A 72,089-nucleotide genomic window follows, 5' to 3' on the forward strand; every position below is an offset into this window, starting at 1 on the left:
TTTCGCGATCACGAACACTGAAAGAGTGATACTTTTTCCGGATGCAATCATGGGTCACGCTCACAAAAACTTGCCAGCGCCCTCATGTGTTGGTGACAAAATCACTGACTGCGACGCCCATCTAGGAGAGAAACAATGAATGCGACGCAGACTTTGAATGCGGAGACATATGTGAGAGAAAAACAATTGATGCGACGCAGACTTTGAATGCGGAGACATATGTGAGAGAAAAACATTTGATTGCGACGCAGACTTTGAATGCGGAGACATATGTGAGAGAAAAACATTTGATTGCGACGCAGACTTTGAATGCGGAGATATATGTGAGAGAAAAACATTTGATTGCGACGCCAGACTTTGAATGCGGAGACATATGTGAGAGAAAAACATTTGATTGCGACGCAGACTTTGAATGCGGAGACATATGTGAGAGAAAAACAATTGATTGCGACGCAGACTTTGAATGCGGAGACCCATAAGCTTACATACAATGAATAACTTTGTCACTTACCTTCGAAATCAATGAGCTTTTCGCGATCACGAACACTGAAAGAGTGATACTTTTTCCGGATGCAATCATGGGTCATGGAGCGAGGGTCACGCTCACAAAAACTTGCCAGCGCCTCATGTGTTGGTGACAAAATCACTGACTGCGACGCCCATCTAGGAGAGAAACAATTGAATGCGACGCAGACTTTGAATGCGGAGACATATGTGAGAGAAAAACAATTGAATGCGACGCAGACTTTGAATGCGGAGACATATGTGAGAGAAAAACATTTGATTGCGACGCAGACTTTGAATGCGGAGATATATGTGAGAGAAAAACATTTGATTGCGACGCAGACTTTGAATGCGGAGACATATGTGAGAGAAAACATTGATTGCGACGCAGACTTTGAATGCAGAGACATATGTGAGAGAAAAACATTTGATTGCGACGCAGACTTTGAATGCGGAGATATATGTGAGAGAAAAACATTTGATTGCGACGCAGACTTTGAATGCGGAGACATATGTGAGAGAAAAACATTTGATTGCGACGCAGACTTTGAATGCGGAGACATATGTGAGAGAAAAACAATTGATTGCGATGCAGACTTTGAATGCGGAGACATAAGCTTATGTGAGAGAAAAACAATTGATTGCGACGCAGACTTTGAATGCGGAGACATATGTGAGAGAAAAACAATTGATTGCGACGCAGACTTTGAATGCAGAGACATATGTGAGAGGAAAACATTTGATTGCGACGCAGACTTTGAATGCGGAGACATATGTGAGAGAAAAACATTTGATTGCGACGCAGACTTTGAATGCGGAGAACAGGTAGTTTTGGGCCACCGTAGTATTGCTATGGGTGACCATTGTTTGATTAGGTCGTTTCCTAGAGGTTCATCCCAGTCAAGTTTCCTTTTCCAAAGTTCCTGTATGAACAGTTTCGCCTTTACGAGAACCGGCGATAGATATGCATAAGGGTTGAATAAGCCTGCGGTTATTTGAGCAACTTCGCGTTTAGTCACGAGGTCGTTCGAAGGAGGTTGCGTTTTCTTCATATAAGTCAATGTATCCGAGTCAGAGTTTCAGCGCATTCCGAGAACAGCCACGTTGGTGTTCATTTCGAGTGTTTTGTCGCGTTTGGCAAGCAAGCGTACTTCATTACAGTTGCATGACCAAGAGCGTAGTTTAAATCCACCGGCAGTCATGATTTTATTCGCGTCGTTGTAGTATTTCACGGCATCGGTCGCGTTTTGTACTCCAGTAACAACGTAATAATGTAAATATCACAGGCTCTAGAGTCAATGCAGGCGAACCGCTAGCCGCCACTGATACAATAAAAATCAAAAGGTGAGCAACAGCGGCAGCCATGCACGGAGACCGAGTAAATTTCAACAGACGGTTTCGCCCTCTTTTATCTCAAATACAACTTGCTTATTGGGGTCGATCGATACTCCATTTCATCAACTTCATGAAAAATCACACCAATATCCAAAATCTCTCTGTTAAGTCCATGAAAAAGCTGTGTTTTCGGAGCAGTGTCAGCTAGGAAACGCTGTTATCATACATGACCCACATTGACCTATCACGAAATGTTCTGATTGGTTGTTACTTTTAAGGGATACGTCATCCTTTCAGGGGGTGCTACACTCGAGAGATTTAGTTACACGTGATTACGTTCGATCAGTATCCGTAACGTCTTCTGACATGCAGTTTGCGAAAACTCATGCAAAATCTCTACTGGCCAGCGGGCCAGTAACTTTAAAAAATCACTGGCCCTGAAGGAAATCAACTGGTCGATCATCAGGTCAAATCCAAATATAGTGGAGATATATACCTGCGCTCAGTCTAGGGGCCAAGAATATGGGATTGAAAAATAAATAAAGACACCACTTCAAAATCCTAGCATCAAATTGTTTTTTTATGCCTTTTAATTCTTTTATTCTTTTTTAATTCTTCAAATGAAGATGACTATCAAAACCGAAAGTTGGGGCAACTGATCTCAGTGTTGAAAAACATAAATCAGTAAAAGGTTTAGCACTAACACATAAACGTTTCATTTCCTAAAATAGCCTTTCACAACAAATATTTCTAACATTGAGAAAAAGAGCACAAGCGTGGGCTTGAAACACGTCCCAACACAGAAATGCTAAGCATCCAGAACTCCGATCAGGGATTGGTAAGTTTGGTAGCACAAACGCCGGATCGCACACGGAGTCAATACAACACTTGACTCTTCAAATAACGATTCTGACTTCTCCCTTTTGAGGGACTCATCATTAAAGTCAATGAAGGGAATACAAAAAATTAGGGCAACCGATAAAGAGAAATAATACGAAATGTCCAAACCCACGTTAAAAGACAAATCACAAATTTAAAATGTAAGCGTAATCTTTACAGTGACCAACTTGAGGCAAATGGCCATCAAGGTCAATGAAAACGGTACCATGCACAATGTTTAAATATCGGACATTTACTTTTTACTATCGACGTTTGACGTCCGACATGTATCCGTCATCGTAACGATCTATATATCTGGTCTAAAATCGATACTAGACAATACAAGAATGACTTGCCTCTTGTCGCTGCACGACGGGTTTGAGAAATTGCCTATATTTTACCCCAGGCTGATACATATCGGCGATTTTAGGACTCTTTATAGCTAGGCAATTCTGGAATGACTGTGAAATCAAAGATGTTTACTCGATATTTATCGGCGATTGGGACCCCAATATCGTCACCAGAATGACTCATCTCGTGTCTCGGGCACGTGTGGTCTATTTAAAATCACCGATGTTTATCGGCGATTTCGGGACAAACGTCCGATAGGCTATATATGTCGGAGATTTGCATTGCCACCTCACAGCTCTTGCCAAGCCCGACTTCATCATTGCGGCATCAACTTCGATACTATACTTGTCAAATCGGGGGTAAATAATCGATGTATATCTGGGAGATCAAAACCTTACAGATTTGGCCCGCGGTCAAGCCAAGCCCGACTTCGATAGTCCGACTTTAATTATACGATACTAGACTTGTCTAAAAGGTGGGTAAATATCCAATATATATGGAGGTTTCACCATCTTATAAATCTGACCTTAGTTTTAGTCAAGGGTCTATGATCTGACCAAACAATTCTAATTTCGATATTGTGTTGCCCAGTAGCTGCAATATCCGATATCATATAATGTTGAAGTGTCATCAAAATCCAGTTTACCTCGACACATGCAACTCGATCGACACGCTAATATATTCTTTTATGATCACGACGAGATCTCCACCCTAACACATGTAACGTCTTTCGCTTTGATGCAGTACCATATCTTTGAATAATTGTGTCGGGTATTTAGCTTAGCAAGACTGGTAAACTTCTGTACAATAGGAAAAGCTACTGGCCCGTCTTTAGGAACAGCAGGACATATTTCAAGAGTTACTGGTACGTCCGGCATGGAAACTGCTGGTCTCCGACTATCGGGTTAGCGTGAATTCCGCACGCTGTTGTCATGTGATAACCAGACGTTGCGTGCGTGTGGAGCAGTAGTTTGTAACGTCGAATGACACTTTTACACGTAGTCATAATTACTAAAAGTATTTTTTTATAGATTTTCTAATGATTTCCGCGAATTTTGACAAGCAACGTCGTAGAGTATCACTGTAAATTGGCAATTATCTTTGAGGCAAAAAAAAGAAAATAAATTGTGCTGTTCTGTTCAGATAACATGGTTTTCAAAAATAAGGTAGGTAGGTCGGCAGGATTTTTTTTCTTTTTACAAAATATTTTTATTTTTAAATATGCATTTTTCAGGGGTTCAGGGCGCTCAAACACTGGCCATAACATTTCCAGATCAAAATGTACCATATAAAGGAAAAAACATAAGACACCCTCTTTCAAGCAAAAATCAAATGCCAAGTATCGAACGTGTGATTTTACGGATTTTTCTTTGTTTTCTTTTAGTTCCTGTTTACGTATCTCCAAAAAAATTAGGGTCGGCAGATAAAAAATAGAGTAGGTCGGGTTATCGGAACAGCACAATATTTTTTGTTTGACCTAAGAATACTTCGTATTTGCAACAGTACAAGAAGTTCTTGCTATGAGTTCCTGATACGAACGAAATGTAGTATTCCACAATATATCTGACGCCGTCACAAAGATTTCTGTAAACCATGTAAATAATTTTATCTAAGAGAATCGGCAAGTTTAATTCGAGGGTACAACGAGCTAAAGTAGTCCTCGCGTAGAGAAAATAATGTTTCTTAGAGCTTGCACGAATTTCGCTTGTTTCACATTGTACTACACATGATCAAAACGAAAACAAAATACTATAGCAGTAGCCTGTACAATATATGCTTCCACTCCCACTTGCACTAGGTGCAAACCCCCTGTTAGGTATGGCAACAAGTCAGGGTGTTGAAGAAAATTTCATTCAAAGTAAGATAAAAGTGAAAACATTAATGAGGAAAACTGTAAATCTTACTTACCAGTATGAATACGCTGCCATAGCGAAGCTTGTGGTGCGGACAAGTGAAAGTTAACCGATATTTTGAAATTACGTTTGTAAAACCGTCATCCAATCACAAGCTTCCCCTTGTGGGTCATGACCATTGACCCCAGTCAATGTGGGTCATGTATGATAATAGCGTTTCCTAGCGAACGTAATCACGTGTAACTAAATCTCTCGAGTGTAGCACCCCTGAAAGGGATGACGCATCCCTTAAAAGTAACAACCAATCAGAACATTTCGTGATAGGTCAATGTGGGTCATGTATGATAACAGCGTTTCCTAGCTGACACTTCTCCGAAAACACAGCTTTTTCATGGACTTAACAGAGAGATTTTGGATATTGGTGTGATTTTCATGAAGTTGATGAACTGGAGCATCGATCGATCCCAATAAGCAAGTTGTATTTGAGATAAAAGAGGGCGAAACCGTCTGTTGAAATTTACTCGGTCTCCGTGCATGGCTGCCGCTGTTGCTCACCTTTTGATTTTTATTGTATCAGTGGCGGCTAGCGGTTCGCCTGCATTGACTCTAGAGCCTGTGGTAAATATTATCTTTCAAATCAGCGGAAGTCGGAGTTGCGTCGCATTTTCTAAGTGAGTTTTCACGACAGCGTTCAGAATAAATGGAGAGCAGACCGCACCAAAGAAGACCATATTGAATTGATAGACTTTGAAATGCTTTCAGGGTCGCTAGTGTCTGATAGCCACAGGGATTTGGTGAATTTCCGATCAGTTTCGTCGAGGCGGACATTGAGAAACGCTTTTTCAATATTGCTGATAACGGCAGTCTCATTTTATCGAAATCCGAGTTATATAGCTGCCATATCGTTTAGCATTGGAGGATAGGAGTTGTAGTCGAATCTTTCTTAACAGATAGATAATGTCCACGAGTTAAATCATCATTAGAAACTTCTTCAATAAAGTCACGAGATATTTGCTCTTGAATAATGCGATTGTACGTGTTCAATAAATCTGGCTTTAATCTGTGTACCATGGCGCGTGTGCGTTTCTCACTAACTTGATAATGGTCGGTAGTGGCGGGTGATCTGGTTTCCAAGGAAGTTTAGCAACGTATTTACCGTCGTCGATCGTAAGTGGGTATCGCGAAATAATTCAAATTCGTTACCTTATTGTCCGTTGAGTGCTCTTCATTTCTAATTCCGATAGTTTCTAAGTCCCAGAGAGTCTGAAGTTTCGTTTCTTCTTCCATAGAGTGCGTAGCGATATGTAGAATAGTCGCGTTAGCAACGTTTAGATTGTTTCTCGCGTTTGTAGGTCCAGATAGCAGGTATCCGAATTTAGACTTCACGGGCGAAGGTCCGGGTCCTTTGATGACTTCATTTTCGATGAAGTCCCACGAGCGATCAGCGCCGATGAGAACGGAGATTTCGAAGGAGGACGCGTCCGACGGATGAGGGCTAAAAGTAGCCCCCGTAGATGGGGAAAGTCAACAAGCGGTTTCTTGATGAAGTTTTTCATGGCGGAGACATAGGCGCACGGCGAATTTTAAAATCAATTATCTGAATTTTAATGTTGAAATATGCATTTTATTAACAAATGTGCAAACGGAAATTGTGCAGCCAGATTTTGAGGCATACTGTGAACCGTGCCCATCACTACACTACACTACAGTGCAGTGCATGGCTGTGGCCGTTTAGCTCTGCTGTTACTTATACACTCGGCGAATTTTAAAATACTTGTATGTAATTGAATGGTGAAACATGCATTTATTAATAGCTGTGCAAACAGAAATCATGCGAACAGCTTTTGAGACATTCTGTGAGCAGCGCCCAGAATTCGCCATTTGTAAAAAGTTAGTAACGTTAACAGTAGAGCTGAGCGGCCACAGCCGTGCACGGGCCACTGTTCACTGTATGTCTCAATAGCTTGCCCGCACGCTTTCCGTTTGCAAAGATTTTATTAAAATGCATGTTTCAACATTAAAATTACAGACAGGTTATTTTAAAAGACGTCGTGTGCCTGTGGGTTGAGGTGAAGCATCAGCGTTACGTTGAGTAGGGGTAGGATTGCGTGAAGTTTCCGAAGTCGTAGAGGTGGATCCCTGGCCCGATTTACAGAGTGACATGTGATGCTTTCTATCACATTTGCGGCATTTTCCTTTGGACTTACAGTCGCTGACTCAGTGTTTCCGAGGCAATTGAAACACAGCCTGTTTTGTTTGACGATATCGTGTCGTTTCGTAGAATCGGTGACCCCAGTGCAATCGTTCTGATAGTCACAGTGGTCCTCGGCAAAAGGCGCAACTCTTTTCCTTCCGTCGAGTAGAGCGACGCACGGCTGAGTTAGTCACGGTACTTGAGTAAAAGGCGGCGAGTACTAGGCATTGAAGACTGTATTGATTCGTTCAATTCAGTAGCACGATTGTTGGAAGACATTATCCTTATCTCGCGTTTGAGACCCTCGCGAAATTGTTTGAACGCATGAAAAAGTTCATGCTCTAATTGACGTTGAATCATCCTCAGTAGATTGGGCGGAAGTTTTTCCAACACTATGATTAAGACCATCCATTCGAATCTTTCTTGTGGAACTGTTCAAGATGGTGAACGTCCGTTTCTAACTTATTGTGAAATGCGGTCAAACTTTCGACAGTGTAAGTGCGGTTTTCCAAAATTTGTAAAAAGCTTTGACGTAAGCTCTGTGTATTTCTTCCTGTCTGCCATATTTATCACGTAAGAGTTCTATTGCATCACCTTAACTTTTCTTTGTTGATCACAGTCCGTCTATTACCTCAGCAGGAGGACCGACGAGGTTAGCTCTCAAATACTGAAGTCGTTTGGTGTCATATAGCGAGGCGTCTTCATGTATGAGAGACATGAAGTTATCGAAAAGCTTGGCCATATCATTAATTCACTGTCAAATTTTTCAAGAGTTAGTTTCGGCAGATTATTTCCCTTGTGTCTAATAGCGGGCGTGAACTTGGTGCCGGCAACAAAGTCAACGATACATAGCAATGTTTCACTAAAGACGAACGAGAATGAAAAGTTCGTCGTATTTCCATGCATACCATTGGTCAGCTTTCGTCACATGTTGGGTGGTACCCTACTTAATTGGTAATCGTCAGTTCTGTTCGTCGCCTTTCGTCTCATTATAATATTCGGTCCGTTCGTTATAATATTCGGTACTGCTTTGAATCGACACCACAGTGCAGCTGCATTCATGCCATCCAATCAGAAACGGGCTTCATGCAGACAGATGGGTGTCAGGACGGTAATGTCAATCGATAAAATTACATGTCATTCACCTACTTGAAGGAAGGTCCCGACATCATGTGTGCGAAGGTGTTCTAAATGCCCTATTTATTGCCATGGGACCGTATCAAACATTCAGTATCAGGTAAACCGAGGTTCATGGCGGCAACGTACCACTTAAGGATGTACGAGCAGTACACGAGCGAGGAATTTGTCCCTTCCTGAAGGATTACATTGAAAGTTGCTGATAAAGCAACTTCTACTATTGTCATTTTCATGAAATTTGCACAAAGCTCACTCAAATGAAATAAATAATGCTGATCAAATAAAATTTTATGGTCACAGTGCTAAATTTGAGATAAAAAGCATTGAATTATTTCTGCCATAGAAAAATGCATCGATGAAAAAAGCCGACTCAACATTTTCCTCATAAATGTTAACACTGCGGCGACTGCTTCCTTTCTACTAAGGTTTGCACGACCTCGCTCAGCCGTCGGATCGCGCGAACATCTGGTTTTTATCAATAACCAGACGATCGGTTCTCTCGAGAACGATCCATGAAATATTGGGCAAAGTGAGAAAATACCTCAATGTGTAGCAACCTGGGGTGTTCGTTATTTACATATCAAAGAAAAAATGCATTTCATGAATTTATTATCTGAATAGAATCATGAAATACATATGAAAAATGAAGTGCGAGTGAATGTTATTTGTCATCGGCGGTGTTTACTGTTTCTCTGCCTGGGAAACATGCGTCCGTTCGTGTGACCTCAAAGTGTTTATACTGTACGCAAACATTAGAAATTTTAGACGGCACATCTGTTGCCGCTGACGTCAAACATTGGTTCGTAAAGCTCATCTCTTTCTCTCGCTTGTATATTACAGGCAGTGAGAAACCACGATGCAACAAGAAATAGAGCGTAGACAGGAATACTATGAAACGAGTATTGCCGGTGGTACCGTGAACAGACCATACACAGACCTACGAACTGGTAATTTCGATCTTTTACCGGAGTTCATTGGTCCAGAGCTGGGGCTTATCAACCCGCTGCCAGACGATGCTTCAGAAGTCAAATGGTTTTTGCAAATATTCGACGAGGATCTGATAAGATTCATTACCCGATGCACTAATCGTTACGCTAGACAGAGGAGAAGGGCAAATGCGAGGGAACGGCAAAGATCGGCCTGGACACCGACGACAGTTGTCAAAATGAGAGCATTCATTGGAGTGATGGCGCTGTTCAGAATTTGCTGGCAGCCTGAAATCCAGCTGAATTGGTCGGACCATGTTTGCTTCGGTCATAATTTCGTCAAGAGAACTTTTTCCCGTGATCGCTTAAGCTACTGATGCGATATTTATACTACAGCACACAGCCCTACTGTGCTCGTAACACAGCCATGTATACAGCCCAAAAAATAAGTGAGAAACGGGATAGGATGTTGAAAGTACGAAATGTCATTGATCGAGTGAATGCAAACAGCCGAATGCACCGGAGCCCGATGTGCGAACTGGCAATCGACGAAGGAGTCATCCCCTACCGGGGCCGCACAAAGAATGTTCTCTACAATCCAGCAAAACCGCACAAATATGGAATGAGAGTTTACACTCTCAGTGAGCCCGCCACGGGTTACGTTTTCAACGACGAAGTCCATCAACCTGTCGCTGATAACTGTCATCACCCGCTTGATCCCGATGCTGCAGACGACCCCCGAGTTTTCAGGGAAACAGACCTGGGAAAGTTGTTTCCCGGCTGATTCGACCTTACTATGAGTTAGGACATCATGTCATTATGGACTCATATTACACTTCTGCCCCGTTGTTTGACCATCTCTACGTGCATAATATTGCTGCCACGGGAACCTGCAGAATGTACACCTTAGGCTTACCCGATGAAGTAAAGAATGCCGAAAACTATGATCCACAAGTCGTACCGCCTGATGCTGACGACGAAGAGCGATGGCCACATGGTAGTTTCTCGGTATTTCAAGACGGCGCAATGACAGTATGTGCCTGGAAAGACACAAAAATGGTGAAATTTATGAGTACGGCAGTCTCTGCACGGAGACCGAATCGAGCGCTAGTGAGGCGCCGATGTAAAGATAAAAGAACCGGTGCTTTTGAACGACTTGAAGTACTATGCCCGAACGTTGCTGTAATGTACAATCAGTACTTCAGAGGTGTTGACTTGACCGATCAACAGCTGGCTTACTACACGCCAGGTCGATCATCGCCACGGTGGCACAGAGCTGTGTTTTCCACGAGCTGAACAAGGCACTCATGAACGCTTTCCACAACATGGCATCAGTTCATGGATACGGTCAAAGTGGATCGAGATACAGACGTCAGCTCATGTTTCGCGCCCAAGTAGCAAAACAGCTGATCGGTAATTTCTCATCTCGGCAACGTCCCCCAAGAGGAACTAGTCTGACGGCACCACGTCTCATTCCTACCAATGTTGAAAGAGTTGGTCATCGAATGGGTCGCAATCCGGACGGAAGACGTAGTTGCGTGATGTGTCGACGTGCAGGACGGATAGTAGGCCATGGAACTCGTCCCAATCGTGTTCATGAGACAATCAACTGTTGCCTCACCTGCCAGTTACCACTGTGTCACCCACGGTACAGACAAGCGTGCTGGCGAGAGCACAATGTGTGAATGCCGTTTGCAGAGGACCGCAGAACTTGACTATGCACGGACTGAACATTTGTCGGTATTACAACCCTTTATTACACAGTTGACATGGAAATAAAAAAACATTCACTCGCAAACTATCGGTGAGTACGATGTACTTTGTGTATGGTTGTGTGAAGTGAATGATTGAGTCTAACACGTTTGCGTTTGGGGTAAAGATCGAGTTACAACGATGATTGCATCGGACGATCGCAAGACAAGGTCTCAGCCAGAGCAGTTCCTGTTTTGGCAGAGAGCGAGTCGGTGTGCGATGAAAAATGCATCTGAGTAGCTAACAGTCGATTTCCCCGGTCTGTAATCTCTCAAATGCGTAATAAAAATATTTTTTATTATGCAAATAGTATTCGACATTTACATACGGCTCCCTACGCTGTACGAACCTCGAATACATCAACACAGTAAAGATCACATGTCAGCTCAGGGTAGTTCAGACCATAACTGCTCAAACTGACAGCTGCCAACTGACAAACATGGAAACATGAGATCGGCCTTGTGGGAACCCGTCGCCTCAGTGTTAACATTCACTGTCTTGTATCTCACAAACGAGCGCAGTGACCCCGTATTTTTACGCATTTTGATTATACTTACAAAGAAGAATCCCAAAATCGACAATTTAGAGAAATGACATTACTTTCAGTTTTCGGCTCATACATCCCTAACAATCAAATATAAGCGGTAACCGGCATGATACTTTATCAAAATATTTTGCATTTGAATGTAATGCGATCATCAACCTATACCCAGTACAGGTGAAATGTAAATCAGTGGCCGAGTTTGTAAGTTGGACTGACAAGGCAAGTTGCAGCTGTTTGAACCGATTGTGATACCATGGAAAAGACTAGTACAATAATACAGATGAGACATGACGAAAGCAAGTAGTGGCAACATATATAGTCATACTCACTGAGTTGAAATAAAACTGGTAAAGACTGTCGATTGCTTTTTAATCACATAATGTTGATTTATAAAGATGCGTATTTTTTTGTTCTTTCAGATCAAAATCAAAATACAAAAACAAATCATACCTTTCATTTCCATCCCGCCATTTTTTGCTTTCAGTTTTACGCGACCCTACTAACTGAATTACTATAAAACAGACTCAGTTAACGTAAAATGGATTTCTTGATTTTAAAACAACAAAATTACATGCGATTTAAATATTCGTCCAAATTGTTAAGTGTGTGGTCAATCATGTGTAAAGTATGAGGCAATCTGCCCATGATGGCCAAATACCGTTCGTAACATTCCCTTATCAATGTGTGAAGGGACGATGATTTCCGTCAATGCCAATTGTGTTCGGAATTGGAATATGGCCACCAACGGCGCCTCCTTCACCATCATTGTCGTCGTACTGTTGTTGTAGTAGTTGTTGTTGATGCTGCTGCTGCTGCTGCTGCTGCTGTTGTGGCCGCTGTAGTGGTTGCTGCTGTTGTTGTGGATGTTGTTGTTGTTGTTGCTGCTGCTGCTGTGGCCGCTGTTGTTGTTGTTGCTGCTGTTGCTGTGTTGTTGTTGTTGTTGCTGCTGCTGTGGAGGCGTGGGTGGTACAAATTGATGTCTCGCCCATCTTTCCTCTGGTGTACCCCTGTCGGCATTTCGCATCTCACGTTGTCGTGCAGTTCATTCGCTTTTGAAAAACATTGACATAAATCGACTATCAATAAATACATGTCAATCAGTTAACGACAACAAGTGTAGCAATTAATGATATGAAAATTTGGAACTCACTTTTCAACGCGAGTGCGTACAATATCTCGCACTCTCCGACGTAGGCGGGTCTCGGGATACTGCCCTGCTCTGTCATTGAGGCGGTCTGTGTTGCTCCTCAGGAATGCAACAATCCTACAGTAGTTATTGTCATACATTTGGTATCCTTCGAAAATCAAATTTCGCTCATCTTCCAATACCCTGATACTAGAACGTGTTCGCTGTTGTCCAGCCATGATGATGAATGGCTTTGAAGCACTACTTTTTCAATTAGAAGCACCTGAAACACATGTTGCTGATCTACTAGTAAAATGATTGGCGGGAATGTTTCAATACAATGAAACTTTGGAATTGAAATTTTGAGAACCAATCAGTTTGAGAGATATATGAAAACCATTTGTGTGGTCGAGCGTGCGTTAAATTTCGATACTGTTCCACGTGCATTTTATTCGCATAGCATCAGCGAAAACGCCGAACAATGCTAACTTGATCCGGGTATTTCTACGTCTACTGTCCATCAACATGCGTCTGATGCATATTATTACCCTACCCTTACCTCCAAGAACACTTAGGCATGTACATTCCATGATACGCATTATACTGGTGTTGTTGAAGATCGATTCTCTGCAACTGTTAACCATACAGCACTGCCGTTGCCTACACCAAACCCATCGTTCCCGTTTAGTGTGATGGGTGACCATCCTGAAGTCGCGATGTATGGCTTGATTTAGTAAGGTACCCAACCTTGTTCTGGCTACAAACTGGTGAAACCGTGGAGTCGATGAATAAAATTGTCACTGATCTCTATCCTAGGCTGCACTGCTTTGGACGCCGGGCAATGTCACCAAGAAACCGATTCATGCTTGTTTTGATTTGGTTGCACAAGTACCTAGACGAAGATACGTTGGCAGCATGGTTTCAAGTTAGCCAATCAACCGTCTCCAGAAAAATCACCCACATATTCCCTTTACTATGGCACTATTTTAGAGGATGATTAGGTGGCCTTCAAGAGAGAATATTGACAGAGGGAATGTCATATATCTGCAGTCAGGATATTTGGGCCACATGAATGATACTGGACAGTTTCAGCTGCTGCCAGGCATGCATCGGCCCTGGAATGGAATTGGATATTCCGGAAGGTATCTACTTGTTAGCCGATCGTGGATATACCAACAGGTATTCGCCAATGAGAAAATTCCCGGTGAACCAGCTATTAGGGGAGCATCGCATGGATCGCCTTATATTTAATCGTGAATTTAACAGATGTTGAATTAATGTCGAACACACTATTTCGTTCTTCAAGACGTATCGAGCCGTCAAAGAAATATACCGTCACCCTCGTTGGTTCATGCCTGTAGTGGCAGATGTATGTGCTTTCCCAGCTAACCGCCACATCAACCTAGTTGACAGACTACGCTAAAGAATCGATAACACCATAGACAGTAGAAAGAAACTCTTTCTACTGTCTAAGATAACACATACTTTTGTAATCCTGATAGTTAGAATAAGTGAATTAAAATCATTGTTCTAATTACTACAAACCATGCGTGTAATACTGTGTTTAGGGGAACTGTGTTCATCTCCTCACTATAGAAACCATTCTATTCACAATAGGGAATATATCTGCCGTACAGGCACATACTTAGAATTTAAAATTAAGTTGTTTGCAATATTTCTCATGTATTTCTTTTGATTTCATACAAACTCATTTCAAGTTTCAGTGTTAATTTTTTCATGATGATCGACCTGGCGAAATGTCAACTGTGGTGTACCATGGTAAACAAGGTATTTGATGGTTTTTGATGTTTGACCATGAACTACCATGGTCGACTATGATATGAGACCACAGTAGGCATTTCAATACTATGGTCTACCACAGTTAACCACGGTCTATCATGGCTGACCTGTTTATGGATATCAGCTACCATGGTTGACCATGGTATTTGATGACTGATTGTATTTATGACCATGGTTATCGATGGTCAACTATGGTTGACCATGATATTTGATGACTCATGAGTTTAATATTGATGCCCAATTTTCTTGATGATCATATTGATAATAGGCTGTATGTATATACACTCCTATATTTACATAGTTGAGTCTCTTGACATCATTCACAGTTATTAGAGAGAATTAATGTCGTTGCCCGGGAAGCTTAGACCAATTTGCTGTATTCTTGTTCATGTCAGAAGACTGTGGACAAATATCGAGCTGAATTTCTTGGAATTATTGACATGGAGGGCATGAGAGCATTCCTACAATGGCAGGAAGTTAAGACTATCTGAGTCTCACTCAATGTTTGCCTCGAAACATGATATCAACATAGGCAAGGTCATAGGTCCATTGTCATTGGACCTTTGACCCTTTACCATGCTGTCACATGTCATAAAGCAATGCATTTGATTGGCTCATTTGAAGCAGCCATCTTCAAAATTCACTTCAAACAGATTGTCTGTTCAGTGAACAACTGGAAAAGTAGCTGTGCTTTTAACATCGATTTAGGGAGAAATTTTTGGGTTTTTTGCTCATTGAACATTCAGGGAAACACTCAGAAGATGTTGGAGGATGATCTTTGATAGAATCTGAAGGGCTTGGCTGTTATTGCAGTGGACACTATAATGGAGGCTAAGTTTGCTGATCCTTAAGCGAGTCTGTCAAGTTATATTGACACCAATCAGGGTCACTGTTGTTTTGCAGAGTTAAGGTGAGGTTTATACAAAGATTTTTTCCGTTTGACAATTTTCCACCCTGGGTTTTGTTTCAAAAACCATCAAATACCATTGGTCGGTGATCATGGTTGACCAAGGTTAAAACATGGTCAACCACGTTTGATGCCCATGGTCAACCATGGTTAACCATGGTTAACTACCTTGGTTTACCGTGGTTGACCATGGTTGGGACCATGGACAACCATGGTAATTTGTGCCATTTAACAAACATGGTCGACCATGAACTACCAAGGTTGAACATGGTCATATGACCATGAACTAACATGGTAGTCCATGTTAGACCACCGACACTTTCGCCGGGGGTTCAAGGCGTTAACAATTGAGTCGGTGCAGTTGGCTGACTGTAATCCAAACGTTTCTCCTGGATTTGGGGCGAAATTTCCTGTACCGCGTTCACCCCACACAATCAGCTGCAGTTCAAAAATGTAAACGAACCAGAATCTTGTATAAGAACTTGTTTGAATCATGTCTAGTCATAAAGGGTTCCCAGTGACTGCAACCTCAGAAGAAATTGCCTACTCTAAACGTATTTTTGTTGCCCATTTTCAAAGAAATATGCCTACTCGTGAATTCTCTATATCTCTCAAGTTTTCTGTAAATAGCAGCCATAAAACATGACAAGATTGGTCGCATTATACATAAAACAGTTTTCTTTGGCTTCATATAATTTCTTATAGAAAAACCACAATCACTCCCCTTTGCTGAACCACAAAACGCCATTAGTTAGTGGTCGGAGATAAACCTAAGTACGGTCATCAAGTTCTCCCCGTCTAACGGCGCTGCATTGAGTCCCTTTTGTTGCAAGTTTTGTTCATTGTCTTGTCGGCAACACAAAGCATGGCCGACTATTACAATGATACGACCGAATATTATAATGAGACGAAGAATATTATAATGAGACGAAAGGCGACGGACAGAACTGACGATTACTAATTAATTAGGGTACCACCCAATCCTGTTACAGAATTTGCGACGAGACATGTAAATGCGACGAAAGCTGACCAATGGTATGCTTGAAATACGACGAACCGTTCGTTCTTGTTCGTCTTTAGTGAAACACGGCTACTCGAATTAGTCGGCTCATCAGTATGTTTTCCAACAAATTGTCTATAAAAAGTCAACTTACTGGTGATGTGATCTTGGTATTCGTCTGCTGCTTCAAACTCTTCTTGTAGCTTTTCGTTGTTTTTGATGTGTGAAGAAATTTCCATTCTCTTGATGATTTCCAGCTTGTTCGAGATGTTGTTGATGCCTTTGGAAAGTGCTTCAATTTCTTCTTTTGTGCGGTTTTCCTTGGGAGGATTTTGATGTTTTCCTTGATGGATTAGACATATTGTCTTAGGAGATGGAATCTCTGGTTGGTAAAATAAACATTGATGGGAAGCGGTGCCTCAAAGTTTAGTCTTAGAAGGAATGCTATCAGAGTATCTATAGTAAGACACTGTACAAATAATGACATAATACAAGAGTATATTTCCTAACACCAAGACATGTAGATGAAATGCTCAGAAATGTGTGTACTTTGGGTGTGGCAGTCCTGAAAATCACATACTAGAAACATGAATAACGAGAATATCTCTGACCCTCTAACTGTCTCTCTCTTTCTCTCTCTGTGGCTCTCTCACTCTCTATCTCTCTATCCTCTCTGTCTCTCTCTGTCGCTCTCTCACACACACACTCTCTCTATCTCTCTATCTCTATCTCTCTATCTCTTCCTCTATCTCTCTCACTCTGTCTGTCTGTCTGTCTGTCTGTCTATCTGTCTTTCTCTCTCTCTTTCTCTCTCTCACTGACATACAGTTGGTAAGATCATCTAACATCGTTGTTTTCATTAAACATTAATCCCTTCCCTTGCGTTCATCATAATTTGAGATGGCTGTTTAGGTTTTCTTTCATTTGATATATCGCTCTGAAGTTTCATGAACAATGGTTATAAAGTTGCAATATGTATATGAATGTAAACATCTTCATAGCCGTCCTTATTTACTTTTGTTTACGAATTTAGCTGACTTAAAGTTTTAAAATATATAAAATATATTTCATTACCTTACTAGGTTACTTTCGCTTACTTGATACTCAACAGCCAAGACATCTCGATGGATACAATTTTGTTCAATCCTAAGTACAAAATGCTCAAAAACGTAGTATATTATAAGTGTGGCAGTTCTGAAAATGTCTATCACTGTCTGTCCCTATCTCTGTTTTCTGTCTCTGTCTGTCTGTGTCTGTCTCTTTCTGTTTCTGTCTCCAATTCCTCTCTCTCTCTCTCACTTGCGTACACTTATACAGGAGGTAACAACATAAAACATTTCCCTTATATGAAGAACTTTTGAGTCTCCATTGTTTTGTCAAATAGGGACATGCATGAACTCACTATCATAATATGCCATCTTTGGCCTTTCATTTGTTAAAGCCTATAAGTGGCAATATAAGGCTCCATCAATCTTTCTTCTCTTGATTGCCAGTATCTACAAGTACATAAGCATCATCATAACTGTGATAACTTACCTCTCTCTCTGCCTCTCTCTGTCTCTGTCTCACTGTCTGTCTGTCTCTCTGTCTGTCTGTCTGTTGTCTCTCTGTCTGTCTTTCTCTCTCTCTCTCTCTCTCTCTCTCTCTCTCTCTCTCTCCTCTCTCTCTCTCTTCTCTCTCTCTCTCTCTCTCGCTCTCTCTCTCGCTCTTTGCTGAAATACAGAGGGTAAGTTAATTGAATGTTGTTCACCTGCGAGAGACATTAATACCTTTATCTCCGATCATCATAATTTTAGATGTGTTGTCGCCTTTTGCCAATGTATTCTTCGGTATGTCGCTGTTAGGTTTCATTAACAATGGTTACAAAGTTTCTGTGTGTATATGAATGTCAACATCATCATGGCCGTCCTTATTTACGTTTGTTTACGAATTTAACTCAATGAAAGTTTTTTAGATATATAAGTGGTTTTCATTACCTTACGACGATAAATTTTCCCAACTTGATATTCCACAGCCAAAACATCACAAGTAGTACAATATTGTTCAATGCTTAGTACAAAATGCTCAAAACGTAGCATATTTTAAGTGTGGCAGTTCTGAAAATCAAATACTAAGAAAATGAAAACGAGTCTCTCTCTCTCTCTCTCTCCTCTCTCTCTCTCTCTCTCTCTCTCTCTGCTGAAATACAGCGGGTAAGTTCATTGAACGTCGTTCACCTGCGAAAGACATAAAATCCTTTATCTCCGATCATCATAATTTTGGATGTTTTTTTGCCTTTTGCCAAATGTATTCTTCGGTATCTCTCTGTTTGTTTTCATTAACAATGGATACAAAGTTGTTGTGTGTATATGAATGTTGACATCATCATAACTGTCATTATTTACGTGTGTTTACGAATTTAACTTAATGAAAGATTTTAGATATTTAAGTGGTTTTTCATTACCTTACATCTAACATCGCTGACGTGCATAAAACATCAAATAGATTTGCTTGCAATCATCAGAATTTCAGATGTCTTGTCTCAGTCACCACATATTTTCATTTCTTTGACTTAACATTTTGAAACATAAGTTGCATTTTGATGGTATGATATTACTCTGTATTTAAGAAATGCCAAGAACAATATGCATTTAAAATGGATGTGTTTTGATAATTGTCTTAAAAGAGGCCTATCAGTAATTTTGGCTTTTCTCCTATACAAAATAATAACCATTATACATCAAACCGATATATCGACATATATGTAGGCATTATCATAATATTCACATTTCCGTATTTGATACTCCAAAGTCAGTACCTCCCGTTGCTTATAAATTTGTTCAATGCCATGTATTAAATACTTAAATACGTAGGGGATTTGAAATGTGCAATCGTAAATGTGTAAATCAAAGATGACAACTAATTGCACTTGACGCTCTGTTCGACTTTGTTTCCTACCAAGCATCATGTGGACAGACCCTCTATGTCCCCCCACAAAAGACGGCCTGGATCAAGCCTTTAGAGTTGTCGATGCCTAAATCCCCTCTCCAAGATAGGTGAGGTGGAGAGACAGGGAGACCTGGCCATGTCTTTGGCTTGGACAAAGGCGTCATTGTCCTCCAAATAAGCAAGCAGCTCACGGGAATGTCCCAGATTATGTGCTGTTGATAGAGACGGCTAGGAAATTTAACTGTGTCTTGGTTAAAGACCTCAAATGGCTTTAGAATGACCAGTCACAGAACAGGTACCACAAACACACTTCTGTGAATGCTACCTCCATTACCACTCAAGGCGGAACCAACCAATGATCCATGAGCCTGAGTGTCAGGGGATCGGGAAGACAGCCATGAGGATCGAGATGCCATAAGAGGGCAAAAACAACATTGCCTTCCAGAACCACCGCAAACAAATCCCTGGCCCTTTAATGATACATGCAGACTTCGATTGAGTCGCCGATCACTAAGTTGGAGGGCCCAAGCTTAACCCATGGCCAGTAATACCCTGGCGATCCACCATCATGAGACCTGCAGATTTTGCTACCCGGCCGTGTGCTATGATGGTGCAACAACCCCCAACCCCCAACCCCCTCTTTGGAGTACAGAGGACCCAACTCGGCTGAGCATTTTCCTCAGAGCTGTCCAAGAAGAGAAGCACAAGACAAAGGCTTTCCTGGCCGCCTTCAAGCCTTGTCAATGACCCAAAAGAACTACCAGGCCAACCACTCTGCCACAACCTGCCAGGTATGCCAGAAGCCACTCAACAGAGATTCTGTCCGTGATCAGTGTCACATCACAATGCAATATCGCAGTATGGCCCACAACGCTTGCAACCTCAAGCTGTGACTAAGGCCAAAACCCACAACCATACCAGTCATCTTCCGCAACCAATGACTATTATTATGACTCCCATCTCTTACTGCAGCCCATCTCAAAACTGAAGGGCAAGATCACCTGCATCCCAAATGACACAGAAAAATATATCTCCTTCTCCCTTGGGCAGCTCCAGTTTATTGGTTAGATCCAAGTTTCTGTTGACCTGGCGTCATAGACAAACTTGTGGTGGCCAACCTGCTCAAGGCCTTCCGCATGACAACAAAGTATAAGCCCTGCAATAAGAGATGTGCCCTCTTGCACTGCAGTGAGGTCTATCCCTTTGAATACATGGCTGGCTTGGAGCACTATACCGAGATCCAGCTCTAGCCAAAGGAGGCTTTCCATAGCTAGCTTTTCGGCTAAGGTATTGAAGAAAGTGATTATACTCATTCAAGAGAAGTCTCAGAGACCTTTAGCTGCCGCATCCTGAGGGATTTCCATAACATGTACAACCGCACAGACGTCCCTGGCAGATGTGTTTGAGAGCTTCTGAAAGACGAGCCTGCACCAGTACAGCCAAGACCAGGTCCATTACTATACCCAGCTATGCTCTCTCCTGGGACTTATTACTGAAAAAGACGGGGATCATCCTAGATCTGCTAACTTACTACGACCAGCACCTTTTCATTTATAAATGGCTGTGAGGCGGGATCTCTGTGGTGATGAAAGGGTATGCAAAATTAACTGCTTGGGCCAGTACTGGATGTGAGGGCCGGCCATCCAAACCTTGGCCTTCTTTGTATTACTGAGGGCAATGATATTGTGACAGAGCTGTTCACGGACATTGAATAGCGCCCCCATGGCTGTACTTGAACATTGCCTTTAGAAACTTTGATACCTTTTGTCTGAAATCTGTAGTTGCTTAGCAAAATGAAAAGGTATGTGTCTTCATGTGCTTGAGCAGACCACGTTGTGGTCTAGTACAAAAAAAGACGTTGTGTTTGACCCAGCTATCTGGCTGTCGTTTTGTCTCCCTAAACTGCATCCTTGGTGCCTAGTACCATCACAGGTAGGTCAGCTGGACGCCTCAAGACTGACAAATTGACGGCTGGGCAGATTGGAGGCCTTTCGTGTGACCAAGATCCATAAGTCTGTAAGTCAGAGTCGGCGGGACCAGACGCTACCACTGTGCCGCCATTGCTGACAATTTCTTGCGACCGTTGATGGGGATAAAAGCTGAAGTCGAAAATTCGTAGCAAGACTATCGGCTGGTGCCTCTGGGCACAGTACACCTCCCAGGGCTGTCTTGCATGCGATAGTTGTTCTTGTTTAGCTTTTTTTTAAAATTAATTTGTGTGTTAAGGCAGTCGGGTGACAGTCGATGTGTCCGCACTCAAAATTGTACTCTGTGGGGCTCATTGAGAAATTTACTTAGTCTATAGACGTGGCGTGGTATGCTGTTTCACTAACTTGAGAAACTTTTGTTGTGAATACACGTATTAAATTGCCCTCTTTCGATTGTAATCATGGCTGACAATTCAGTTGATAGTGGCATTGTAACATTCAAAAACGAAGCTGATGTCAGTGTTTAGGCTGGCAAGTCACGTAACTGGGATGGAAAGATGTCACTGGAAAGTAACACTATGCAGGTCGATCAAGCTACAGGTGGCGAGGCCATTTCAAATGCCGAGGTATTGAGTGAAATCACTAAATTGAAATCTCTCTTTGAACAGGAGAAGGCAAAAACGCTTACAATACAGGAAAAGTTAGAGCATTCTAAGTCTTGTTTGAACAGAAGGAAACTGCAAGACGCCCATCTGACTATAACAAAGGAGTTAGTAATACTACCATACAAAATGCTGTAGATAGTGAGATTTACACTTTACCAACACCTAGTAAAGTCAACCTTGGTGGGTTCACCAGCAGCACAACACTGGCGCCATCAAGCGTTGGTGCCATTGGAAGTAGTTATACTGGAGGGGATATGTCAAATAGTAAGGTGACATCCTTGGTTGGTAGTGTGGATGTCAAGTCCAAGCTTGCTGATGGCGATTGGTCACTTCCGAACCCAGAGACATCACTAAAACCCCTGCTAATTTGCATAGATTTGATAGGTATACCCCCATGAGTAGCATGCCCTCTAGTGGTAGCCCAGTGCATATGATCGATAAACCAAGTAAACCATGGGCAAAACCAGACCGCTATGATGGTTCTGATGTCTGAGGAGATTATAAAATGCATTTTGAAATTTGTGCCCAACTTAACAAATGAAATGACCATGAAAAACTTCAGTACTTACAAATTTCTTTAAAGGGAGCAGCACATAAACTTTTAACATCAGTCAAACATGACAGTTTGACATAGAAGTCCCTTTGTGATATGCTTGAACATAGGTTTGGCACTGAAGGTCACGATGACATTCACCGTCTTAAGTTGCACCAACGCACTCGTAACCTGGTGAGTCTTTGAAAAGTTTAGCTCAAGATATTAGGGAGTTGGTCACTTTGGGTTACCCATATGCTGAAGGTCCATGTTTAATCGGCTGTGTATCGAATCTTTCTTCAATGCATTGAGTGACACTAACTTGCGTCGCAAAGTCAATGAAACTGGTCGTTGTAAGGAGGCAAATTTTGATGATGTTGTTAGGGCCAGTGTCTGTGAGGAAAGTTTTCAGTAGTAAGAAATGGCCAGTAACTCCTGCAGTGAGCAAACAAAAAGAATATCCCAGAAACATTTTCATGAGTTGACAGTCTCTGCAGTTGATTGTAATTACCCAAACATTGATAAACTAACTCTAGATTCAATTTCCAACCTTAACTAAACCATGAAAGAAATGACTGATTCGGTTGTTCAGAAATTGGCGGAGTTGCAGTCAACACTGAAAAGTGTTAACACAGGTCAGAATGCAAGAGATTATGATGCTGTTGGTAGGAGGTCTGGTGGTATTATCTGCTGGCGATGTGGACGAAAGGGTCATGTCCGTAAAAATTGCCCGTTGGAAGGTGGTAATTCGGGAAACGATCACCGTCTGGTCGAGAGGGCCAGCGACCAGCCGGAACTGACAGGCCCGTAGAACTGATCTCAAGCTGTACACAAACAACAAATGCAAATTCTGAATTCTTATCAGAACCAGGTGATAACTTAGCTGAATGTCCTGCTAGGGAGGGGGGGGGGCAGAAAAGGTAGTTTCCTTGTTGACACTGGAGCCACGGATTCAATTATTTCAGCTCAGTTCTATGATCAGATCAGTTCACAAAATAAACCCAAATTGGATGTTGTAAATTCTGTAGTGAGACAGGCAGATGGTACCCCTTGAATGTTCATGGTATTGCAGATATGAGTGTACGTATTGGAGAGCATGAGGCAATTGCCCCTGTCCTTGTGGCAACACTATCACATGCTGGAGTCTTGGGTATGAGTTTTCTGTACTTAATCAATTGTTGTTGTGACAGTAAAAATGGGAAACTCATAATCGGGGAGGATACATTGACTTTCATTTGAGAGTGGCGAAACCATTTATTTGTCGGTTAATTGTTAAGAGGGCAACTAAGATTCCACCAGGATGTGAAATGATTATTCCTACCCGTATGTCCCGTAAACCTGCAAGGGGTCAAGCTGGTTACACTGAAGGGCTGACTCTGCAGTCAAGACCCGTATGTCTGTCATACATTCTACCTGTTTTGAAGTCCGGGATACCTCAGGTACAGTAAATGAACCAAAAGTACTTGCTGTTGTTGACCGGTTAAAAGGACTGCATTGTTGGAGAAAGGAGTGGTTGCCTGTAAGACCCTAGTCAACCCTAGGGATCTTGCCTACCAGTTAGAGTGTTCAATGTTAGTGAAGCACCTGTAAAAGTGCATTCTGGGGAAGTTATTGGATTGCTAAGAGTAGAAAGTGGAAAGGGTAGTGAGATAAAACCTGCTCCATCTGAACCAGCATTTTCTGATATCCTTCATGTTAAGGACGATTGTAAGGTGATCAATAATGAAAGTCCACATGTACCTGAGCACTTGACAGAACTGTATAAACAAAGCTGCAAACACCTTAAGCATTATCAACAGGTAAAGGTGGCAAAAATGTTAACAGAGTATTGGGATGTATTCAGTAGTAGTGACCATGATATTGGTCGTACAAACATCACACAAGATTGCTACAGGTAATGAGCAACCTATTAGACAAGCACCTTACCGTACATCTATGTGGAAAAGAGATGGAATTGACAAGCAAGTCAAATGTCTGTTGGAGAGGGGTCTAATTGAGGAGTCAGTCAGTCCATGGGCTACCCTGTGTGTGCTTGTGGGTAAAAAGGATGGATTACAACGCCTATGCTTTGAATATCGCAAATTAAACTCTGTCTCAATAAAAGATGCGTACTCGATTCCCAGGATTAATGATTCTCTTGATGCCCTACATGGTGCTGTATGGTTTTCAACCCTAGACTTACACAGTGGATATTGTAAAGTGGAGCTTGAGGAAAGCTCAAAGGAGAAAACTGCTTTTGTTACAAGGAATGTCTGTATCAGTGGAATGTTCTCCCATTTGGTCTTTGTAATGGACCCAGTGTGTTTGAGAGACTGATGGAGAAGATATTCGCAGGCATGCAATGAGAAATCCTACTTTTATATTTGGATGACATTTGAGGAGGAACTGCAAAGGTTGTGTAAGGTGTTGATCGTTTGAGGGAGGCCAATCTTAAATTAAAACCGAGTAAGTGTGTTTTGTTTGCCATGGATGTTGAATTTCTTGGCCACAGGGTAAATAAAGAAGGTGTATCTACTGATCCTGCAAAGGTCAATGTAATCAAATGCTGGCCAGTACCTGAAAGTGTTACTGACGTACGGAGGTTTGTAGGATTGACATCCTACTACAGGCGTTTTATTAAAAACTACGCTGATATTTATCGCAAAACCATTACACAACTTGACCAAGAAGAATTCAGTCTTTCTTTGGTCAGATGCTTGCCAGAAAGCATTTGCTTCCTTGGAGGAAACGTTAGTCACTGCGCCAGTATTGGCATTTCCTTCTGAGCAGGGTGAATTCATCCTTGACACTGATGCTAGTGGGCATGGCATAGGTGCTGTACTCAGTCAAATGCAGGATGGAACAGTAAGACCATTAAGTTATGCAGGACAAGTATTGACGAAACCTGAAAAGAACTACTGTGTGACACGAAAGCAGATGTTGGCTGTCATTTATTACATGAAATATTTTAGGCATTAAATGTTGGGACGATACTTCACCTTAAGAACTGACCATGCAACATTGACATGGCTGCTAAATTTTAAGTCACCAAAGGGCAAATTGCCCGTTGGCTAGAAATGTTAGGTCAGTTTAACTACCATGTTGTACATAAACCTGGTGTAAAGCACTTAAATGCTGATGCATAGTCAAGGTACCAAGCAAATAACTGTATACAGTGTGGAATGAAACATTTTTCGAAGGTTGTTGAACTCTCTTCCATGCTCTGCTGATACCATGTCAGTCGACACGATTGTTGGTACTAACTCAATGCTGAGGCAAGGAAATTCCTGCCACAAACCCTAAGCCAAGCATCGTCTATGAACACATGTGAGGAGTCTGGGGGAATAACTGTAGAGCCAAATCAAACTAGGGACCCACTATCCCATGATAGCATGAAAGATGACCAACCTGAACAGTCTCAGATAAGTGAAGCTACTGTAAAAAGTGTAGAACATCTCTCCTTTGATCCTGTATGGACTAAGGAGGAGGTCAGAAAATCACAACTTAGTGACCCTGAAATCGCAGTTATATTGTCAGCCAAGGAAAATTCTGATGTTCGTCCTGATTGGAATGACATTTCACCTCATTCTCCTGCCACTAAAAGTTATTGGTCAATGTTTGATCAATTAGCAATCAACCAGGGATTACTTTATCGTATGTGGGAGTCACCTGACGGAGGTTCTAATCGTTGGCAACTGATACTGCCTAGGGCCTATCGCGGGGCAGTTATAAACAGTCTCCATTCTTCTCGAACAGGCGGTCACCTTGGAATAGATAAGACTATAAGTAAAATACGGTTTAGATATCACTGGTGGGGTTTGACAATGGATGTGAGAGCATGGTTGCCGATGTGTAACACATGTGCTGGAAACAGAGCACTTGGTCAAAAGGTAAAAGGACCTTTGCAGACCTATGTGGTAGGCGGGCCAATGGAGAGAGTTGCCCTGGATGTTGTAGGGCCATTTCCAGAGTCACAGAATGGAAATCATAAGATCCTCGTAATTGGCGACTATTTTACGAAGTGGATTGAGGCGTTTGCCATTCCAAATGAGGAAGCCACTACAGTCGCTAGAGTACTGGTTAACGAGTTTTCTGTAGATTTGGCTTACCATATGAGGTCCATAGTGATAGAGGGAGAAATTTATCTCTGCTGTGTTTGCTGAGGTTTGCAAGTTGATGGAGATTGATCGGACGTTTACAATGCCTAGACACCTGGAAAGTGATGGCATGATAGAGAGTATAGTAAAACTTAAGTGGCAACCATCAAGACCCTGATGGACCCGATGCTACACCAGAAAGACTGGGATGAGCATTTACCAGCGGCTACCATGGCGCACCGTTCATCAGTACATGCTTCAACCGGAGAGACGCCAAATATCCTTATGCTTGGACGAGAGACCACTATGCCTGTAGATCTAATGTTTGAACTGATATCCCCGATGGAAATTGAAGGGCTGTCTACCGACTATGCAATACAACTACGTCGGAAATGCAGAATGCTCATTCAAGAGCCAGGGAAAGATTGAAACTAAGTAGTAGTAGAAGGCAGAAACGGTACTACGACCAGAATGCCATGAGAAAGAGCTATCAACCAGGAGATTTTGTGTGGCTCCGTGAAGAGAGGCGCAAGAAAGGGGTTAAGTCCAAAACTACAACAAACCTACGAGGGACCATATATGGTAGTGTCTAGGGTGACTGATCTTGTCTACTGCCTCCAATGAAGTCCTAAGTGGAAGTTCAAGGTAGTCCACTTTGAAAAGTTGAAACGCTACACAGAATCCAGTTGCCTGATGGTGAAAAGAACTTTCTGAACAAGCCAGGCGATGCACTGCAACCACTGACAGATGAAAGAGGGATTGTGACAAGAGCCAAGTAAACAGGATGAGGCTGCTGACGAGGTAAATGTTCCTGATAAAGGTGAAGGCGAAACTTCTGACGCCCGAGTTAACTAAGTTTGAGGACCTGGATGTGGTGAATCCTCCTGAAATTAATCCTACCGAGGAGAAGGTTATGCCCAAATGAGACCTTAAAAACCTCACCAGTACCATCGGAAGTGTCAGAGGACACCATCTTGGATCCTGGACCAACAGACATTTCGCCAGATGTGGCTGTTAAGCCAGAAACTACGAATGGCAGGAAGGAGTATCCATGAAGAGAACAGCGCCCTTTACAGCGATATGGATGCATATCGGCCATTCATTAACTGTTGATGATGATACAGGACATTGTGTTATTGACATTTGATGAATCTTATTCAAGTTTATGTGTTATGTGCGTTTCTGTACAATTTACCTTCTCTTGCAGGTTTTCTTCAAGTAATGACATGTGTTAAGACTGTTTAATCATAGGACTATATCAAGCTCTCCATCAGGAGAGTTAGAGGCCTTGGAAGGAGGGATCTGACAGAGCTGTTCACGGACATTGAATAGCGCCCCCGTGGCTGTACTTGAACATTGCCTTTAGAAACTTTTGTCTGAAATCGGTAGTTGCTTAGCAACATGAAAAGGTACGTGCCTTCATGTGCTTGAGCAGACCACGTTGTGTTCTAGTCAAATAAAGACGTTGTGTTTGACCCAGCTATCTGGCTGTCGTTTTATCTCCCTAAACTGCATCCTTGGTGCCTTGTACCATCACAGGTAGGTCAGCTGGACGCCTCAAGACTGACACATTGACGGCTGGGCAGATTGGAGGCCTTTCGTGGACCAAGATCCATAAGTCTGTAAGTCAGAGTCGGTGGGACTAGACACTACCACTGTGCTGCCATTGCTGACAATTTCTTATGACCTTTGACGGGATAAAAGCTGAAGCACAAACGGTTACAATATTGTTCTTGAATATGTCTCGGGAGTGGGTGACAAACTTTTCTGTCCTGGCCATGTAGATTTTGAGCCCCGTCAGTAGCGCCTTAAGATCACCCACAGGTGCAGCCTGTGTCTCATCTACCGCCGGGACCACTGGGCACACATCCTTGTTGAGCTTAAAGCTGTTGTGGTAGCCAGCCATCCCGTCTGTATATCTTTTAGAGTGTTTCCTGTTGGAGTGGCCGCAGGCTACTCTTCCTCAGTATAGCCGTTGAGCCCATATTCCGCACATACCTTTCCAGAGGCAGGGTGAAGCTCTCTCCCTTCTGAATCTTGAGCGACTTTCAGAAGATTTCCTCGATAACAGCTGAGTATGGGTCGTCCGGCCACTCCCTGGCTGGGCGCAGCCACTCTCTGTCTTATTTCTGTGAGCAGCTGCTTGTACCTGATGTAAAACAGTTTGTATCTTACTCTTTTCCTAATCACCCTAGTGCTCGTCTTGATGACCTTGATGACAACAAAGGGCTGGCCGCCATAATAATAATCATACACATCCTCCCCAGTCCTGATAATTCGACATTTTTGTCTGCCATTTTATCATATATATTATATGTGAAAATGCTGTACAACAAATCTCTGACCCCCACTTATAGCAACAAGATTCTACAAGGAACAAAAGCAGCAAGGACTCATCATGTGGTCACTCATAATCCCAGCCAAACATGGCTGGAAGAGACACTGAACATCTGGTGCTCAAAAGTGAATATCGTGTCGTGTATTTTCAACTGGTATTTGACTCTGAGATAAAAAGAGACATGCAAACAACAATGTGCTGTCCGAAAACATAATCAGCCAGCTGGTCCTCAAATTCGAAGGCGAGATCCTGCTCAATTTGTCGCAATACTACACGATCGAGACATACAGAGATCTTTACAATCATGAGAAAGCTAGAAAGAATATGACCCTTTTATGGCATCCAGGTCCCAAACCTTTGAAAGCTTCGAAGCGGTGCTGGTGATGCCAACGCCCAAGACGTAGAGGAAAACCACTTGTATGGCGTTTATCAGAAGAAGTATGCTATCAAGCTCTGGAACCTGCTCACGAGTGGCCATGGCGCAACTTACCCAAGAGTGCTTGGTAGCTAGTAAAGGGAAAGCAGCTCCACACATCGTTCATATTGGTGGTTTGCTTTAATGTATAGTAGTGTGTACTTTTGTTTCACTGTCTTGTGTATTGAACCGATTAGGCACCGTGAGACACAGCTGTAATCTGCGTGTCAGTGCAGACTGTGCTCCAGAGTGGAGAGACTGCGTAAGACACTACGATCCTTTAACGCTATGTTTCGAAAGTTTGCCAGACTTTCTTCATCAGTCGCCTCAAGTTAATCTTCAGTGGATAAATTGTCTGGTATATTGGTAGATTGTATGTATTCCTATGTTGTCCAACTGGAAGTTTGTTCTATCATTCTGGAAGCTAGGATGTCTAAATTCGTTTCAGTTGTGTTCAAGGTCGTGTTCGTATTGTGTTTACTAGATTGAGAGATACATATATGTGGTCGTCAACATGTTTCATGTTGTGCGTTTCTGTCAAAATATTTTTTTCTGTGTTATAAGTTGTCAATTGTAAACTTGTTTGAAATCATTGGTCGACAAGTAGCTTTTGACGCTTCCTGGCACCGGTTGCTCAACTGATAGTCCTGAGGACACTGCTGATTGGAGGCACTCACTGATAAATATCCAGATGGAGCACAAAATGATCAAAGACGAGGGCTTGGCCCAAGACGTGGCTCACTTCTATAATAGCAGCAAGAGCTTCTTCAATATCAACATCCTCACTGAAGTATGAAAGGGTTGCTTATTCTGTTCACAAAGACACAGGCGCAAGCCCAGCTAGATAGTGAGCTGTTTCTGAATCCAGACCTTGAAAGCGTTAATGTGATGATCGAAGGAATTGTGAACAAAGCCTATTCCAAGCGAATGCTCCCCAACATTTCTGGAAAGAAGTCCGTCAATACTTCCAGGGGGCAATGAAGACCAGGATCTCCTTCTTGGTGAGCTCAAGTTTTGGTAGAACAAGTTATGTCTATTCATAGACTTGAGAAGCTTCAAGCATAAATGTTCTATGGCAACGGCCTGAGAGTGATGAAAATGAAGGATGGGGTGCAGCTGGAAATTTGCCGAAAAAACACAGCCACAGCAGATCACGATGATAGGCTGCTGGTGCAAGTCTACATGCTGGCAGATGCGCAGGTTTCATTGGAACAAAACCGTCTCAGCAGTATCCTCTTCTAAGTATAGGCAGGCACGTGCAGCTCACAGCGGGTGGAAGAGAGATGGATGGCAGTTTGTGGGTAGAGCCGCCCTTCAATATGATCATAACAGGGCCCGACCTGTTGCAGCAAGTCAGAATACCTGATGAACCTGTTGACGGGGCCCTATTGTCGGAAGTTTGGGTACATCCTTTCTTGTGCCCTGCTTACCTCAACAACAAAGCCTACGATATGAGAGATTCCTTTTCAAGGGCTATGATGTCATCATCCTCATGGTCTTCTGCACAGGTGTAAATAACTGGCTAATGACTACCAACAAAAATATGCAGGAACGCAGACGATGATTGTTTTTGATGACTGTGCCGCATCAAACGATATCAAGAAGCAGAGCAATGAGCTAGTCAACTTGGGGTTCAGCGCCCGGCACGACAACCTCAGTGTGTGGGTCCTGACACAGCAATACACCAGCATCAGCAAGGGGTTAGAGAGAACATTGGATGCTCGTGCTTTTCTACACTCCGAGCAAGACAGACAATGAGAGAATCATCAAAGAATACTGGATGGAGCTGGACAAAAAATGAAGTGAAGCGACTGCTCGGCCAGCTGAAGGAACAGGAACACAGCAAGCTTGTCTTAGGGCTGAGGCACCCTTACAAAATCATGTGAGGCTTAGGACCCGCAGTGGCTTCCTTTTCAGTCAGGTGAAACTCCTCTGCTGGGTCTCAATAGATCTCTTTTAGGTGCTGCTTTGACTCAAGTGCTGCCTCTGCATCACTCGTGGCCATCATACTATACAAATAACTTCAGACAAAAGGTGCAAGGGAAAATCATGAAGTCGATGGGCAGGCCCTCCTGATTTGTAATCCATAGCTTCATACTGCTGAGGTTGATACCCCGCTTTAGGGGCATCTTAAGGGGCTTGCTGATGTTATAGACCACTTTTTTTCGCAGATTTCTTTGGTGTCCTTGAGGGGCAGGATTTTGCAGATCATCTTTCGGGGAGGTGCAGGCATCTTCCTACAGCCCTGCAGTGGAGTTTTGCCTCACTTGGCCCCCACTCAGGCATTGGACACCGTCTTATAGATGGGGAGTGTTTGATGATGAGATTTGGCTCCGTTTTCTTGATAGCCTCTAGGGTGAAAGGCTTGCCAAGTCTTTTGCCACCTGCCACCACGGGGTCCTCCTCTTCCTCTTCCTCTTTGAGGCAGGGAGGCTGGTGGGTAGCCTGCTCCCTTCAACACATCCTGCACGTTTTCGACCATGATCTCTATCCTTTGCAAAAATATCATCATTTGGCAATTTGGATTTTGGATTCTACCGCCCGCCATCTCCAGAGGTGTTACTGAATGCAACCTAACATTTGAGCTCAGAACAATCGGTAGCAGGCACTGGCTACAAGCTTTCAAACATCAACATGGAATATGAAACATACAATATGAAGATCTCGCAAGGGTGTTCAACCTACTATGTGCATTGTAAAATCATTTTGTATGAGCACGGTCAAAAAATACAAATTATAGAATCGGACACAATCATTATTGACAATGCTATTGTACCCCATCGAAGTATGAGGGGATTATTATTCACCAAGGATCTACAACAGGAACAACTCATGGTGAACAATACGTGATCGCAGGAATTGACAGTGGAAGTGTAACAATAGAAGGCATCATAAACAAAGTGTATTCCCATAAGATGACCCACGCCACTTTTGGAAAGGACCTCGCAAATACATTCTGGAAGGGAGGAGTACATGTGAAGTGGACCTGGAACAGCCTCACTTTTCGAAGAACTGATTGTGCCTCTTCGTCGATTTTCGTGGGTTTACGAACATCGAGTTTCATGGTAATGGTCTCAAGGTCATGAAACAAAAATAGAGTTCCATTGGAAATACATATAGGAAATTTATCTTCACAAGACCATCTTCTGCATATGTATGCCCATGTCGTTATCATATTTGATGCCATGCTAACTGTTGAAAATAACAGATTGAAAAGTACACTTTTCTAAGGTACAGAAGTATGCACACGTACCTTACAGTTTTCAGTAAAGCCGCCATTCAATCTGATCATGACCAGTAAACTAACTGCAGGAATACAGAGTTACTCTTGAGTCTTCTGTGCAGGTCATATTTCCAAAAGTTTAAGTATGTCATTTCCATCTGTCTGACCCATTAAACAACAAAGCATACGAAGAGAAGTTTATCTTCTTGGAGCCTGATACCTTTGTATTTAATGGTGAACTAGATCAGAAAAAACTAGATTTAAACTTGTGCATAATGTGTTCGAAGGCACCAGGACCTAAATTGGCGTAGTGACCAAATGGATAAACTTGGATTAAGCACATGATATGACGAGATGAGCGTCTAGGTCTTGACGCAGTAATGTCAAGTGTAAGCAAGACATTCAGAGAAACATAGAAATGCTACTTAAACTGGTGGTCAAAGATTGTGCAACGGAATTAGATCACATGGAAGTGGCGGTGATAATCAGGACACTGATCAAGAACTGAACAAAAACCTATTCGGTACATGTATTTTTCGCTTACTGCATCTTTATAGTTTTTATTTTCCATGTAGCATAAAGGCATAATGATGACTGTGCTTCCATACAGTTTCACACTAAATATAGGTCCTAATATTAGTGCACAGCATTAAACTCCCTTATGACAGCCAGGACGAAACTTCAAATACCCAATAAGATATTGTTTATCCAGGTCGCCACTTACTTTAATGAGGCTGCTGATAGATGTTGCAGTTTATGTGACCAAAGAGATCACTTTTGTAGTTCATCCAAGGAACCTCCAAAAAGTAAATTCATCGGCCAAACAAATCCGGAGGAATCAAATGAATGATTACACAGACCAAATATGCGTTATTGGCAACAGCAGTTCAATTTTCAGAGTTGTATGCCAAAAGTTGTTTTAGAGTTTCGTTAAATGATCACTTTAATTCTGCCAGTAAACTCCACAAAAATTATCAATCTGCATGTTTCATGTGTACAGCTAGAAGTGATGGCAACCTCAGTCTATATGATTGGAGGGTAAAAGAGTTAATGGGAAGAGATTGGATAAGCCTAAATTTCCGTTGAATTGCTAAGCCAGAAGAGTCATTTAGCTGGGCAAAGACTCAACAGAGGTCAATACGAAGAGAGTTTACAGAGGCCTCATTGATAATGCCTTCGAGATATGCAACACTAATCACATGCAAGCAGCTGCAACAAGAAATATGAAAACAACACTGAATTATCAAAGTACATTTGGTCTCCTGATGTAGTATTGCACACAACCAACACACTTTTGCGAAGCAATATTTCCTATCAAAGATGACATAATCCCCTGGTGAATAAGAAATTTGCAAGTAGACGCTATTTCTAATTCTAAATTAAAATACCAAGAAAGAAAGCAAATTAATTAATTTTAAATAGGACGCCCAAATCAGCTAGCATGAAATCCTTACAAGCATTTCAATTAACATGTATGTCTCGAATTATCGAGAGAATAGATACTAGGGATGTACGATTTTTACATGGTCTTGTGTGCGATATTACCAGTGCGGTTAACAAAACGATGATTCAGAGCATCTTCGTGAAGGGGAAAGCTTTGCCAGTAGCATGCTTATTATAAATTCCCCACTACCTCTGCGCAAAAAGGAATAATTTATCTAGTTTATTGCACAGATATATGAAATCGTATCTGGCATATCTCTTATTGTTTGCCTTCGACAAGAGGTTTGTATTGGAACAACAACAACTCGCAATGTTCACTTAGAAAAGAATTAAGGGAAAGAACGATTACAACCGTAAAGTAGTTCTCCATACTTATTAAACACTTTTTCGTGAGTATAAAAGATATGAAAAGATAGATACCTGTCTATAAAGGGTTAAATGTACCTACCATAATCATACTTTTACCATCAGAATTTTTACAAGGGGTTGCAGGAATCTTCGCAAAATCCACGTACACTCAAGAAAATTTATCGAGGTCGACTTATGTTAGTCGGTGCATACGGTGCGGGAAAGACATCAACCAAAAGAAGTCTATTCAATGAACCTTATGAAGAAAAACATCTGAGTACAGATGGAGCTGATATCTACAACATCAATATCACAGAATGGATAATAAAGGGTAACTACACCTTCATATCATATACAGCGAGTTTACTGAAAATGTCACCATTGCAGTTGAATGAACATTTTGTAGGAAATATTGTATACACGTTGGTCAATTAAAACTCGGGCTTGAACTTCATAATATGTTAATCTCTGTTTTCCCTTTTTGCTGTGAGTTTACGAACCCTAAACCCTAAAGTGACAATAGATGTAACTTTCTCTTTTCATTACTTATGATTGAGACAATGTACATAAAACATAATATTCTGTTTCTGTTTCTACTGAACACAATAACGTTGTGACAAATGAACTTGCAAATTCAGTCACAAATATTTAACATCCTAAATACACAGACACACAGACACAGACACACGCAGACACACACACACACTCACACACTCACACACACACACATATATATATATATATATATATATATATATATATATATATATATATATATATATATATATATATATATATATATATATATATATGAGCTCCCGTTAGGATTTTCAAACCTGCGTAAGGCTGTAAGCATATGATTTTTTTATTTGCGTAAAATGCGTACATTGACAACTACATGTGAGTACCTTTCAATAGCTGTTTACGCGATATCGAAAACTGGTTCAAAAGTCAATGAATGAAGTGTATAATAATTTCAATAAATATCAGCAGTGACAATGCTTTTTCTTTGATGGGTTTTACAATCTTTAATACTATTCTGTTATATTCTCTGTCGACGGTGATCTTTAGTTTTTCTGTCTACTGCTTCCGACGATGTCTTTGCTGCCTGAACTCTATCATCGCTGCTCTTAAGTCAAATTCGCCAAGTCTTGGGCCGTCCGTGGTCATCACCATCAGATCATTTTTGCCATCTTCACTGCGTTTCGATGTTTTAATCCCGTTTTGGGTACTGAGCCCATTTTCACATGAGACAGATGACGTATTTCTGATAGAAACACATTAAAGAGAAAAGAACAAGACAAAACAAACTAGGTAAAACTACTAAACATGTAAACAAAATACAGAAAGTTATCTCAAGGTCTCATAAAATAGCCAATAACTCACAAGCCATGATGTGTTAGGGAGATTGTTGTATACATCTACACCTGCAAAGCCAAAGTGTCTCGATAAAATGCTGTGCGTGCTAAAGGAACCTTTTATAGGTTCTGGTCGGAGGAGTGTATACACTTCTATGATCAGGGGTTATATTATAACAATGGTGCTTTGTAAATGTGCACGTGGGTAGGGGGTTCAGGAGTTTTCAATTACTCGGTAAGGAATGAAGCTGCGTATACAGCCCATGGGTGAAGAGAGGTGATATATTGTCCAGACTGAGTCTCATTCCATGTCTCTTTAGACGCGTCAATGCATATTGTCATTAGAAGGAAAGTTCAAACATTCGAACTTTCGACCAGGAATTTAGTTGTGGTAAAATGAGACAATTACAGAATAGCTTGCGTGAGGAGAAGAAAGTTTCTGATACGTGCTGAAAGAAACGATTTAGAATTGATATGATCGAACCAATTAGATTGATAGTAACGATGACCCAAGTAACTTCACTGATGAGACACGATAAGCTTGAAAGTCAATAACTTTATCAGCAAGACTGAGTTTGAAGTGATCAGCGCCTATGTGAAGTTGATCTTTGATTTGTTTTACCGGGTTGGAAACATAATTTTTTTCGTTAAATACCCATATTCAAATACTTTCAGATCAATGTCAAGGCTACTAGAAATGCTTTTAAAGACTTGTTGGAAACATTAAACGTGGTATCACCTGCGAATGAAATACATAATAATTTTGAAAAGGTGTAGAGGCAGGTTGTTTGTGTATATAATAATGAGGTAAGGGCCCTAGTATAGGGCATTGTGGCACACCAACACGAGCGTCAATTACATCTGAGCTTTCCTCTTTGAACACGACATATTGATGAAGCATTAGTGGGTATAAGGAAAAACAGAGTTTTATTAGAACAACCATAGATCTCAAGTTATGGCGACAAGTTGTGTGATCAACAATATTAATAAGATCAAATATTTTGTTAAGGTCGAGAAATACTGAACAAACGAATTTCGGCCATCACTTTCTTACTCCATGAGTCAACCAGACCAACCGTGCGTTTGGAACAGATGTCTGGCACGAAATGCAGATTCGTTGGGATAACTCAAATTGTAGGTTTCCTTGCAATTTTATGAGGTGACTGATAAATTGTTGATTTTAAGAAATTTGGACAAGAAAAGAAAGTACATTTATTGGTTTATAGTTACAAGGTTCGTCTTCAGGATATTCTTTTAAATTGGACCAACACGAGCCAATTTCCATCAGAACGGAAAATGACCTTTGTTAATGCCGCGATGAAGGTGTTACAGTGTTGGCAGCCCTCTTTAATAATATGGGGTGACAATTAACTTAAATCACGAAGTTTCTTACAATTTAAAGTTTGTAATTGGGATAGAAGCTCACACCAGTTTGATAACGCCGAATTAATGCAAATGTGACGAAAGCTGACCAATGGAATGTTTGGAAACACGATGACGATCGTTCGACCTTGTTTGTTTTGTGAACCATCGCTATGTAACAATGATTTTTGCCCTACAAGTTGTCGAAAGTCGAAAGGGACACTTCCATATCCAAATGATATTTATGATATGCCTCTATGAATTTAAAAATTGATATCATGAAAGTGACATCGATCTTATTACTTGGATAAACACCAAACAGTACAGTATAGGGCATTTTACACAACGTTAAGCAATATGATGATCAAGGAATCCTCAGTTTTTTTTACGATTGCACTGAAGTGTCAGACCGGAGACAATATGTTTACTTATATCCTTATTCCTGACTATTGACAGTGTACCTTTGAAAGTAAATCGCTGCGGTAAATGTTGTTTTGAAATCATAGTAATGGGTGTATGCTAATGAGACTAACATAAAAATTATGGAACATTGACATATTAAGGATAATATCGACTTTTAGGTTACAAATACCACTAGTATTCGTTTTTGCGTTGACACAGCTTAAAACTTCGTACAAAGTGATGATTCCATGTTGCACACAGAACTTCCAAAGGCAAATGTATCCGTGTAATGTTGAGTGCTGAAAGATCTCTAGGTGATGTAAATACAAAGTGTAGATAGACATTGACATATATGCGTTTCTTATTTCCTGGGTAATAATCTATGCAATTGGAAACACGTACCATTTCCAGTAATGGCGCGCTTCTACCCATGCACTTACTTCAAAATCATGTCGAAAACCTTCTGATTTTGCACTTTAGGTTACAAATACCACTAGTATTCGTTTGTGCGTTGACACAGCTTAAACTTTCGTACAAAGTGATGATTCCGTGTTGGACACAGAACTTCCAAAGGCAAATGTATCCGTGTAATGTTGAGTGCTGAAAGATCTCTAGGTAACTAAATAAAAAGTGTAGATAACATTGACATATACGCGTTTCTTATTTCTGGGTAATAATCTATGCAATTGGAAACACGTACCATTTCCAGTAATGGCGCGCTTCTACCCATGCACTTACTTCAAAATCATGTCGAAAACCTCTGATTTTGTATCCAAGCAAATATTTATGTGCAAAGTAAACGTTACACGTTAGAAACAGTTATATAACGTGGTTTTCTTTTAAGCGTGAATAAACTGATGAACAAAATATTTTAAATGCAAAGATGACGCTTATTGTTTAATGAATGCTGATTCGCTGTGAACGAGAGAGAAAATGTAGACAGATAGCGATCCCGAAGGATAACTCGATACAGAGTATACAAATTTATAATCCCACTTGTTATCTATAGATTCGCGATAGAAAACACATTTAAAACTTTACATGTTGAGGCATCATGATTATTTTGTTACCATTACGGTAGGGCACTTTCGTGACTGAAGAAGTCTTAAGAATGCAAGCCCAATTAATTTGTAAAGGTTCTGAGAGTATTTTCTTAACAAGGAAATCATAAATTGACTGAATCTTTGTGATAGGATTGTGATTAATAGCTTTTATACGAGGCATCAACTTACCAAAGTTCTCTAATTATACCGGCATAATATGAAACTGGGAACATAGTCAGTTAGATCCGTGGACAACATAACCAACCAAAATACTGTATAAGCACACACCTACTCTTTCAGATGAATTGATTTTGAAATTCAAAGTCAATCAACACTTTTATCCCTCGAATGGAAGTCCATTTCAGAGAGCATTTATACAGAATGTAAATCATAATATTCGTAACATGGAGTGCGAAAATACCTAATCAGATATACATTCATTACCTCAAAAGTTATGTTTCATGCATCTCATGACTTGCACCATGATGATTGCGTATATGTTGTGCAAACGGTTTCTTATGCCAGTTTTTTCCAGAGGTGTATTGCTCTTTCTTTATAGTCGTACTTCTATATTCTTGAGACATCCGGGAAAATACCATATATCAGATCTTTCACTCGTAATTGCAGGACAGCTGCAGTAATGAAGTTTCCCATACTTGATCTATTTCTTCTTTCAAATTAGAGTATGCTCCCGAATACCAAGGTAAAAGATCCATTGAGGAAACACAGAAGACGCTTGGAGATGTCTTGGCTGTTGGGATGGCAAAAAAGAAATGGAGATTACGCGAAGAAAAACCCAAAGTGGTACCAGCAAAACTTGCGAGTGTGATAGATGCAGTAAAATTTAAAGGTGAAAAAATGAAAGACGTCCAAGAACGACTGACTCGAAGATTGGAAGAAGCTGCTGATGTTGACAAGCCTGATATTTACTTCAGCTTATGGGACTTTGCAGGACAAAGTGTGTACTACATAACTCATCAGGTCTGTATGTACATAGTAATTCTTTCAGCATAAAAGTATTTGTAACACAGGCATGATTTAGTAAGATAAGTTTTGAGGACAATTATGATAGCATTGCTGTATTTTAAGTAGCTTTTCAATGCTTAGCTCTTCTGCCCTATGGCATTTTTCTTGTACAAGATTATGTTTTGATATAGGTTCCTACTTTTTCATATTTGAAGTATTAAATGAAGAGTTTTGTTTACAATAATTATTGAATTTCGTTTCATATATAGAAAGATCTGAGTGTTTCTTATCGTGGATTTTGCTTTTATAATCCTATCACACATCTGATTTGACTATCATCCTAATTTGTATATTCTACTATCCTTTCGATTGTATTTACTTCCAGGTGTTTCTTGGTAATCGTGTTATTTTTGCCCTTGTAACTGACTTGTCAAAATCTCTCGATGATGTAATGTCAACCGTTATTGAAGATGAGTGGACAGTGAAGGGTAAGTGATTCTGTCATGTATAATTGAGCAAACGGATATTGAATTTTAGTCGTGCACTTTTACAAAAAAAGCAAACAATAGTCGTTTGCGCAATTTTATTTTGTATGTTATTGTCAAGATTCTACTATTTTGTGAATACTGTGTTTGACAATTGTTTTCATTCCACCCATGACCTCGAAGGTTATACACTGGATACCTTGTTATTGAGATATGATGTAAATACATATTTAATGGGCATTCTTACACCATATGATTACGGGGTGCGCGTCGATATAATGTGAAGCTGAGATATATAGTTAGTAAGATCCGCGGACAACATAACTGTATTCTCCATAATTACACCACCAACTCTTTTATTGCATGAGGGTTTGCACTGGTAGGTATATTATTATTCTTGAACAAATATGGACTAATTTACGCGTCGACAGTGACAAATTAAGGCTATTTAAGTTTCCGTCGTTTCGATGTCACTGTCGTCTGCGCTAAAATACAATTGCCTTTGCTATGTCAACAAGCTAAGTGATGTTCGTTTCGTTCGTTTGTCTTAATATAATTACGGCCAGACCTAACGTTGACAAACTAGATACACTATGGTACTTTGACCTTTGCATTGTGTGCATTTCATGTGACAGCCGTGAGCGTCGTATGGGCATTGGAAAATCGGGAGTTAGATAACGTTAATAATGTTATTTGTTGCAAAGCTATTACCCAAAGCCTGTATGACGTTCTATTTGCTTATGGTCTAGTGATCATGAACTGTTTTAGATACATCATTTTTTCAGAATTCCTGTCGTTTTGGATGAACTCTATACATGCCCATGCTGTTCCTAGATCTAATATACACTTAAAATTGTCAGACGGACGTGATCGGAACATCCCTGCACCACCAGTAATCCTCATAGGAACAAAGAAAGACTTGCTCCGGCAGGTATGGCTTACATCACCATTTCACTTCAATTCAATTCTACTTCGGTATACTGCAACCACTGTTGACATTTTAAAGTAATAAAATGAATAATGTAGAAATGGCCGGTCACTCCTTAATCCTTGTTTCTTAATTCTTAACGAACGTGTGTTCAAGGCGTTCTATGAAGAAGAAATGTGGACCAGTGGTTAGGGGATGTAGTATCCTGAACTTTATTGACCTTTGACCTGGGCTTACCCAGAATACTGTTCGTTGTTGTTGCTGTTCTCTGTAATGGCGGACATCATGTGTTCACGTGAATAAAGCATTGTAATCTGATAACATCGTGTGCATCATTGCCCATCGAGGCGAATGTTATAGGGTAACCGACTCACTATCGGAGGATGGTGAGTTCGAGACCCGGTTCAAGTCCCGTAGATTTAGAGTAGCGGATTCACCGTCGGAGAACGGTGAATTCAAAACTCTAGCTCGGTGTTGTGGCTTGAGCAAGGCACTTTACTCCTCTGTGCTCTATTGGGGTTGTGGGTTATGGGTATTAGTAGTATTCGACCTCCATGAAAAGAGGTGTTTAACCTATGGAGTTATCGATAGTAAATATAGATTTAAAATATGCGCATTCTATTGTGCGAAAACTGTGTACTTCTCAAATGGATAGTCGTGTCATGCGCAAAGGAGTAAATATTTGCATGTGCTTTTAGTCAAATGAATTTGGGTCTAAACCTACTAAAATTGCAATAGAACATTTTCTTTCTAATGCACTTTGCAGATGTATGCAGAACAAGTCACATTAAAAAATTACTTAATCTACCTCGAGGCGATATAGCCTCCATTGCACAAATCCACTATGGCTGCCCGCATTCTAGATAAAACTTTTTCGGCCATATATCACGTATTAAAGCAAACCTTTTCCATGATTTAAAGTCTCAATTTAGTCTTAGGAACAGGGCTACATTTTGGAGATACAATGGTTCACATTGGCACTTTGATTATTTGCAAAAAGTAAATATGGCTGCAGTATTTTGACAAAATAACATTTTTGACAATATGCCACGTATTCTGTGTAAGATCTGAAATATATCAGTCAGTTTCGCACGTAACTTGATGTCGAGAATATTCTGTTTGTTCATCACTTTATGGCATAATTTGATTTTGTCTTCTTATCTTTTATTTGATTTTATCTTCTTACTTTTTGATAACACGTTTAGTGCTATGGTTTGGCGAGCATCTTGTTATTATTGTTTAAAGGGTGTACTCCCAAGAGCTTTTTGTAGCTTTGAAGTAGTTTCGAACTTTGTGTTTTCTGTTGTATATGGTGTCATTTTGATTTAATCTTGAACGAGTATTTTATGGCGGCTTGTGTCTTATAATGAATCGAAGTCTCATTTTCCGGCCGTACTTGTTTGCATGATGTAACAGACGGATCACGTTGGGACGATTAGGCGGGTTAATGAATTTTAAGGTTTGTAAAGTTCGCAGATTTCAATGTCTGTGAGTTTCTGTGTTGATAAGATTGATATGAATCTGAGACTTTTGTTTGTAATAGTTCTCACTTTTTACTTTTGTGTATTGCGACGTTTTCTTATTTTGATCGTACTTTTCTTGTGTGATCCGTAAGCTTTGGTGTAATTGTTGTATGTTCTCGGGGTTTCCGTCTCAGCTAAAATGCTAACGTACTACCCATGTTTTTGAACTGTAAACATTACAGATTACATGTATTGTCCCAGAGTAACATCGATATAAATTAAAAGTAATGCAATACTTAAATTATGTATGTTATGTTCCAAAGAAGAAATGCGTTTCTCCGACTAACAGTCATTTAGTAGCAGTTGTCGTTTATAAAATAATCATAAAACGTTAGACAATATCACTACTTCCATACATCTCTTCTGTAAATTGTATCAAAATATACTTTCTGCATTACTTCTATAAGTCATGTATGGAAGTCCTCTATCAACTGTAAAGCTTTTCACAAAATACTGTATATCATGGAGTATTTTAGCATATTTCAGGTTTTCACCTATACCTATTAAGAAAATTCCTTTTCAGTGAATGTTATTACAAATAGTTTGTAACATGTTTTTCAAACATTATTTAAATTAATCGTTTTGCTACTATAGACTATAGTCTATAGAAGCTATTGGGATGGGTATCCGTCCGGCGTCCGGCGTCAGTCTGTATGTATGTATGTATGTATGTCCGTTTGTGAGGCGTCCATCCACTCAAATATCTTGAGAACCGCAGTACTTACTCATTTGATATTTGTTGTGCAGATGAAAAATATCATTTTGAGAAAGTTTTTTTAATTTTTTGATATTGTTGAAAATATGCAAATTGGCGCCAAAAAAGGTGTTTTTGATAAAAATCTTCTTCATAAGCGCTGGACAGACAGCTTTGATATTTGGTATACAGGTTCCTAGGGATAACCAACTTAGATTTGTTCAAATTGTGATGAAATATGCAAATGTGTATTTTTAAGGAATTTTTTTGTCATATTTGGTCAAAATTTGACTTACATTGTATGTAATTCTTGTACTGCATAAACCCTATCAATTCACCCAGAAAAAAATAATTAATCATCAAAGCCAAAATAATTTTAGTGTGGAATTATCAGAAAGTTCAACTTTTTTTTACAGTTCATAGTGAAATGCTTACCATCTTGGAGGATGAAAACATGTAAAGGCAACTTTCCTGAATCCCAACTTTGATATATTCTGAACCACCATTTATGTTATCTAAAAGAAATTGCTCATAATAGTTTGTCATGATAGGGTGGTCAAATAAATAGAGATAGAGAAAGTTCTAATTTCCATTTATGGTTGACTTGGTAAGGATAAAATAAGATTACTTTTTGAGGAAAAAAATAGAGTGGTCAATTAAAAGAGTGGTCAAAGTGATAGGGTTTTTATGGTAAAGCTGGGCTGTAAGATTCCTCATGTGCTATTTATAGCAATTATGCAATCTGTGTAAACAGTGCAATGAAAGTGTAACATGATTCCTTATAATGCTTTTGATGACCTTGAACTTCTTAAGTTACAAACATTTGTCTCTTCAGTGTGCTTTCGTGTGCTTCTCTCTGAGTATGTACAGTCTCAACTTATTCAACAGAACTTACTTACAATGTTAATTTGAAAGTTAAAATGTGCTTGGTTAATAGGATGAAAATACAGATATAGATAACCAGCTGAAGATTCTTTATAACCTGACAGATATGCTGTTTTATTATGACGTAAATCTTGATTTAAGCAAGACTTGTTTACTTTAATTAGAATGTAATTAACTCTCTTTATTTGCTATTATAGACTAATATAGTCTGATAAAATATGCAAATCTGTATTTTTACGGAATTTTTTTCCATTTTTGGTCAGGCTATCCTGAAATGAGCTATCAAAGATATCCACCTTCTTCATCAATACATGTGTCACAAAAGGTTATTCTTTACATAACACAGCAGAGCTCTGTCAACTGTTGAGTTGCTTGTTTTTCAAAACCGCTGGTCAGACAGCTTTAATATTTGGTTTACATGTCCCTAGGATGACCTTAGTGAGATAATTTCATACAGTCAGGAAATACTTAATTTTGTATCCATGTCTATAGTAGCTTCAGGGACTTTGGCCCTATGTTTATCCAATAGATTGCTAGTGCCGAAACATATAGAAAACCTTATTTATATCAGAACTTATAGGAGGCATTAATAAGTTAGCCATATGGATGTATGCAAATTATCAAAGTGCCTACGTAGAATATTATATCTCCAAAATTGTTTCCCCATGCCACGGAATATATTCATACTTGAAAGTCATTGAGATAGCTTGTTTGATATGCCAAATATATTCCAAAATGTCATTTCGTAGGAATGATGGCGGTTATATTGGGTTTATGCAAATTATCAAAGTTCCTATGTAAAACAATGGATCTCCAAGATGATTCTCCATGAAAAAGAAAGAAAATTAGTCTAAAATCACTGAAATAGCTTGTGTGATATACGGTATGATATTTTATTTCTATAGAATGCAGGTTGCCATGTTGGATTTATGCCAATTGAATATTTTGACAAAGGTGGATTCGGCTAAACTTTTATATGTTTGTTCTACGTACCACTGTACATGCCTTCTGAAAGGAAAAAGATTCTGTTGCAAAATAATCGCAATCATACCAATCCATTATCCAATAACACTAGGTCAAAATTTGTAAGACAATAGTTGTAAACATAGACACAAAACAGCGCAGAACAGACAGTAAATAGACGGTACACAAACAAAGTCGAATTCATGAAAGAACGATATATGGACCTCTGGCCAAAAGACCAAGAAGTGATGTCAGGTGTTTCGAAAATAGTAAGCGCATCCTGCCCCACATGTGGCACCCGCCATATATCAATCTGTAAGTCAGATAGGTAGTGGTCACTAAGGCCCCATGTCACCGATGCCATCAGTGATCATTTGTCGAAGAGAGATATCGTATTTATCAACCAGCTTGCGATACCTGCCAAAAAAGCGTTTGAATGTAGAGACAAGTCTTGCATTGGTGTAACCTTGATTTAACAGTTTGAAAGAGAGATGGCCATGTCTCTCTACAAAATCACCATATGAACTGCATGCTCTTGCATATCGAATAAGCTGGGAAATGTATACCCCATAAGCAGGTGAGAGTGGAATATTACTGATGAGGTGTGGAAAATTAATTATACTAAAGTTGAAATCATCTCTCTTGTCATATAGCCTAGTAGAAAGGTGACCATTAGAGTCAAATTCAAGTAAAATGTCCAGATATGAAGCAGAAGAGGCCGTTTCTGTAGTCTCTTTAATCTCCAATTCTGGAGGATAAATCATAGCGAGATATTTACTGAATTCAGAGTTATTCAATGAAATAACATCGTCTATGTATCTAAATGTAAGGTTGAAAGTACGAGCTACAGAGACCTTTTTCTGCTTGATAAGGTTCTGGATAAATTCTGCCTCGTATGAGAACAGAAATAAGTCGGCAAGTAAGGAAGCACAGTTAGTGCCCATGGGAATTCCTATACACTGTTGGAAAATGTGTCCTCCAAATTCAACAAATATGTTGTCAATGAGGAAATCAAGCATACTGATAATGTCTTTCTCGGTATAAAACACTTTAGCGTTAGTAATATTTTTAACAAAATATGTAGAATTATACCCTAATACCACATATTTGTAACGGCGTGAACCGTTTTTGTAGAAAAATGCTTGGTTGATGATGTTTTTCAAGCGTTCTTTCAATTTATCATGTGGTATTGTGGTATACAATGTGGAAAAATCGAAAGTTTTAATAGATGTTATTTTTGAAACAGATCTTGATTTCAAATTTTCCAAGAGTTCCTTCGAATTTTTAATATCCACATTTGATTTATACCACTCCGAGAAAAGACAACATCACAGTATGATTGAAGTCCCCGTTTAACAGTACAAAGAACAGAAGTCAGTATCTTCGATAACTCTGTTGTTGAACATTTTGAAGATCCTGCGATAAACCTAGCTTTGTAAGGTGTTTTGTGGAGCTTTGGTATCCAGTATAAGCTAGGCAACTTATTATGGTCATCCTTTGTTGTAATATTAAAATTATCCATGAATGACTTATTGTTTGCCAAAATTTCGGATTTGTTGAACATCGATTGTCTGTAAGTGGAGTTGGTAGGGGTCTTAATTACACCAAGTTCGTCTATAAGACATTCAAAATAATACCGCTTACAGACAAATACAATTTTATTGACAGCTTTATCAGCAGGGACGACAACATATTTGTCATGGATATCATTCAAACACTTAACAGCATCAGGATCTTTACATACATACAGAATGAAATGATATGGTAGTCGGATGCCAAAATCTCCAAGATTGAATGGACTGCTTGCGCAAACATACTTGCACCAGTTTTTTACAAGACATTTGCAGATCCCTTGAAACGATGTTACATTGTACTGCCTTTCATGTCAAATGGTCCAGCTGTTATTTTACAACAGCCATACGTTCCAAATACACAACTCCCTGTTCGGGCCGAAGTAATAAAATCGTTGTTTTGAAGTCCCGCTTTCGTAGGTTTGTTCGTGAGTTTGTCATTGGGAGGAAATTTTTCGAATTGTGTCTTAACCACTTAGATTTTCTGCATACAAATCTTGTGTAAAAATTTGCAATATAAACTGAAAACGTCTGGATGTACTGGCATGTCACATTGTGATGTACATTGAAAAGGTGAAAGGTAATCCTTGATATTTATTTTCCTCTGGTTAGAGTAATAGTCCCAATGATGGTCAGGATATAGACGTTGAAAAAGAGGCAGAGAAACGCCTTAAAGAGATCAGAGACTACATAAGCAGACATGCCACCAAGGCAGTAAATGCACATCTGGTTGACCTGATTGCCATTGACAACAAAGCTAGAAAAGAAGATGGTACCGTTCATGATGCAGAGGTCAAAGAACTTCGTAAGAGAGTCCAAGATTATGCAATGGAAAACTTCTTCCTTGGAGAGGTGCCAGTGAAGTGGATACAATTGGAACTATCGATGAGGAAGCTGCAAAAAGAGACGTTACATTTGGAAGAAGCAAAAACCCTCGGAAAGAAGTTGGAAATGACAGAAGATGAAATAAACACAGCACTGGCATTTTTTCACAGCGTCGGTGAAATACTCCACTTTACATCGACACCAGAGCTGGAAAAAACCATTATCTTAGACGTGGAATGGCTGGTAAATCTATTCACGATATTAGTTACGAAGACTATTGCTTACAAAGGGCAACTGAAAGGCATTCCCACAAAAATGCGCAACCTAATTCACGAGTTGCAACATGAAGGCAGACTACATGACGAATTACTAGATTATCTCCTTAAAGGTCATGATCGGTGCAAAGACAAGGTTATTCTTCTAGCAACAGCGGAAATGTACGACATTCTTTTCAGGATGCCAGAAACTGGTGACGGAAACCCCGTATATTACTTACCAAGCCTCCTACAGAAAGATGCATCAGGGAAAAATGGCATTGTGTTTCCGGCTGATTGTAAGTCGTGTGCCCCAATATATCTGCATTTCTTTGGAAACTTCCTGCCAGAGGGATTATTCTATCGATTGATAGTTCGCTGCTTAAAGCAATGGCCGAATGAGGGAATTGTCTTACGGAAACACAGGGCACGCATATTTATCAAGGATGATGGTTTTCACATTACCCTGTGCAAGGAAGGATCCGATATTGAGCTGAAGGTTCTTATAATGCCGGATTCACAAGATTCAGTAGACTTTAAGCCTGACAGTATTACAAATGTAAGAATTGTGGTTGAAAGGGAAGTTGAAGGACATTATTAAGACCTACACTCCTAATTTGGAGTATCAGGTATGCATCAAGTGCCAGATGTCCTAGTCATCACCCTGGAGAGCTACTGCAGGTTCTGAAGATACGGATGATCGATGTATCGCTGTCAAAGTAGAGAAGGGGAGCGTAAAAGCTATCTGCAAGAGAAGTGTTAAGCAGATGCCCTGCCCTGATGTAGCATTGTGGTACGGACGGAGGTATGAGTTGATGAATTTAGCTGTTTTCGAAACAAGAAAACTGCATTTGACAGAAATATTAGGCAAACCAAAAATTTTAAGGACTATGTTGAAATGAAAGTGTTGATGTCTTCTGGCCTGTAAATGGCTTCTTGCTTTTAATTTAATGATAACAACAATATAATATTATACAAGATATTGATACACGTGAATGTCACTAATTTAGATGAAACGGCTTTACCCCACTATGCTACATACAACTCTCCCGGAAATCTTTGTCATTTGCCGGGTATTCCCTGAAAACGAATTGTCTATGCAGACCTATGTATTTAAGTGAGTAAGTGAAAACATTATTTTTCTTTCTGTATAGGAACAGAACAGGCTGCAGAAATTAGTCTTGCTGCCGATAATACTCATGATAATCTTAGCTCTGGCGAACGAGAAACTAGCAGCCAAAGGTAAGAGCAGTTCTACAAGAAATACATTCATGTTTTTTCCACATTCAAAAAGTACCCTCAGAATTTAGCTGTTGAATGTCCAGGATGGTAAAACTCAGAGATAATTGAAATACACGGTACCATTTAATGTTTAATTTTAAGATTCATTCCTTTCACTATTCGTTTACATTTATACTGCTTTTTCTATACTAACAGTGGCATTTATGTCCTTACTATGGCCGTGAGTGGAGCGCTCGAAAAGGTACAATGGCAACAATCCACAGACTAACATCTAACCTTGCTGCTGAAACTGGTCGAAGAGTAAATGCAATCGTCATCGAGGCAAACGGGGAAGACAAAGAAGATGCAGAGTCAAAAGGAGTTCATCTCATGTTGCCGGATGACACAGATCCCGAAGAAAAACCCACTCTTGCCTGGCTGACTAAATATCACTCGATCCACTATCCATCACTGAAGAAGATGTCAGACGTCAACGTCGTAATAGGTCATGCAACCACTACTTCAAAGGCGGCACTTGATATACAGAGAGAATATTTCCGAGGTAAGAAGGTGATTCTTTTCAATCACGTCTTACCGGAAGATACTGAAGTCACAAGGGATGATTTTACTCCTACAAGAGTACAGCAGCGGGAAGCAACACTCTGTCAGGAGGTTAGTCGATGCCGCGTCGTGTTCTCAGTTGGGCCTCGTGTGTATCATCACTTTGAAAACAAGTTCAGCACACTACCGTCCGTAAAGCATGAGCTATTCCTGCCCTTGCCCGCTGAAACATTCTTTCAAATTGGAATGAAGAAACCATCTATCACTTGCCAAAAACAGATTCTCACATATGGAAGAATAGGTCACGTGAATCACTTGGTTGGATATGATGTTGTTGCACGAGGCTTAAGTAAATATGTAACTGATCTCAAGAAGAGGAAACCAACTTTCAATTCACCGGTTTGGCTAATTAGCGGCATTCAGGAAGAGGGGGTACGGTCGGCAAGTGATTTCATCAAGAAGCATGTCACTAGTGGTGACTTGCATTTGAAAGTGACCTTTAATTGGTCCAACAGCCAGATCATAAATGATTTACAAGAGAGTCACCTTTGCCTTATCCCGTCACATGTTGAGCCTTTCGGTATGTTTGGCTTGGAGGCCATAGCAGCAGGAATACCAGTCCTGGTAAACAGCAACTCAGGCCTGGCGATGTTCCTTACCAAGTATATGCATCCAGACAAGGCAGCTGCGGTCATCTTAGATGTTGGTGTTACTGACACGAAAAGAAAACGTGACATCAATCGATGGGCTAACCGTATTGCAGAAGTGTTTGAAGATTATGATCATGCTTTCGAGAGGGCACAAGAGATGAAGAAAATGCTCCGTGATTGCCATGCAATCAAAGAAACACATACAGTCTTCAAGAGAGAATGCTGTGTAAAAGAAAATTAGATTACTCTTGTATAGGCAAGACAGGCTCGTTCTGGTTAGCCATTTGTATACGATCATACTTCTAAAGGTTAGAGACTGCAATCCATACCTCTAAGACAAACCTTAAATACTTTCAAATACTATTCAGTTGTTTTCAGATTTGTGTATTTCCTTGAGTCACTTGAGAAAGTTTAAACACAGAATACGATATTTTATTAAGATTGTATCACATTGATAGCTTTTAATTGTCTTTGTAGTCTCTACTGTTCATTTTCCCTTCACTGTTAGTTTGTTTATTCATTGAACGGCGTTTAGATTTCTCACTATTTTTATTACACATTAATGTAGCACTTCGAAGTAGATGATATAGCTGTTCAAGTTCACACTCGACTACCATGCATTTAACTCCTATAATTAAAGAAAAACGTCGTGCTTAAACATAATTTGATATGTTAACTTCCCATTATTCGTTCATTTTTCAAAGTGCCACTTAATGTAAGGAATTTTCATGTTGCTAGCTGGAATTGCAAAAACACTGTAGTGTAGAGATTTTTTTCCCGATTGATTGGCATATTGATAGTAGCGATTGATTGGTATATTGATACTGAAAATGTTTTTCAGGGATTATTCTTCGGATCGAAAAATAAGGATTTAATTACTCTCTTGTCGAAAACAGTTGACATTATGAGCTAAACATATTTGCATAATTTAGTTTATTTTGAATATTTCAGGTGTTGCTTTTCAGATAGGGAGGCAATATTTCGTTTCATAGACAATGATTTGAATGTTGACCAAATATTTACTCTACACCTTTGTTTTTAACTTCGTTTACTTTAAAGTTTTTTTTTTCTGTGAATACGTATGTGTAGAATTTATATTGAATTTTCATACAGTAATGCACTACCACCTCATCATCCAATGCTAATTTTTTTATATATGCTACCTTTGAGTCGCTTATTCCGGAAAAAGCCATTTTCGCCGTTCACAAACTCGCGCGAATTTTTACAAAAGAGGACAAAAATAATAGCGGAAGTTGCAGTTAAGGGCTCCATAAACCTAAGGCATTTCGAATCATGGCAAAAAAATGCCAAGCAGGCGCTTTCATCACGTGATAAGGTAGGGACCGTCTTCTGTTGGGTATGGTATTGTCATTCACAGTCACACCAGGCTGTGCGAACTTGCAACTACAAGCTTGCTCATATGAAAAAATTAGCCATGGTGGACTTCTACTTTAGGTAATATCTATAAGTATTCGGATAAAATAATGGGTTATGTGTTTGGGCTATGATACTCTAGATTTTCTGCCACAATTTGATTGTTTACTTAAAGTATCATTCTTTTTGTTTATGGGCAGATAGATAAAACAGTTATAATACTATCACAGAAATTTTTAATCGTATAATTATGTATTTAATGAAGTGTAAACTATAATATCTCTTGTCGTTTGTAATCTTGAACACGTCGATTGATGTTCTGTACCTTCAGCAAGCATGTTTTTTATGGTGTTGAGTAGTGAGAAAATTAACGTACAAATTGTTGACGCAATGCTTTCATAATAACAAAAATTGTACTGCATCACAGTTATAAGGATCTACTCAACATTGCTATTAGTATTAAGGTATTACTTGCCTCTGGGACAGCTATTCGGTCTCTCAAAATTCTCAAAATCTCACTTTTCCTGATTTACCGGCTGTAGGAGCTAATGTTAAAGCTCTTGGAGTAAGAAACATTTTCACAGCTTAGTTTTTCGAAAATTTAAGTTTTCCCAAAAAGTTAACATAGGAATGGCGGCCATTTCAAAAATTTCAAAAATCGATAAGCGTCGGGTAATTTGTTTCTCTTGTACCAAACGTTTCACGGAAACCTCTGATTTTTATTTTCGATTTGGTAAGAGAATGATTCAAAATTTCGTAAAGAACATTTTTGAGCAAGTGTTTAAGGTTTTCAATTCCGAGGCGCAAACTACCTTAACAGCAATATTCTTCATGTAATAATTTTAATTTTGATCTTAAGGTTGTAGTTTTTAAAAACTGTCGTGTTATGTAATATTATACATTTCTTGCTTGTAAACAATATTTCTTACAAACGAGAGAGTAGATTTTGTTTTATACGAAAAACGTACTGCATAGACGCCGTTGTTCAACTTTATTGTTATGCTTTAACCAATAACGTTAGGTTCAAATTTCTACTGACGAAGCAAGTACTACAACACCTTCATGGCTCAACTGTACTCGATAAATTATGCAGAAGCAAAATTTACCAGCCGTACTACATTTTCGACTCATATTAATAGAATAAATAGTGTAGTTACGCTTTTATGCTAGCAGACCTTAAGCCAGTACATATGATCCTTGTAAAGTGATTGCAAATGTAATGTAAAACCATTATTAAGGCTGTGGTCGAAAAATCATTTATTTTTAATTATATTTTGACAGCATTTCATCTAGATCGCATTATTGGTATCAGAAATGGCTTTGCAATAAATTAATGATTGTTGAACATAGAATCGATTCTCCTTTATGTACTGTCATAATTACATCACAAGTACATTACTCTCCCCGAACAGTGAGATCGCACAGCTACCATCAAAATATCGACACTCTCCTTACTTGCCAAGGTTGACTTGCATAATTCATTATGGTTGTCATGCAGAGGGTATAAATATGATTGTGTCATAGATTTGTCGATTGGTAAGTTGGCGAATTACTTGCTACTCTCGACAACCTGGATAAATGAAAATTAGCTTTAGCTGTACATCTAGTGATATGCGAGATGAGCTGTATAAATGAATGGCGAATGTTCAACTGACGTAATTCGTCCGTAGGGCTGCTAATGCTGACTTGCTTACTCTAAGACATTGATGACATGTATCCATTATGTTGCGTTTGGCTAACAACTTGCCTGGCTAACTTCATACTGTTACCCGATTCTCTGAAATACAGAAGTATAGTAGGCAGGTATAAGAAAAAGGACAGAGAAGATTGAAAATAAAAAAAATGTCTTTTGAAAAAACGATTAAACCTTGAGGAAAAGGAAGACAGTTTTATTAGTTAATAACTAAAACAACGGTGCGGCCTGAGGTATTGGCATGTTGGGAAAATGTACATTTTAGCTCCTTATTCGTCTAGCAAGTAGCCGATGTGGTACGAGAGCGCTTGTGTGTCTGTCTTTGAAAAGAACTTGAGTTCAACAACGGAATTCGGAAGCTATTTGTTATACTAGAGGTTGTTGCCAATGTGTATACATTTCACAACTCTTTGGATACGGCAGAGCTGGTAACTACTGTTCAAACGTTCGCCTGAGACACAGATTATTAGCACGAAAGCTGCTGAAGCAAGATCGATTAGTTAGATCATCACGAAGTTATGTGATAGATACGTAGTTGTGGTATCGATATATACACGTCCGTCACTCAAATGATGAGTGGCAGCATTGCTGACTTTACCTGAAAAAATAATTTTGTGGCTTTGCTGAATTACACGAACTTTGTCACTTACGGTCAATCGTGACGGGGGACGGTTGATGGTTGCATGCTAGCAAAATACGCCCATCCGTTCTGATTATTAGACCTGTCTTGTCTTGCTGTGTCGTTCGTGGTGAATGAAATTAAGGATACCTATTTTTCTCGAAAATTATTCCTGTTGCGACAACATGAACATGAGCTATTCGGTAGTATCACCTCTATGAAAGTGTAACGTCACAGCACTCGTATCCGTCTTATCTATAAGTATACACGAGAGTATGAGTACGAACCCGCGGAAATGCAACACATATGTTGTGGTGACCTTTCAGAACGGAAAGCAGCGGATAAACACAGTAAATGGCAGGATATTTACAGCGAGTTCCAAGTAGTCGGTCGGGCAACTCATATTTTTCTTCGCTTGATGTTATCGTATGTGCGAGTGATTAAGTTTATGTATTGAGAATGTAATCTGCAACAAATATGCCTCAGAAAATAAAGATATCACCATGCATGCAAAATGTCACTTGTTTGTCGAAGAAAATCAATGTGTAGAAAGATCTAAGTGTACTTTGTAACTATTGGGAGTATTAGACTGTTGGTATTAGGAGTACATTAACATATCAAATTTCCGGCCACTTCCGCCTTTGATTTGATGTACATAAGTAACAGAAAAGAACGATCCCTGGGTCAATACGTCACATTGAAGTGGTGTGTTGTCGATCTGATTAAAAATTTGCATGTTAACTTCAGAAAACTGGTAAATGGAAGACAAACAGACTTATGCAACCTGTCACAGGTTTTCATACAGTGAAACAGTACCATAACGTTTGCAAGATATAAAGACAGATGAATGAAACAAGAGAGAGCAGTCATTACAATTTAAGCGTGTACGGAATACTTGATTTGAATCATTGCATCAAAGTGAAGTGGACTTATCCAATATTAAAATAGGGATGCTTGGTAAACAAGACTTGTACCACACGTTAAAGGGGTCTAAAATAGACGAGGGGGCAAAACCATTAGTTGATACTGATGTATTGTATACACAGCTCACACAATTACATTTAAGGTAAGTGAATCAGCCTTGATAGAAGAGATGGGTGTCACTACACTCGCTACAATTCGATACGTAACGTAGCTGTATATACTTCCTATCCCTTCTAAATATTGCATCAGTCCATCTACCTTGAATTGTCTGCCTTACGCCTCTCTCAAATACTGGCTTATTTAACTGTGTTATTTCCCCTCTTTCATTTGTTGCGAACCCTTGCCCACGATAGTTTTCGCCCTATTACGCCAAAGACACTTCTGTAATACAGGGTGAGTTTCACTGTCCGTTGGTACAACACTGTGAATACACCCTACAATACTGGTGCAGTCTTCATCCCATTTACATTTGCCATCATCTCTGAGCATAAATGTGCCACACACATTTACAGCTCTGGTCCGGTTGTGTGGATAATGGGTCACACTTCGAAAAGATGCTGTACTCCATCAATAACGACATCAGCAATGGCAAGCAACCCTCAAAAGCAACATCAATCAACACTGGATGCGAACTGAAAATTCTCCTGTGTTTCAGCATATGTTGCAGCACAGTCCCTCCTCTGTGTAAAGGGACTGTGGTCGCAGTCACCATTGAATCGAAACTTCTCTGACATTATTTCATTTTAATTAAACTTGCCATATATGACCAGCTTACATGAAAATTAACAATACTTTTCAATATATTCATTTCTCATTACACGACCAGTCATTAAAGTTGGAGCAGCAATTTAAGAGACACATATATACACGCTAACAGACAGAAATTAGCACGAGCTCATGATGTGTAAACACGTGAGCTAAAATATACCAAATAATATTATGTCCTCGCACGATGTTTATATCGAAGGATTTTCTTATGTGATGATTAAATCACCGGAAATATATTTGCAGTGTTAATAGAGTTCTCTTTGTGCCACTTTCTATCAACTAATTGAGATAATCATATATAATCCTAAAATGTGTGAAAAGTTCATATGTCACTCTACAGTATTTCGGTTATAACATTAAAGACCACTGGGGATTTGAAAAGGAAGATCCTGAGTGCATACCGTCAGGTTCAAATTCATTGAAGTATTTATACTCAGTGATTTGCTGAACGACAGAGGTAAAGGCAAAGAATATGTTATCGAAGGTAACAAACTATAAGTATCAAAGAACTTCGAAGAATAGCGACTTTTGTTAAGAAGCGATTGTTTACATTCGACGCAGCATAATAAGTTTGCATTCTCAGTTCAAGAGTAGATCGGCCCACATCAGTTTTATTAATTTTTGAACAAATCTAGTATTAAACCGTTGATAAGGGTACCTACAACACGAACTAATTTGGGATAATTGGATAGTTAAGAGATGTCGGTTTAACTGCAAATGTAAGCTTATGTGCTTTTCTTTCAAGGTATATACACTTGTTTTTATGATTAATTTGTAATATTGCAACATTCAGCTATAGTGTACCTAACACTTTTGAGAAATTTGAAAAATGTGAAGAGCAATTATCCCAAATTAGTTTCAATCATGTTCTACGCGGTGACGAATAGAGGAAACTAAAAACCTGCGACTGCATTTTTTTTATTGAGGAACTGTACTTGTACTGCTGACGTTATGTTATGAGTTACCATGAACAGCGCCGCCATCGACAATAATGTGCGAGTCCTAAAACAAGATTCCCAGTTGACTGAGAGTTTGGCAACAACATTCAGTTGAAACTCCGCATTACTTAAATAGATGAAATTTTGTACCACATCACACTTTATGCTGAGGACCAACTTTACATATAACATCAACTGGTTGTAGTGTCGTCGACTATTGCATTGTATCTGCAGGTGTATTTTGTCATGTAAATCAATTTAATGTTGTACCAAATCGACTCAGACATTTTCCTATTGATTGTCATGTAAATATTCCGATGCTATAGACATCTCACAGGATAATAGCAGTGGTGTTTCTACAGGTTCCAAATATGTCAGATTTCACCTTTCAGAAGTGAACAACGAATCTTTTCAACATAATCTCAGCTCTCCATGTGTTCAAAATATTTTGGATGAGTCACTGAACGCCTTACCAAATATCAGCTGTGCTATTGCCAATCTGAACAAAGCTCTACAACTGGCTGGTTCAGACTTTCAAAAATTGGAAGAGTTAAAGATCAAACCAACCACCCTGGTTTGGAGAGCGTTGCCATTCAGCAAAACGTAATGCGTATGATAGTCTGAAAGCTTTTAGAAGAAATGGTTCAGAAGATTCATTGAATCAGTACAAGAATGCAAAGAAAACTTTCAAACAAACAGTAGAGACAGTAAGAAAAAATTCCAAGACAAAATTAGAGATGAGTTTCGAAACTCTGTACATGGAGATTCTAGTGAGTTTTGGTCTGTTTTGAAAAAAATTGTAACCCTTAAAGGTGGCACCTCCAATGAAATTACTTTACAGTCATGGTATGATTACTTTAAATCTTTGTACGTCGATTGTGATGTTGGTAATACCGGAGATAATGAATTTTTACGTTCTGTGGAAGACGAGTTAAATCGTTTCCAAATAGAAGGGATATGTGACTATGAACACGAGGGCAATGATGTATATATCACGGATATTTTAAATGCAAGAATTACAGAACAGGAAGTTTTGAATTCTTTGAAAAACCTTAAATTGGGTAAAGTCCCTGGTCTGATGGTCTCTCTCAAATGAATTTTATAGGTATTCTGCAAATGTCATTTTACCACTTTTAGTTGAAATTTTCAATTTTGTTTTTGATTCTGGGACATTTCCACAAGAATTGCCTGCTGCCATTATTATACCACTTTTTAAAAAAGGAAACAGGTCTGACGTTAATAATTACAGAGGAATTTCCCTTTTAAATGTACTGGGTAAGATCTTTACCTCTATCTTAAATGAGAGACTATCCAAGTGGTCAGATACTGTTAATATCATGTCGGATTGTCAGGCCGGTTTCAGAAAAAAACATAGCACTGCAGATAACATTTTCACACTCCATGCCATAATTCAGAAGTACCTATCTGTTAGAGGGGGAAATTTTATTTTCTTTTTGTTGATTTTCTAAAACGTTCGATAAGGTAAATCATTCCCTTTTAATGTATAAATTAATGAGTGTTGGAGTAAAGGGTAAAATGTACACTATTTTGTTTTCGATGTATGGTAGTGTTAAGGCATGCGTTAGATCTACTGACGTCATGTCTGATTACTTTCATTGTCCAACCGGTGTACGTCAAGGATGTATTCTCAGTCCTATTTTATTTAGCATTTTCATAGAAAAATTGAATACAATGTTATTAACGTCTGGACAGATGGGGATACAATTAACACAACATATGTACAACCTTTTTGCCCTACTTTATGCAGATGATATCGTCATTTTCGCCGATACAGTCATCCATCTTCAAAGTCTCATCTGTACAATTTTTGCTGAAAATGGCGGATGTAAGTGAATTTAGAGAAAACCAAAGTAATGGTTTTCCGAAAGGGTGGACACAGAGCTCGCGGCAAAACCTGGCATTTTGGCAGTACGTCCGTTAGCGTTGTTTCCTATTATAAATATCTGGGTTTGCTCATTCTTCCTAGAAACACATGGCCTAAAGCTGTACATACTTTAGCGTCACAAGCGAACAAAGCACTAACTGCACTGTCATTTTAACCTTTTTGACACAATGATTTTACCAATACTTTGTTATGGCTCAGAAATAAGGGGTTTCAATATTATGATGTGCTAGAGAAAGTCCACAGAAAGTGGTGTCGAAAATGTTTTGGTTTGCCAAACCATGCTTGTAATGAAGCAGAAACTGGAGAGTATAGTCGCCTCCCGGTCTTTTGCCATACTTTAAAGCGTTGTATTAGTTACTGGATTAAGCTTTTGGAAATGCCTTCAGATCGGCTTCCAAAACAGGCATACAAAATGTTTTACGATCTAGACATCATGGGTAGACATACTTGGGTGACATCTATTAAAACACATCTTATTTTCTCATGGTTTTTGGCTATGCATAGCTAGCTCAAGAAATCGGTAACAAATCTGTGTTTGTGTCAGACATGTTTCGACAATAGTGGAAAGCTAAAGTTATGGAAAAGCCAAAGTTGCGTGGCTATAGCCAATTCAAAACCCTACTTGAGCCAGAAAAATATTTTTCATTGGATTGCCATTGGAAAATTGTTCAGGTTTTTTGCTGTGCAGTCTCTTCCATTAGCTATAGAAACTAGAAGACGGCAAAATATTGACCTCACAGAGAGGGGGTCTGTACATTGTGTAATTTGGGTGATGTAGAAGACGAACACCATTTTCTGCTAATTTGCCATTTATGATAAGCTACGAAAGCAATATTTACCACGAGATTTGATAAATCAGCCTAATTTTCGTAAATTTATAAACCTTTTGAATTCGTCAAACCAAAAGATTTTACTCCAATTGTGTTATTTTGTTTTCAAAGCTTTCAATCTCAGAATGAAGACTGTTTGTACTACACAAGTTTAAGATTAATCACTCTTTCCGACACTTGTTTGTATGGTGTTTCTGTATGTTATATCTAAATTAAGTAATGTAACCCTTTTCATATGGGCCGGTGCCTTGGAATGCAAATAAATGTGCACAAACTGTTCATTGTGCACCAACAACTTCATATGTAATCAAAAATGGTTAAGTAATTTATTACGGAAGGCGATCATTCTTCACTTGATTTCCATTCGTTACTGTCGCTACGTTGAAACGTGTACTTGGTTCTTAAATATTTTTCGGGAACTGCCATCCTGCTATGATTTTAAATTTTACCTTTCCCTCCGCTTCCTCTCTTCCAAGGAAGTTTTACTCTCTCTGCTACAAAAGCTCACATTGCCCATTATTTATTATACGTTTTGCCCTCGGGATCGGCATATTCGCGAATAAAAGACCCATAATCCCTGCTCATCCTCCTCATTTTCTGCAGATATTTACAAATGCTGCCCTCAATGTTGGTAGTAGCAGGCCCTATACATCTAACTGGTAAGAAAGACGTAAACCGCGTGAGTTACAAATATGAAAACAATAGGCAACTTAGTGATAAAACAGCATGAAAGGCTCATTGATCACAATTAGGAACAGTTTACATGTGAGTTTAGCGAACCTAGTACCCGTCGTTTCATATATTGAAGTGACTCAATCGTTTAGTAATTTTGGCATCAGCGAATGTTGGCAAGCCGAAAAAAGATTGAAGTTGCCAATTAAATAAATCGATTCTTTGTTCGGTTCGATAATAAGTCATAACAACTTAGTCATTCAATTTAATAGAATTTAGTCAATTTTGATGGTTTGAAAATAAACAAAGACAGCGTCAATAACAACAACCGGGATACTAGTATTGTTTGGGCAGTAATCTATGGCATTTCCTATAACTGGCGCCACTGTGTTGCTAACAACAAAATTCCTACAGATTACTGAATCTGATCAGCGACACACCAGTTTTACCAAAGTGCTATCATTTATATTGTCTCATCGATAATTTAATGATCTGTCCACTTGAATGGCTAACATAAAAAACATACAATGATTGAGAAACGTTGGACATCAGCTTGTGTGACAATGAAATCTCATAGACAACAAAATCGTTGCGTTTAGACATAGACAGTCGAGAAAGTTTCTCATTCTATGGTTTAGATTTAGCTTATTTTAAACTTTGACTGTAGTATTTTTCTGTACATTTATTTCTTCGAGAACGTATTTTCTTGGTCTGATGTTTTTCCTGGGTTTGTCTGTCTGTATGTAATTGGCTACCCTTAGGATCTGTTGACAAGTACGATGTAAAATAACATTAAACTACCTCCGCAGTAACCGATCTTGTTGTCACACGAGCACGGCGTTTGACGTCAGTAAGTTTCTTTGACAAGAAATTCGAGCCCCACAAGTTTCTTCTTGGTAATCTTTGACTTAAAAAGCTAAAACGGGCACGACAAAGAATATAACCGGTAAACAACAACACGGAAAATCTTGAAAAAAAAACAACGATTGGCTTGTACAATGCATACGGCGAACTATTGTCCAATGAAATTCGGAAACAACAAAGGTGGACAATAAAAATAGTATTTTGATCCGGGATCACATTGCCGGGCAGTGTGTATCGTGAAGAAAAAGACAAAGGTAAAAACAGTCGTGCTCTGAGATTAACTTGCACGACATCCGGGAAGTATCAATACAGTTTTCGACGCGCAGTGCATTCTAAAATCAGACCGTAGATGTATGGACTTAACATGTAGCCACATCTTTCTTGTTATCGTTGGATACCAAGTTTTGTTATGTTACACATAGACCACACATTTTTGTCGTTTTGTCTTACACACAGATAAACTTCTGGAATGGCTTTGGCATGTTGCTGTTTGTGTTTGTGTTTGGAATTTTTTCCTCATTCTTTCACATATAAAAACAGATTAGATGTTTTAATTAATGTCAGAGAGAGCGTAAGTTTGACGCCTACCCATTGTTTTCAATTGAATTAAAAATCTGTGTAACATGTAGCTGTAACTGTCCGATTCAAGTAACTGCATAATCTTATTTAAGAGGAAATAATCCTTCATGATGATGTAAAAAGACTTGAGTTCAGGCGAACAGAGATTCGTGTTCTTCAGAATATTGTAGCTAGAAAGAAGCTGGCCCTCCCCGCGGCACAGTTGTAGTTAAAGAATGTTGACACACCCCACCCCCCTGCTTAATAACGTTCGAAACCTATAGCCGTCTAATTATGTCACCATACATACATAAACCCTTTTTCATCATAGTTATGAAATTCAATGATAGGAATGAAGTTTCAACTTTGCACAGAATACTATGTAACTATTGCGTTATTGTATTATTGGCGGAATATCATTATGTTATTTATGAAGGTGTCGGACACAGTTAAGTGTATTGAGACCTACAGATATCCCTATACTTGAAAGGTTCCAGTTCAGATATTCCACGGCTCATCATATAAACAAATGCCGAGGTCTATCTGTAACATTTGAATGATAAAACAGATAACTGAGAGTTTTAACACACCATAAGTCACTTACAGCCAGTATGCAATGCCGCATGAGTGACATCGCTGGAATTTTGTGCGAATGATTTGAACCCGGAAACTTCACAGGGTGAAGTTATACAAGACTTCGGTATTTTTCCACGTCCACAGATTCCCCCTATTAAAAATATCATCAAGTGTCGTGCAGGCTTGTACTAATGGCCAGGCAAGATTAAAAGAAAATTGTAAAGGTTGACTGTGTTAAACGCCGTACATGTGCTTTTCGCATAAACCTTGGATATCCAGGGTCCATTTTTGATGCAATAAATGCCATTGAAGGGGGGGTCAAGGTGAGTTCACTAACGTCCGCCAAAAAAAAGCTGCACGCAAGAGGCTTTTTGCAAGCGATTATCTTGCAAGCGTATGGGTAGTTTGTTTCCTGGTATCACTGACGGGCAGGGGGGTCAATTTTTCAGCATCAATTGGCGACAAAATGGGTATTTTCTTTCTCAGCGGTCCACTTGTAACACAGGCCAACGAACCGTCAGGGTATAGAATGTAGTTGTTTGTGGGAGTTTCGACAGGATGGGCAGAAGCATTCGGCAGAGAAAGGGCAGTCTGGAGCTTTTGCAAAGGGGAGAGGGCCATCGGATACTTTTCCCGTGGGGTTGTGGGGGAGGAGGACGAAACTAACGAGTAGGGAGAATTTTTTCAGTTGGTAGCAGGAAGGCAGCTTCGAAATACCTTTGGGTGGTTATTTACATGCAAATTCAACTCTTTCATGGGTAGAATGAATGCGTTGGCAGTGACTGGTAGCGTTTACAGTAATATGATCACAAAAACCACAAATGTACGCATATGTTTACAGGAAAATAAAAATTAAAAATGACACAGCGAAAGAAAACGAATGATATAGATTAGAAGAGATTACAACAACTGTTTGAGTTCATGATCTTAATTGACACATACCGGTTATCAAGTTCATAGCTACAAGTTTGGTGAGTCAGCCAAGTTTTACCCCTGCCACCATGCCGATCGTAAACACAGCTACATGCAACATATCTTGACAAGACTTCACGAGGCAATAACATTCCTACATGGACACTAAAATGTTCAGCATTCGAGTTTTTGTGGTACTCTTTATGGTTTATTTTCATTTACTCTATACTAACATACAAATGACACCGCTTTTGCATGACATTTATATTGACTTCTGAAGACCCAACGATGCAAAATTAAATAGTAGCGAATATGTTACACTGTAGCATGTAAACTGCAAATTTAATGTTTAGGCCGCCACTTCTCACCTCGATATTCTGATCTTTTTTGTTGTGTTTTGTGGGGGTTTTTTTGGGGGGGGCGCCTGGGAGGGGTTGGCTAACAATACGCTGTTGAACACCTATTACCTCTTCGTGGGAGCTATGGCGACTGTTAATTACCACGTCTATCTAAGACGGAGAAAATGTTCACGTCTCAGTTTTGGTTTTTAACCATAGACATGGATGATGGTCCTTTTGAATTATATCGGTAAATATTGGGTAATTTGTTTCTCTAGTTCAAAACTTTGCATGGTGACCCATAATTTTTAGTCTTGATGGGTAAGAGAATGGTTGAGGGTTTGACTGAGGAACGATTGAGCAAAAGTTTAAGTCTTCACTTTCGAGGCGCATACTACCTTTAAAAGTCAGATATGTTGTTCCCCCCTAATGAATAGCCCTACTTAAGAGAAAGATGAGAACCAAGAAATAGAAAATAATCTGAGAAATTCCGAACAACCGGATACGTACCGGATGTCATCCGGAAATATCCGTCTCACGGGATAAAGACCACGTGAATTACATGACCAGGGTTGTGCATAAATACCGCACCAGCTTACTGTGTGCGAACTTATTTGAGTGAACCCTGTTTGCAGAGAACGCGACGCGAGCTCGAATACAGTCCAGGTAAGTGTGTATTGCAAAGGAAAACATGATTTTAACCGTGTTGCTCTATTTTAGTTTATTTTCACATTTCTCGACCATGCAATTTTCCAAAACATTGGTCCAGTCGCGTTATGCACATTTAAATAATGACACACGAAAGGAAGGACAAGATCACGATTTGTTGCTCGCCCATGGGACGGTTCTCACGATGGTAATATTGATGATGCCCTAGCCGAGGGCGAGTTTATTATCAATATTACTGTCATAAGCACCAGCCCGCTGACAGGCTACAAATCGTGATCTTGCCCGAGCTATTATGTATAATTAATTGTAGTTCACCGAACAAACTTCCTTGTAGAAACCTATGCGTAGAAATCGTGGTAACAGCAGAACAATAGTCACCGGCAGAGAGTCGCCGTTGTAAACGGAAACATTTCCCGATCGCCATGCCTACAATTGCTTTAATATGATTTCTAAGAACGGACATAGCATAATAATCTTACGCACTCACACTTTAGTCACTATGTCGTCTAATATTAAACTGGAGTTACGTGTCAACTCATGCGCTCGGATCGTACGCGTGCTTTCTAGGCTACCACAGTGCACGACAATTGGGGGGGGGGGGGGGCTAGACCCCAATCACTTCCAAGCAATCAAAGCGTACGAGCGTTTTGTCAATTTCATAATTTTCATTTTCTCTCGCACTTTGGTTTCCAAAATTTCCTTTAGTTCATACGTTTCATCAACAAGGTGTTGGTCATGAGGAAATTCACTACTGTGTTCTGCATTGCCGTCATTCTGTGTCTTCTACTTGAAGATGGCGAAGGCATCTTTTGGTCACGTCGTCGACGTCGACGACGCTCGACCCCATCGTCTACGGTAAGTATATTTCTCCTCATCAAGTGACATCCCGATAAGCTTTATACACATAATGTCCACATCAGTTTTAAAGAACTAGCATACATCAGAATTCAATGTTGCCATTGTTCGTGTCGAAACTTCTTAGTCAGGCTATAGTTCCTCTAAACTGCCGCTTCTACTTAAGACGATTTACAATGTTTTTAATAGCTGCAAATACATGCTTCTGCATTGCAAATATTTTAGTGCTGTTGGTGATTTTCTTCTTGGGGCATGTGGAAATGGCCCGAATTCGTTTTGTCATCACTGGTTATATAAGTAAAATATTTATGTAACACGATTGGAACTAGTTTGGGATAATTGGATCTTCATATTTTTCAAATTTCTTAGTGTTAGGTGCTGTATAGTTGAATGTTGCAATATTACAAATATCTTATAAAAAGAAGTGTATAACGTAAAAAAAGTAGCAGATTGGCTTACATTTGCAGATCAAACAGACATTACTTCACAATCAAATTATCCCAAATTATTTGTAAAATCTAGACTCCAAGTCAACAGTATCAATGTAACTATAGTGGGAGATTTTGCTGGTTCGTAAAAATTAAAAAATAATTCACTCGCCGCCTATGTAGGTTTGCCAAAAAATCCGAGGAACAGAATGTTTTCCCTCTGGCCTCAGTTCGAAAAGGGTGGACTGTTCACATACTATGATACCTGCCCAGACAAGCTCACTCATTTGATGTTTGTTTTAGGAATGCTTCAAATTTGTGTTCGCGCTCACTACATGATTTAAGATCGTAATATATAGTGTCACACTGATTTATATTAATATAGTTATATAAACTATTAGGATCGTACTTTGCCCGAAACGAAGAAGTCCTCATGCGATCCTCCCCATCATTTCAAATCATGTTTCTAGTGATACTGTAGTGGTCGTTGCGTCAGTAAATTTTAATGTCTTTAACTTGATTGAATGTTTTGAATTACATTAGTATCAGTAACATTCACTTTTTCCATCGTCTATCTTACTGTAACACTTACTGATTGGAAGTCTCATTATAAAGAAGCATTAAGTTAAATGTGATAACAATGATAGTTAATCATCGAGATTTTCCAAAGCCAATATAATTCCAATGCAAACATAATTGATGGAGTGCATATTATGATAATGAATTTAAAGCCCCAGTATTTGTAACTTTTAACAATTTTTTCATATTTTTGATTAAAATGACATCCTCAGTATGTGAAAGTAGACCATAATTAATACTGAATCGCATGGTATGCATGCCCAGCCCGCCTCACGATTAACAGTAAAAGGAGTGAAAAATGACTTCTTGTCCGGACCAGAAGTCAGCTTTGTTGACACACGAAACGAAACGTAATCACACCACCGCGCATGCTCAACCACATCTACACAAGTTTTACTGTGGCGTCCGTAGAAACTATACGCTCTTCGAAAAGGTCTGGTCCATCGAAACTGGCGACTCAGCTAAAAACGCGCGAAAGTTGGGTGAAATACCGTAAAGATATAAATATGTAAGTGTTCACAGATTGTTCCGACTATAATGAGCCGTGCAAACAAACGTCTTGAACAGCTAAACTAACGACGGAGGCAGTCGATTGTAGGCTTCATGCGCCTGCACTGCATTGCACGTTTTGACCGATGGTACGGAGATCAAGTTGGGTGCTGAATGAATTGAGAGAGAAAAACATATATGAATAAAAATTCAACACTTCACCATTGTAATCATTGAACTAGTCGTTTCTTCCATTATGGAGTATAATGAAAATTTCGTTGAAAATAAATGACGGGACTGATTCTGCTCCGTCTACTCAAACGAAGTTTTGTGTACGGCCAGGCTACGCTGCATGCAACACAGCCTATCAACTTCGCATATTGTTGCCGTAATTGATAATGCTGAGAAAGGAAAAGTTATATCTTGAATGCAGTAAAAAAGTCTTACTTATTAAATTTAAAAGTATTTCCAAATAATATCGAACGTAACGGGTATCTAATCCTCACAAGGACTACAGTAGTACAATTATCGGCTAGCTGCGATCAGTGCGATGCGATGGAGCTCCAGGCATGGTAGAAGGTCGAACACAAGAGAGATCCCGGCCTCACTGCAAAGTCGTCCCCTGCGCACCCGCGCCCGGCCCGACAGCAAACTAACCTCTTGGTTTGATTCTGTTGTTTACATATTTTTGTATAAAATTCATGATACATATATCCGACTTTCACAACTGTACAATTTGCTTAGGACTGTGATTTTGGCTGTAGTCTACAGACGATCGGAGGGAGCTAAGGCAGGCCCCAAATTTGCATGGACAATGCCCGGGACAATTATACACGCAGATGAGAAAGTCATTCACATAAACCTAAATGAAGTGATCAATACAAAACTTTTAAACATCACTGGTTCTGAAAATTTATGATCAATGGTTCTGACCTATGGATTTTACACTGCGGCGCTGTTTTTTTGTGTTTGGCCGGCTGCTAGTCCTGTAAGGCTGTACTACATGGAGGTAGTAGACTGTACAAGTGCAGCGGGCCCGGGCCGAGATTGGTGTGGGGCCTGCAGCAAGGTAAAGTTGACAGCGTCCATTGCAGAATGCCCGCGTATTATCCTTTCGCGTTTGGGAGGAAATTTACCGCTGTATTCACAATGACTTTTTACCAGTATAAAAGCTCAAAAACTGATGCATCAAGAGCCAAGAGTCTGTAAATTTCTTAGCAGTAGGTCCATTGTTTTTTCTAAATTTTCCCTGAGATACAGCCGTGCGTATACTGGTCCCGATCGTTCTGACTCAGGCGTTCACAGCTGTTTAGGGAGCCGTCATTATTTACGACCTGGGGGTTGGAGTAATTACATTAGAAACTCCGAAATTTTGAGTCACACCCAGCCAACCATGATGACTTTGAGTAACCCCCTCTCTAACAGAAAGTTTGGCTTACCTGAGCCCATGTAACAATATGTAGATATAAAAGCTCACCTAATAACCAGTCTATGACCATATAGGCCTAATATTGTTAAATTTGGATGGATAGCATGTCATATGGTATGGTTAAATGTTCAAATGGTTGTTGAACACAAGTCAATTAAAATATACATTTCTATGATAATATAAAGGATGAATTCACAACAGTTCAGTTTTGTCCTAGATCCTGTGCACTTATAGTAATATCTGTCGAGAACATTTTTCCATGACCCAGCCTCTCCTTTCACCTCTGGTAACGACTGTAGAAAACTACTGTGTGACATCATCATCACCACTGTCGATCCTCATCTTTACTGTCACTGGTGCCATTGAGTACATGAACAACGATATCATTCTCATCGTCACTATCTTCTCTTTCATAATAAGTATTGCTAGTAGTAGCAGCTACTTGTAGCTTTTGCCTTGCTTCATCTAGTTGATGTTTATTTGTTCTGTTAAAATATTTATTTTCTTTTTATTTAATATGTATCAGAGTAAAATATACATTATCAATTAATCATTATGTCATTGAGGACAGAGTACGACGAAGAAAAAACATTTTGAGCACCCCCTTATTAGCTTTCAATTTTTGAATGACCCCCAGGTCGTAAATACTGACGGTTCCCTTACTTGCTGCCAAAGGCCATCGCGTTCACAGCATTCGACAGCCTACCATACATTGTCAAACTATGTTGCTTCGATTTCGCAGTCATCTTGCCGCTAAAGCAACAATCAGCTGAAATTTATTACTTCAAGTTACTCAATTTTGATAGCTATTTGCCTACAGAAGTGAGCTAAGTGTATATAGTGTCGTCTTGATTTTACATCGGTACCCGGAGTTCTGAGTAACCAACTGCAGGGTGCGCATCGGTGCACTGCCGACTGCAGTTTGAATAATCCGTAGCCTATATAACGCACACTGTACCAGAATAGAATGTCAGCCTCCTCTGCCAAAGTTCTGTATCCTGTGAAATACAGTAGCAGTACGTATTTGAACAGAGAAGAACAAAATAAAACCATTCGCAGGTCATTCAGCCGGCGACCATGGGCGATTACCCAGGCAGTGTGTCGTGGCATGGCAAGGCCCCAGGAATGTTGCAGGCTCGATGATGTCATCAGTATCGGCGTTCTAGGTCACGTGCAAAGCCTACAAGTTGTCAACAAACCCGCGCGGCAATCCAACTCGATCGGGCAATATTCAGCGTTTGTATGTCACTACAGGAGCACAAATTTGGCTTATTTCTTCACTGAACAACATTTCACGATGGATGTAAGAGAATAACATGTAATTTCGAACATAAAAAAAGGTTAAAAGTTACAAATACTGGGGCTTTAAAGATTTCGATGGGTTGGAGACAGTTCACTCGTTTCCCTTGTATTGCTTACACGTTGAACAATTTGTAACCAACACAGCTGTACATTTGTAAACAATACACTAGTTCATTCTTGGCCTGATGCCTTGTAGAAAATGAAACTTAATTTGTTATCATTTTAAATTGCAGATAAAATATACGAAATATTTAGCCCTGTTATCACGGATTACTTTGAATTGTCATCGCAAGAACGAAATGTTTTTTTGAAATCTGTAATATTTTGAGCACAGAAGCAGTTGCTCAATAGTTTAGCTCTTCATGAAGGTTACTTTAGTATATTTGGCTGATTCGTTCCTTAGATCTTAAATAGAAAACAGGAAACTTTAAACACTTAAACGAGTACCTTGTAAAATAAGAAGGCGTGATAAGAGAACTTTGCTGAAAAAGTTCAATTTATCGGAATTAAGTGATGTGGTAAAAGTTACCCAAAACTACAAAATGTAAGTTAGGCCTGCCTTTGGTATGTTCCCTAAAATATATTGTAATTATAATAATAAGTCTCTAATTATGTATGGCATCTAAGAAATATTTGACCGGATATGAAAATAGACCAAGTAGCCTAATGTGTTAAAACACAGACAAATAGAGGACAGACTAGCAACGCAGTATGCGTTTTGTTTCATGGTCGTCTCGGTAGAATATCGCCTTTTCATATTACAATGAGCTTCACAGGTGTAAGACTTTTTGGAGACTTTGTTTGTGGTTGATAATTGCACGATATTATGCGAAAAGTACACGAGGTGGCATCGCGCTGCCAGTCGAGCAGCAACCATACTTACTTTGTGAGCTCTGAGGGCAGAAACACTGCTTCACGCCAGTCAAAACATAACACGCCAGCAGTTTACTAAACACGTCCTTCCATAACCAACTTGTAAAAGACGATATGACTGACTGTAAACCATTGAGTAAAACCAGACAGTATCGATAAAAGACTTCAAATTTGGTTCAAATACATTCATTATAGCCTATATTCATAAAAATGTGAGGGGAAATTTTAAAATGGTAAAAACTCACCTTCCCGAAGCTCAAAACTTTTTCCTCTTTTCGCCAGCACGCCACACGACAACAGCAACTCGAACTTTGCCGAACTTCGCTTAAAAAGTGGCGAAAATCCGGAAACATACCGAAGGGTGCATGGTAGGCACTCTTCGGAAAAGAGAGGCGAGAGTTACCTGAGGCGAGACATACATGGCGGCATTACGTAACGGCTTCACACCTTGAACAATACCCGTTGCCAGTCTGTCCCTCTATTTGTCTGTGGTTAAAAAGATCGTTGACAAATAATCCATTCTTTGTTATGATTCATTTTCTTTAGTGTGGAAATTGTAATGGTCTGGTATCAAAGGCAACTTCTCCCGGCGGCACCCGCACTTTCGGCAGCTGTTCCAATTGTGGATACGGATGCAGGGACTGCAGAATGTACTCATGTAATGGAATGGACCTCTATGGGTGCAGGACAAGCTGCTCGTCTGTACAATACTGTCCCTGAAAACTGACCTTCGGATGATGAAGCATGGAGATGATGATCAGGTGATAGCATGCGATACACGTTGTTGTAATTTGAGATATTGATCTTCTTATGCATCTGATTTCAAATTTGAAAGATGTCACTATCATTCTGTGGTTGAATAAAGTTCCTGACATATAATTCAGAAAAGTGGCCTCTTGTTGGCAAACGCAAATATTTCATCATGTCAGTTGTTTGTACTTGGGCCTCAGCCCAAGTACATTTGTTTTCATTCCGTGGGAAAAAACTCTGTAAGGTATAACCATTTCTGGCTGAAACCAGGGAGGGCAAAATGTCTTGGCTTCATCTTTCTTGGCATAATAAATGGCGTAATGATTTAACTGAATGGAAGTGCTGCTCTCAGCCAGTCTTGAATAAGTGAGATGTGAATATTAATGCTTCTCTATCTGAGTTTTTGCCACAAAATCTTCTGAATATAATCAAAATGTGCATCGAAATGTAACAATTAATGCACCTCCGTTTCCTAGGCGATAGCACGACCCTTGCTACACCCACTGGACGAGCCAAAGTGGGAGGGGTAATTTCGGTTTGGTCGAACAAGAGGGCTCGAGACCAGAATTTAACATTTAAACTTGAAACATGTTTAATCGCTGACAAGATGTGGACTAGTGTCAATCAAAGTAAAAGTGTAAAAGGAAAGGTTTTATATTCCGGATACAATGAAAAACATTACGACTGGAAACTGTACCCCCAGTTGAGAATAGTTATGCCCACAGCGATGGAGAATACTTATCCTTGAGCTGAGAAAAACGAGACCATCATTTCGAAATAGAGCTGCAGATTCGAGAAGCTCGTTCAAAATAGCTAGGTACACCCCATAAAGGGGTGGTTTCGAGTTTTGAGGGCAAATTTCGCCTCCTTCATATAGAAATCGTACGTTTGTTTTTCCAGGAGAACACACCATTTGACACAAAATTTGCATGTAAAGGGGTCGCCAGTAAGCACATGGCCAAATCTGGCATAAGAAACAATATGAAATGTTGGGTAAAGCCAGTCCAAAATAAACTGATTTGAACTTTTGTGTTTTGTAATTTATACCACTGCAGTAACATTACCTTCTTTTGACAACATCACACAATGTAATACGTTTTGAAACTGAATACTCCGACGTATTCTGTGTCTCCTTTGCTAAAAAATACGGTATGCCGATTACCAAATAAGGAGATGATGACGTCAAGACAGATTTGTGGTGCGTTTGGTCCTGGATGGTGCATGAAGTTTTGTCAAGGTAGCTTGTGTATTTATTTCCTAAATGGGAGAGATTAGGGTCGATCTAAACGAAGGCCGAAGAATGTTATGATACTCTAAGCGAGCTGAACTCTAACGCAAATGGTTGGATAATTTGGAGGATGTCTAGAATGATCTCGTCTCATTAAGATTATTTGGCGGTCAGTATTGAATTTCAACTGCGTACTCGGAAAGTTTGCGAAATGAGTATTCCGTCGAACGGTCAACGAACGATATTTTAGAAATCTGGAGACATGGCACATCGCATTTTTATTTTAGTATTTTATATTTTACAAAAGATTTAAGAAGCAATGATTTTGTCGAAAATTCTGAAAAAAATATAGGAAGATTTGATCGCGAACACATTTTCACTTGGGGTCAACTAGCCCTGCGTACGATGTGCTGTGTGTTCCGCTACAGCTAATCGCCCCGCTCACCACAGCCCTGCAAAGACCCGTACGTAGGGTCGGTGACTTCAAATCTATTTTGGGACTTGACGTAAAAAGCCAAATTACTGCCGAAATTCAGAGTTCTTGGGCCCAAATCGTATCCCAGCCTACCTCAGCTACTCGATCGCTTCCAAAAATGACAGTCTTTTATTCACTTCTCGTA

At 39.7% G+C, this 72,089-nt stretch overlaps 4 protein-coding genes and 1 long non-coding RNA gene across 5 annotated transcripts; all 5 read left to right on the forward strand.

Moving 5' to 3' along the window:
* The first annotated feature begins 9,998 nt into the window (after window positions 1-9,998).
* Window positions 9,999-10,475, forward strand: LOC139146288 (uncharacterized). Its single transcript, XM_070717696.1, has one exon. It carries the CDS (start codon window positions 9,999-10,001, stop codon window positions 10,473-10,475), a length of 477 nt encoding a protein of 158 aa, XP_070573797.1.
* Window positions 10,476-25,657: 15,182 nt separating this feature from the next.
* On the forward strand, window positions 25,658-26,503 carry LOC139146289 (protein NYNRIN-like). The gene has a single exon (XM_070717697.1). The coding sequence runs from the start codon at window positions 25,658-25,660 to the stop codon at window positions 26,501-26,503; it is 846 nt and encodes a 281-aa protein (XP_070573798.1).
* Window positions 26,504-34,325: 7,822 nt separating this feature from the next.
* LOC139145727 (probable serine/threonine-protein kinase pats1) lies at window positions 34,326-48,268 on the forward strand. Its single transcript, XM_070717036.1, has 5 exons — window positions 34,326-34,535; window positions 39,052-39,350; window positions 39,721-39,823; window positions 40,606-40,751; window positions 46,997-48,268. Exons 1-5 carry the CDS (start codon window positions 34,400-34,402, stop codon window positions 48,062-48,064), a joined length of 1,752 nt encoding a protein of 583 aa, XP_070573137.1. The 5' UTR covers window positions 34,326-34,399; the 3' UTR covers window positions 48,065-48,268.
* A 347-nt stretch (window positions 48,269-48,615) lies between these two features.
* LOC139145728 (uncharacterized) lies at window positions 48,616-52,621 on the forward strand. Its single transcript, XM_070717037.1, has 2 exons — window positions 48,616-48,705; window positions 48,901-52,621. Exon 2 carries the CDS (start codon window positions 48,952-48,954, stop codon window positions 50,134-50,136), a length of 1,185 nt encoding a protein of 394 aa, XP_070573138.1. The 5' UTR covers window positions 48,616-48,705; window positions 48,901-48,951; the 3' UTR covers window positions 50,137-52,621.
* A 10,777-nt stretch (window positions 52,622-63,398) lies between these two features.
* Window positions 63,399-70,379, forward strand: LOC139145729 (uncharacterized). The gene is made up of 3 exons (XR_011554999.1): window positions 63,399-63,533; window positions 64,242-64,391; window positions 70,038-70,379. It is a non-coding gene; the product is annotated as an uncharacterized lncRNA (long non-coding RNA).
* Window positions 70,380-72,089: the final 1,710 nt, after the last annotated feature.

The sequence above is a fragment of the Ptychodera flava genome, chromosome 12 (assembly GCF_041260155.1).
Source record: "Ptychodera flava strain L36383 chromosome 12, AS_Pfla_20210202, whole genome shotgun sequence".
Classification (NCBI taxonomy): Eukaryota; Metazoa; Hemichordata; class Enteropneusta; family Ptychoderidae; genus Ptychodera; species Ptychodera flava.

What these genes read in the sequence shown, in the direction of transcription:
- LOC139146289 (XM_070717697.1), top strand. Translation starts at nt 25,658, where the DNA reads ATGAACACATGTGAGGAGTCTGGGGGAATAACTGTAGAGCCAAATCAA.
- LOC139146288 (XM_070717696.1), top strand. Translation starts at nt 9,999, where the DNA reads ATGGACTCATATTACACTTCTGCCCCGTTGTTTGACCATCTCTACGTG.
- LOC139145728 (XM_070717037.1), top strand. Translation starts at nt 48,952, where the DNA reads ATGGCAACAATCCACAGACTAACATCTAACCTTGCTGCTGAAACTGGT.
- LOC139145727 (XM_070717036.1), top strand. Translation starts at nt 34,400, where the DNA reads ATGTTAGTCGGTGCATACGGTGCGGGAAAGACATCAACCAAAAGAAGT. An exon ending in CACAGAATGGATAATAAAGG is followed by an intron (nt 34,536 to 39,051) that starts GTAACTACACCT and finishes CTTTCAAATTAG; the next exon opens with AGTATGCTCCCGAATACCAA. An exon ending in AGATGAGTGGACAGTGAAGG is followed by an intron (nt 39,824 to 40,605) that starts GTAAGTGATTCT and finishes TCATTTTTTCAG; the next exon opens with AATTCCTGTCGTTTTGGATG.